Source organism: Arvicola amphibius, chromosome 1 (genome assembly GCF_903992535.2).
Source record: "Arvicola amphibius chromosome 1, mArvAmp1.2, whole genome shotgun sequence".
NCBI classification, from domain to species: domain Eukaryota; kingdom Metazoa; phylum Chordata; class Mammalia; order Rodentia; family Cricetidae; genus Arvicola; species Arvicola amphibius.
The window spans coordinates 73,041,875-73,113,757 of record NC_052047.1 but is presented as its reverse complement, the minus strand read 5'-3'; the positions used below and the strand labels follow the sequence as shown (position 1 = coordinate 73,113,757).

Here is a 71,883-nt window from a genome sequence, read left to right as displayed (position 1 = left end):
TTATGCTTACGGCCATAGAGATTCTAGCTGCTTCCCCAGACAGAGTTTTCTGTGGGGTGGTTCATCTTGTTACAACATCCCATAACTTGAATACTATGATGTAACTCATCTCATGGTGCATGAAGAGCTGAAAAGAATGGGAAACACAGGGATATGTGGCATACAGACTGTAACAAATACATAATCATCTTCGTGATATCCCATAACTTAAACCCTACAGTGTAGTTACATCTCATGTTGCATGGTACGGTGGTGAGACTAATAAGAGAAAGAATGTGTTTTCTTATGCACACAGCAGCTTCCTAACAACACAGAGCAACAGCAGCTGCCCTGCCTGGATTGGACTAGTTTTCCACTCACTTTAATCACAGAGAATGGGAACAGCAAGAGATGCCTGAGGACTCGTTCTATTCCAGACAGTGTATTTGTTACCTCCAGTATGGTGTACTCTATTCTTCACCTTGTCTCTGCTGAGTGATTCCACTTGGCCTATGCCCTTCCGGAATTCAGTTACTCCCACTGCATTTATGTTCGTGTATCTGAATGGCTGTTTCCTATAGGCAAAAAAAAAAAAAAAATCAAAAACCAATAGCAGTTACAGAACTCTCAAAGATGCTGTGGCTCCTTTCTTACAATGGTGGTCGGAGGTATTTCTATTGGGCCTCTCAGGTAAGTGGGGCTTAAATAACAAACCATTCAAGATTCCAATCTCCTCAAACTTTTGAATAGTTTATTTACTATGTAATACCAAGACAGATCTAGTATTTATAATATATTCAAAGTGGATGATGTTTGGTTCATGTTTTAGCCAAACAGCCAACTGTGAGAGCCCATGCCCCCCTGTGGTAGTTTGAATGTAATTAGCCCCCATAATCTCACAGGAAATGAGTGGAACTACTAGAAGCTGTGGCTTTGTTGAAGTAGGTGTGGCCTTAACAGAGTAAGTGTGTCACTGTAGGAGTAGGTTTTGGGGATAAGCCCAGTGTCTCAGACCACTTCTCGTTGCCTGCTGGTCAAGACATGGGAACCTCAGCTCCTTCTCCAACACCATGTCTGCCACACGCTACCATGTTGGACCACGATGATAGAGGGCTGAACCTCTGTACTGTAAGAGAGACACCCCAATTAAATGTTTTTCTTTATAAGAGTTGCCATGTTCAGGTGTCTCCCCACAGCAATAGAAACCCCAACTAAAACCCAGACTCTGAACCACAACTCTACACGCAAGAGTCTGTTCAGGGAGAGCTCATACTGGCGAATTTGGTGTTGTACCTAATTGTATCTGTCTACAGACATGCTGCCAGGATTTCTGCCTAAACAGCTTGTAAAAAGCTAAGTAGTTGTTGGTCCAGAGGAAAAGAGGGGTGGTAAGGGGTGTCTTCAAAGGAAAAAAACCATAGACTTCAGTGGTACTACCTCAAGGAAAGCTTTTAAGTGTCTTTAAGCAACCTAGTGTTAATCAGTTTAGAAGCTGGGTAAGAAGCTACTTCCAAGAGTGAGAGAGACTTCATCCACCAACAATACATATCACAGGTGAGAAGCCCAATATCCCCGTCACAACAGTGCTCCCGTGACTACTCTTTGAGTCCTACTGCCTTTGGGTCATTGCTCACACTTCCCTATACTTCAGCCAAATCTGATACTGCAGATTTGATTTTTAGCAATCCCCATGTAAACAGAAGAGGGAATCTCTTTAAAGAAAGATAAAGGACTTTCAAGACACACTGTGCTTGAACTGAGAGTCTAATCCACTATTTTGTATAGTGACATTGGGGACAGTCAGGTAATGTTTGTATTCTTATAATGGAAAGTACAAAATATAGCCACTGAGACCCTCTGAGCAAGTCATTTGGTGAGGAGTATCTAATGATGAGCTCTGTTCTGTACCTAGATCATGCCATGGACTATGGAAACTCTCTTTACTACTGCATAAAGTTGTTACATTTTTTAAAAAATAGTAAGATCAGAAAACCTTTTCTAGAAACCCAAATGTATATTCAGAAACTCCATCCTTAAAAGTCTGTTTCTCTAGAACTATACTCAATAAGAAAATTAAATTAGCCAGCGTTTTCATCAGAAGCAAGAACTTTACACAGTACATTTGTATCTATGTCTGCACCAAAGCTTGTACACAGTGTATCTTTGTATGAGTCTACATGAAACGTGTGTACAATGTATCTGTGTATATATCTGCACCAAAGCTTGTACACAATGTATCTGTGTCTATGTCTACAGTGAAGTTTGTACACAGTGTATCTGTGTATCTACCTACACCAAAGTTTGTACACAATGTATCTGTGTCTAGATTGAAGCTTGTACACAGTGTATCTGTGTCTATGTCTACACCAAAGCCTGCTCACAGTATATCTGTGCCTATGTCTACATAAAAGCTGTACACAGTGTATCTGCATCTATGTCTACACCTATATAAGTTATAGAAGATATATAGAAGATAGATAGATGATAGATAGATAGATAGATAGATAGATAGATAGATAGATAGATAGAGTGACAGTTACTTTTAAAACTTGACACTGCCTAGAATCACCTGGGCAGGAAGTCTGAATGAGGGATTATCCAGACTGTGGAGTTTGTCTGTAGGGGATTATTTAATTACTTTAATTGAAATTGGAAGACCCACTCACAATTGGTGGTTCTATTCTCTGTGAAGGGGATACAGGTAGAGAAAGCAAGCTAAGCACTAGTGTGAATACATTAATTCATTGTTTTCTGCTCTTGACTAAGGATGTAATGTATCCAGCTACTTCAAATATCAAATATACTTTGACTCTCCTGAATGATGGTGTTTTAAAGTAACCCCATCAGAGATTACCATACAGACACCTTCAAGCTAAAAAGTATTATCAGCCAATATCTGTATTGGGGCACTTTTCCAAATCATGTGCCCCTGAGCCTGACAGCCCTTTGTCTTTTATAAACAAAAACTATATCCTGGTTGCCATACTTCAGTTAACAGGATGCAGAACTACAGAAGCTAAAAGCAAGGTTAGTACATTTAGGGACTTTCCTGGAACCATGGACTAGGTTTTTGATAGACTAGCTCTTTGTTCACATTTGGTAGATATTGGGGCCTATATGCCAGCTTTTGAGGTCAGGTTGGTGCTTCTACCATGGCATCAGTTGTGCTAAGGTCTGAGGGACTGTTACCATGGACTGTGGGCTAAAACTGTGAATCAAATATGTCCTTTCTCCCTTCAGTTGCTTTTTCCAGATTGTTTTATCTCAGAAAAGGGAAATGAAACTCAACCAGGCAGCAAAGCAGGAAAATGATACCTATGGCTGAGATAAAAAGACTTACCCTAAGGAATTTCTCAAACAATTAGGAGTCAAACATGTCGCAAGAGCTGCAGGAAGATTCAATGAGGTAGAAGCAGATCTAATAACATAGGTCCCCTCTGAATCCACAACACTGAAAAACCAGAAAGAAACAACATTTTAGTTAGACTGAAGAGAAGGACAAGGCTCAAACACCAGTTCAGGTACCATTAGGCAGGAAGAACTCTGTGCTGTTGATGGTAGACCATTCTTCTGTTTGGACATCTGATTGGATGGCACTCATCCATACCAGGCAGGGCAATATGCTGTATCCAGCCTACGGACTCAAATGTTAGTCCCATTCAAGCATCCTCGCAGGCACACCAGAGTGGTGGTGAAGAAATGTCCATACCAGCTAATATGTAACATCAGCCACCAGAAATCCCCGGACTCTGGAGCTTACTTTACCATTGTCCTAACCAAGATATCTTACTACCTGCTGCAAGTTTTTAAGATTCAGAAAAGGAATTTTAGTTAACATTGGATTTCTATAAGACCCAACAATGCATTTCCTAAATCCAGATGAGAATGAAAAAGAAAAATATGGTTATTCGTGGCAACACTATTGACAACAGCCATAAAGCACAAACAAATGAATGGTGTAGTCTTCCATGCAAAAAAGCAATATTCAGCCATGTAAATAAAGAACTCACTCAAACCACAATATAGATGAATCTGGAATACCTTAGGTTAAGAAAAAAAGAAAAACTCCAAAGATTAATACTATACGATTTCATTCACATGGAATGTCCAGAATAGGTTAAGTCTGTGGAGAGAAAATTAATTGGTGGTTTCCAGGGCTATGGGAGACAGAAATAGGGGAAACTAGTCACAGGTATGATATTTCCTTAGGAAAGATGGACAAGATTTTGGAACTAAGTAGACGTGTTAGTTATACAAAGTGCTGGAGGCACCCAACACTGTAGAATGGCTCATTTTAAAACAGTTGATTCTTTTTTCCAATTCTCTAGCCTACGTCATCCAGACAAGTTTAGTTAAAACCTGAACAAAGGCTGCCACTGAACAAATCTGCATTTTGGGACCTAACATTTGAACCCTGTTTGTTGTTTGCCTTGTGCTTGGCGACTCTGTAAAGTGCTGAGTGCCACCACTCCTGTGAATACCAGACAGTCCCTAAGCATTCTATTCAGAAGGACTATAAGAAATCATCTCACCAGGAATTCATAAATTATAATTTGACAGTCTTTCCCCCTATAGCTCACACACTACCTCGTGTCTCCATCATTGATAAACGTTTCTGTAGACATTTCAGAGTCCTTTACCATGGTGTTCTGACGACAATAGTGGATGCTGCTTTACAGCCAGGCAGTCAGGTGATGGACTTGCAGGCCGGGACAATTCCTTTGTGTTGTGGGATATCCATCAGAGAAGACTACTTGGACGCAGGTTTAAGCTAATAGAAAGTTTTTATTAGTCATTGGTAACTATACTGGGTGTTCTGGATCCCAGTGTAGCCATCAGTTTTTGTCAGGGTGAGCTCTTAAACACAAAAATCATGACCTGGGTTGACATATTTCAGTTAACAAGAACAGTTAGCCAGAAGCAGAGCTGCAGAAGCCAAAAGGCAAGGCTAGTACATTTAGAGACTTTCTTAGAACTACAGACTCTGATGATTAAGTCTTTGTTTTATTTTGGCAGATGAACCTGTCTGCATGTTGAGTTTTATGATCTGAATGCTGCTTCCATCCTGACATCAGCTATGCTAAGGTCTGAGGTTTACGAAGGGTCTAGGGGTCTGTTAAAGCTTTCCCACCACTACTTCTTTCTTCAGGATCCCTAAGAATGTAAGGAAGCTACAAGTGACTGATGTAAAACAGACACGCAAACAAACAAAAAGGCTGTCAGGCCATTAGTCATAGATGGCCACTGTCTCCAAGAAGGTGCTCCCTTTACCCGACTATAGAGAAGCAGACTATCAGTAAGGGACATTCCAGTGCCCGCTCTCACCCCAGACCAGAAGGGGCCAGATGGCTCACTCTTACATCGGGAAGGCAAGAAGTGATAACAGACTCCATCCCTTCCAAGTCCATGTGCTCAAAGTGAACAGAGACTGGAGGGGACAATGGCACAAAAGATGGAAGAAGCCCAGCCAGAGCATACAGTAGGGGTCTTGAGCCTTGGTGAGCTAAGACGAGCATCCCTATGCTGAACCGATGGTAGTGAGTACCACCAGCGCCACAGTCAGCAGGAGAGGGCTCGGGCCTTTGTCTCCATCTTTCTCCATGATGTCCTCCCTCCCTCTTTGACAAGAGACTATAAGAGAAGGAAATTGTCCATAGGGAATTCCCGCTTTCTCAGCAAATACTAATCCCCACAACCTACAACACAATCTAAAACCAGCAGAAAGGAGCCTCTGCGTTGTCCAAGAAGAAGAAAATAAAAGCTCCCATAGAGGCATAGGCTGTGGGGTGATTGACACAGTACCGAGGGCAGTGTTCATAGCAGGAGAAGACAAGAAGCCACTGGATAAGGCAGCAGTGAGGCACAGGCATGAGGAAGCCAGACAGGGCTTGAATTTCTAAGCAAAGGAAAGATGCTGGTACTGAACTGAGCCCTGAAGGACATCCAAGGTCAGCCTGTAGTCGCCCAGGTGCATGAGCTAACCTGGGCCTCATTGTGCTAATCAGCACACCTGTGCAGGTAGCCACTCTGTTGAAATAAGCAGCAACTAAAGCAGCCACTTTCTCACAGTGCTCCCTGCCCCCAGGTTCTCCACTCCAAAACCAGCTTGCCAAGAAACTGATCTCTCTGTAATAAACGGCTGCATCTCTCATTGGCTCAGTATGGGAATGTTACCTTTGGCTGCCAACATAATTATTTGTTCTGCATTTTTCTGCTCTGCATTTTTCTGCTCATTAGAAATCAGGGCACTATTTAAAAGAGCAAATATAGTCAGGGCAATCCGAGGAGGGAACCATGAGGGCGAACTCATCAGCAAAGGGCACGCTAGTTCAGCTGGGTCTAGGGAATGGGAAATTTCCTATAAAATATTTTCACAATGGAAGGCAAGGAAAGTGTTATGGGCTGAGCCATGTTCATCCAAGTGTTATAGCCTGCCCCTCTCCCCACCCCACCCTGTTGTGTATTTGCTGGCGGGGCCTTTGGGGAAGTGATTGAAGTTAAATGGAATTGTGAGCGTGGGGCCCTGATTTAGTAATGCCAGTGTGCTGGCTAGTTATATGTCACTTGACACAGTCGTCTGAGAGGAGGGAACCTCAATGGAGAAAATGCCTCCAGCTGTGAGGCATTTTTAATAATTAGTGATTGACAGGAGAGGTGCTACCCCTGGGCACATGGTTCTGGGTTCTATGAGCGAGCAGGCTGAGCAAGGCATGATGAATGAGCCAGTAAAGAGCCCCTCTCCAAGGCTCCTGCATCAGCTCCTGCCTCCCTGTCTGACTTCCTGTCCTGACTTTCTTTGATGCCCTGCAGCTTTGGATCTGCAGGTCAGGTCCCTTCACATGTGCCTGCATATCACAGATGGGGTGGATGTGGGGGCAGCCAAGTCATAACCCTGTGGGGTTGGTCTGCCCACCAGTAGTCCCCTCTTCTCATCACCAGGGTGAGCTCTCCAGCTTTGCCCCAGCTAATTCACTTCTTTCAGCAATGAGCGAGGGGTAGGACTCATTCCCCTGCTTTCATGCCCTCAGGGTCAGCTCTTCCATACCTGTACCATCAGAGCTGGCTCTATTATGTTGCCCCAGTGAGGTATAGGGGCCACACTCCAAGTGCTGCAGCTGGTGAGAGGCAGGGATAATACCCCTGCTCTTATGACCTCATGGCCAGCTCCTCCACCTTTCTGAAGCCTGGAGAGACAGGAGGTTGAAAGGAGGGTATCTCTCCTCCACCCATGCTGCCAGATGTCAGATGAGTAATGGGGACAGCTCTCCCTTGCTCTCAGTATGGGAACTGGGTCATCCTCACCTCCTACCACCAGGCCAGCTCTGCTGTTCTGCCTAGGTGAGGAGCAGGGCCCACTTTCCTGAGTGCTGCCACTGGTAAGAGGGAGGGCCAGCTCTCTTGTCTGTTGCAGGTGATGAGCGGGGCATCTTTCCCCCATTCACACCAACACATGACAGACAAGTAGTGGAGACAGCTCTCCCAGGCTTACAACATTGGGACTGGCTCACCCACATCTCCATCAATAGGGTTGGCACTATTGTGTTACCCAGGGGAGGTGCAGGGCCTGCTCTCCCAACAACTAGTAAATTGGGAGCATGGGGACCTTGGGGGATGGTTGAAAGGGGAAAGGGAGAGGCAGGGAGGGGAGCAGAGAAAAATGTAGAGCTCAATAAAAATCAATAAAAACAAAAAGAAACTGTTCTTGCTTGGACTGCTTGATGGTATGCTGTATAACATGCAGGACCCACAGAAAAGTGACTGCTGAACTTTCCAAAAGATGAGATGACCCTTCAGGGTCCCTACTTCACAGAAGAAACTGCCAAATATTGTGACTGCTGAACTTTCCAAATGATGAGATGGCCCTTCAGGGTTCCTGCTTCACAGAAGAAACTGCCAAATATTCTGCAGGACATGGAAGAAAGTGACTGATGAATTTTGCCATTACAAGGCGGAACAAATCTTCAAATTTTCTGCTTCACTGAAATGTCTGCCAGATATTCTGGGCCTATAGGCTGAAGATGGATGCCCCAATGATACAAAAGAACTTTGGGTGACTATCCAGACAGTGAGATGTCTCTGTCATTTCTAGAACTTTGGAAGTTGCTTACAATGCACTTCGTGTTGACTTAGGTAATATTATATCCTTCTGGGGCCTTTGAACAGTTGAAGAGAGATAGTTATAGTTATTGTTTTCCTTAGTAATTATAAAAGATAAATTAAATATGAAACTTTATACTCACAAAGAAATGTAACTATAATTCTTGCTTGATAACTGTTTTGTATATGTAATTTTACTATGTTAAAGTTAAAACCTTCCTTTTTAATTAGACAGTAAAGGGGAGATGATGTGGGATACCTATTCTGGAATCTTACCAGTAGGCCACAGTCTCATGGTGTTACACAGATTAATAGAAATGGGTTAATTTATGATGTAAGAGCTAGCTAGAAATATACATGAATCACTTGTCAAACAATGTTACAATTAATATAGTTATATTTCTGTGTGATTATTTGGGTCTGGACAGCCAGGAAATTAACAAGCAGTCTCCATTTACAGGTAAGCCCACAGAAATCTGGGCCTTCCTACATAAATTAGCAATTAAGAAAATACCCACACAGACATGGCCACAGGCTATTTGAGTGGAGACAATTCATCAATCGAGATTCCCTTTTCCTGCGTTTGTCAAGCTGACAACTGAAGCTAACTATAATGGGACTTAAGTTTCTATTTGTGTTACTAAAACAGATTCTAGACAGGAACCTAAGGCTTGTGCTGACATGCTACCTAGGTCAGGAAATTTCTTTGACCTTAGATGACACCGAGGAAACCCATGGAGTTGGTAGAATCTTGAATGTCTTGAATGCCAATACTTGGGAGGTAGAATCAGGCAGATTTCTGTGAGTTCAAGGCCAGCCTGGTCTACATATCAAATTCAAAACCACCCAGAGCTACAGAATGATACCCTGTCTCAAAAAGAAATAAAGGTATGTGGGCAAAAGGATCTGAGAGATAATTTACTGGATCTTAACTCTGAAGTGATTTTCTACCATGGGTAACTCCTCTAGTTCAAGAGTCAAGGATCCTTAGAGTCAAGAATCACCTGTGCGTATGGAACTGTGAGCCTCACACACCCATTGGTGCAAATCAGAACTCCAAGTCTACCAGTTCCCCATCAGAGACTTCGTACAGCTTTATAAAAGTTGTATTTGGCTTTGCAGTTAATCACAGAACTTGCTCCCAACATCTTTGGGCCACTCCTCCCTCAAGCACCATCCTTTCACCACACAGAATCTTCCAGATTCTTCAAACTAATGTTTGATTCCTTAGAGAAGTGGATGGAGTAAGAATATATGAAGTCAGGAATAGGTAGGACAGAAAGGAAGGCTGATGCAGACAGAGAGGAATGGGTAGGAAAGAAAGGAAGGCTGATGCACACAGAGAGGAATGGGTAGGAAAGAAAGGAAGGCTGATGCACACAGAGAGGAATGGGTAGGAAAGAAAGGAAGGCTGATGCACACAGAGAGGAATGAAGAAAGGCTCCAGAAGGCTGGAAAGCAGCTCCATTTCTTTCCTAGTTACACTCACCTTGTGTTTCTTAGACAGAATAAGTTTCAAACAGAAATTACTTTAGTCAGAGCTCAATGATTCCCAAAGAGCCAAGCAAACCATCAAACGAGCATGCAACGAACTTGAATGCAGGTGGTTATCACACACACTCACTTGACTGCTTCCTTTGAAAGGTTATGGTAATGTAGTTTAAAAGTCATAATGTAAATGATTCACAATTTTCAGGGAAAATTGCCTTTTTGTCTCTGTTTAAAAGCTTTATTAAAGTCAGGGGCAATAAGCAATTAGAAGTTTCATTGCTCAAAGAACTTTCCTGACCCAAATGTTTCTTATTTAATTGAAACTTATAAATATTGAAAATTAACAGTCTCTGAGGTAATTTAAATAACTCATTTCTCTCTGATACTGAAATTCTAACTTGCTAATTCCTATCATTTCTCATGAATCTGAATTAGCTTCTCTTCTTGCTGTAATAGAAAAACATAACTCCAAATTGTGTTTGCAGATTATGTGTCCAAGAAACATTGAATAGAGAGAAACAAATGATTTTTGCCCCTCAATGCAATTTTGTGTCTACTGAGGCAAGAAAATTGAGAATAAATCCTAAAAATCTGTCAACAATATGGAGAGGAAAATGATCCACCTATGGCCTAGATTTAAAAACACTTTGGAGAGTTTCTAAAATTCCCCTTTAGACCACCTAAGGTCTAAAGAATCCTTATTGCATCTTCTGTCTGAACTGAATTGGGCTTCATCAGGTGCTACTACAGGTACATGTCTGTTCACACCGGTGTCTGAGCATCTGGGTCTAATTTGGAAGTAGAGAATGGAACTCAGGTTAGCAATGGTAACAGATGTTCATGTCTGTGTTAGTTCCTCTACTTGTTGCTGTTTCAAATGCTTTACAAAGGTGTTTAAAGGGGAGGGCCTATTTGAGCTTAAGGCTTGTGAAAGGATGAGTCCCTCATACCATCAAGAGAGCAAGACATAACTGGTCATGTGTGTTTAGATGTCCGAGATGGAAAACTTTTGTGTTCAGCGCATTTTCTTCTTCCTCCTCCTCCTTCTCTTCTTCTTCTGCAGAGCCAGTTGGAGGATGCTGCTGCTACTTTCAGGGTCTATCTTCCTGCTCAGTTAGACTTCTCAGGAGAGGGTCCCAAAGGCATACCCAAGGATGGGTTGCTGTCATGAGTCTATATCCAGTCACATTAACAATGAAAATTAAGCATCACAAGACCCGTTCAGGGTCAGAGTCATGGAAGAAAGTTTTCCCAGCAGCAGATGCTGTCAGGCTACTGTAGTAAGGGACCTGTAACTCCCAAATCAACATTTCAGAATCTGAGGACCTCAGGAAAGAAAAGAGTTTCACTAAGTTCTCACAAAATGATCCTTCATGGTATGTCTTACAATTTTCAAGCTACGTTTCAACACATCCTCATCAAACAGTTAAACAGGCAGGTAGGTAGATAGGTGGTGTTGAAAGTATGGCTTAGGGACACGATAGGAAACTACAGTCAGTCAGAGTAAAGCTCACACAATTCTGCCACCAAATGGGCCAGACTCTTTTGGATCTATTCTGTCTCTTTCCTTCTCTTTTTTATTCAGATACCCCTTCCTTGCAGACAAGCGATGTGCCCACCTTACTCCTGGATGCTGATGGCTCCCGGCCTGTGTGCTAGCGACAGCTCCTACCTTTGACAGCACGCTGCTCATCCACTCTCTAATGGATCACTTTCGCAAACATCCATAGGCTAGTGTGGCTGTCATCAAGTACAGGCTGGCTTCACCAACTACTTTAATACACTGTCAAGTACTGATATCAGACTTATTCCATGGATGTGCCTGATTCTCTCTGCCCACAACTTTGACCCTACCTTTCTTAGACCCTTCACAAACTTTTGTCTCCATTGCCTCACTGACATTTCTAAATGACCTCCATGGTTCTAAACGTAGAGTCCAAGCCAAACAAGTCCTTTTATGAACGCCTTCAGCATGATGCTTGTCTTTACTAATTCCTCTTGTTTCTGTTCCTACTTTACTCTTTATTTCTATCCACCCCACCTCCTGTTACTGCCTGTTTCTCCTTGATTTTCCATCTTCTGAACTTTGCAAGGCTCAGTCTTGACTGGCTTCTCATCCCTTTTGTACATCTTTTCCAGTTTCTGGATATAAGCACTATCTCTATACTGATGGCTCCAATATCTGTTCTCTCCCTGCTGGACAATGGTAGACTGTCCTAAGCAATCCTTGACACTATATCTATCTTTAGTATAGAAAAAAAAATGACTACCAGAAGGATGTAACATGGAAAATATTTATGAAAGGGAAACCTGTACTTTATCAAAATTAAAAACATTTACTCTGTAAAAGACACCAGGGGGAAAGAAAACAACAAGATGAAGCCTGAGAGAGCGATCTGCAGCGCTGAGTCAGAACCCCCACTCAGAATGTATAGACAGCTTTCAAAACTCAACAGGAAAAACAACGCAACTAGAGAGCTGGCAAACACATGAACAGAGAGAAAAGAAGTAAATCCCTACGAGAACAAATGAGAAAGCACCATGCACCCATGTTAAAGGAACATGACATAGACTAGTTGAAATTGTGAGAATTTATTTGGGCAAAGCAAAACTAAATGATGTCCCCATCAGGCAACTTCCAGGCCCAGTACAGGTGCTGAGACCACCCATCACATGACCAGAGGCACCTACAGGCAAATAAAAATGAGTTCCAGAAAAACGAACTAACTATAGCCCAACCGGTTACCTGCCTCCAGGACTCTCTGCACCAGCCACACCCGCTTGCTGTGAATTCACTCCACTCTGGTTTGGTGTGTTGGTCTTAGCAAGTACAGGAGCCCTGTCCAACCATATGATCCCCTACAACGCGTAACTTAATGTTATCCTCCAGGGAAATATAAATTAAGATCAAAATAGAATATCACTACACCAATCTTAGGGTAACTATTAAAAACCACCATTAAAGAAAATACCGAATTCTGGCAAAGAGTCAAAGAAATTAGATCTTTCATGCTTGGTGAATGAGGTGGCAAGGTGGCTTCTTTACAGTTTCTTTGAAAATCCACCACATACTTTCCATATAATCCAGATGTCATAAACCTGTGCAGCTGGTACAGAAATGAAAACTTTTTCACAGGAAGTCCTATATAATAATTTTCATAGTGACTTTATTAGTAATAATTCCCAAGTGGAAGTAGCCAAAATGCCCTTCAGCAAAAAAATGACTAAATACCCTTTCTTCTGTTCATAGCACAGAATGCTACACCGCAATGAAAAGTATGGTACATGATTCCACTTACCATCCTCAAAATGACAAAAAGACAGAGATGGGGGCCATAGTAGTCGTTGTGTAAGCGAGGGAGGGAGGAGGATCGTGCGTGACTACAAAGGGGCAGCATGCTGGAGGTGATCGCGGTGGAATGTCCCCACATCTTGATGATAGGAAAAGCATCCACACACATGGGAAGGACACAGCTGCACGTTGTGCTGGTGGGGATGTTTGCATTGGGCATAGCCCTCTAACAACCCCACGTGGAGGTTGCCTGGACTTACTCTATATCATATTTGTGGTTTTTCCATATATCTAAACTTACTTCAGAACAAGAAGTTTTAAGAAAGTCCATAGACCTGTACATCAGAACTCTAAATTGTGTCACATAAAACTAACAAATGTAAGACTTGTTGGCTGAGTATCAGGAATGTACTGCTCTGGCATCGGAACACGATATGTGGGAAAAGAAAAGAGGAACCCAGTCCTTAGCTTAAAAAGCCAAATTCAGTCGTTCTGTATATGTTGCTTGTAGTATCCCATAGAACTAGCTTAGGGATCCCATTTGGCTTGTATTTACCAACAGACCCTTAAGATGGACTGTCCCATTGTGGCTTCATTGAAACTTTCTCTGGATCTTAAATAGGACTTCTGATAAGTGTTTGATGTAACTCTGAAACAGCCATAGTAACTTACCAACACAAAGATGAGGCCAACCCGCAAAGATAGGCAAAGTGGAAAGAACTGCGTAGAAGTGAAATGGAATCCTTATCCAATTAAACGCTGATACTAGACACACCCTCCCCCTGAATGCCTTGTAATGTGAGATTAAAAAAAAACTTGTCTATTATGAAATCAAATGTCTTGATCCGTTTTCTTTTATTATAACAAAATCCCCATGATGGGAAAGTTATAAAGAAAAGGGTTTTTTTCTTGTTTTATTGGTCCTCTTTTACTAATGTTTTGGAGACTGAGATCTTCTCGGCTCCGGGTGAGGGCTTTGTACTGTCAGATCACTGGGGTGAAGCAACAAGGGAAGTGGGAACATATCCAGGAGCAATGGGCAGCTGGGAGGAGGAGAGTTCAGCTCACACCATAACAACCCACTCACCTAGTAACCAGTCATTTCTATGAGAACAAAGTCATTCTGTCAGGCATCCACTGCTCCCCTCTCAGTGATACAAAAACACCATTTCCAAACGCCTTTTCACTTGGAACTGGACCTCAGCATGAATTTGGCAAGAGAAAGTAATTTTGCAAGACAGCATCTATCCACACTAAGGGGCAGCAATCCTGAGAGAGAGGGTGGGAATCCCTTCACGAGCTCAGAACTGGCAGGACCATACTAATCCTTTTATTGCTGTGATTGAATGCCTGGTAAGCTGTGTAAGGGAGGAAGGGATCTGCTTGGCTTACAGTTCTAGAGGGTTCAGTCCACCACGACAAGGAGGGCCTGGCTGGCTGCAGGAGACTGAAGCTTGAGGAGGCTGCTCGCACTGCATCTGCCCAGGCAGGAAGTGGGGAGATGAGATGGATGTGGACATTCATACTTTCTTTTTCTTTTCTGTCTAGGTGAGGACCCCCAAACATGGGTGGGGGGTGCCATCCATGTTCAGGGTATGTCCTGCCTCCTCAGTTAAGCTTCCCAGGGAATGTTTTCACAGACATACACAGAGGGTTCTGCCACCCACACAGACTTTCAACTTCTACGGAAATACCAGGGCCTGAGGCTTTGACTTCTTAGTAAGTTCTCAAGTGATGTTCACACTTCTATTTCAGGAACCTCTGCTTTAAGTTAACTAGGCCAGCCCTTTCCTGATCCCCAGAGGAAGCTGTGATCCTGCAGGGTAGCTGTGGTGCTGGGGAGAAACACACATGAATGGCATGTGAGTCAAGACAACTCAGCTCCAAAGGCAAAAATCACTATAGAGTCATGTCATGTCCTCATTGGAAATGCCTTTCTCGCAGGAACAGTGTCCTCCCATCAGAGGACAAAGGATTCCTAAAGGAGGGAAATTATCACCAAACAAGTCACCCAAATTTCCATCACTTAGGGATTAGAAACAACAGGAATCATCTGGAGGGACAGGAAATAGAGGTGTCTGTCTCTAGGTGCTGGGTGACGGAGTTAGGGTTCATGGATAGACCTGGAGAGCACACCCTCGATGTGACATGGCTGCTTCCTGGTGCCAGAAGACATGGTAAGGAGAAACGGTGTGGAAACATGGTCAGTGTCTAAACAGGATCCACAGGGGAAGGAAAGACCCAGGCGGGCAATAAAATTCCAACCCTGGACTCAAAGCCAGAGGGCCCTTTCCAAACGGGTAAAGCTGTTACTTTTGTTTTATTCTGTGGCTCATTCTTTATGTCTTTCGCAGATGTTCAGTTCTTTGTCTATCCCAGGGAGCCAGCTTGGCCAGTGGTCCCCTAGATGACCACTGCTTCATGCTTCTGCCAAATGCAGATCCCATGTTGGAAGCACTGTGTGGGAAGACACTCTCCTCTTACACTCGGAGGACGCTTGAGCATCTGTGGTGTGAGGCACTCTCGAAACGAGCCGCGCAGCTCCAGGAGATCAGAGACGCACCGTGAAGCTGGCACGGGCACCTATCATCAAGCCACTTTCCACTACCTTCCTCGGTCTTCTTCGATTCCCACGGTGATCACAAAAGGCAGGCAGAGCCTTAGGGTTTTTCCTACTTCATCAAACCTTAGATCAACTAAGGCTGCGAGAACTCACCAGCAGGGGCCAGAGACCAAACTCTAGGTTCCTGGTGTACCCTCCTTCACTCCCAGTCTGTTGACAGGGTGTTCCTGTCAACTCAATGGTCCACAGCCTGGTCTGCTAAGGAAGGACTCTGGGTCACAGCCTTGGTGATTTCTGCAAACAGCTAAGAAAGAGGCAGGTCTCGACCACCAAGTACGTCACCTTGGAGAAAACATGGAAAGCCTAGGACATGCCACCACATTCTGGGGGTCAGCAGATGAAGTCTCCAGTGTAAGTCTCCGGGGTGGCTTTCTGATCTTATGACACGGAAAGCTGATAGCCATCTTTTGAGGTAAAACAATAGAATTAGTTCTGGATGAACAAGCTTCTTCATTTCCTGGTTTTTGTGTGTGTGTATTTGTTTTTGTGTTTTGTTTGCTTTGTTTTTTTAACTAGTATGACTTTTTCCCATTTTTTGGTTTTTTTTAGTTAGTTTGTTTGTTTGTTTTTACATCCCAACCACAGTTTTCCTTCCCTTCTTTCCTCCCAGTTCCTCCCCTCACCCACTTTTCCTTCTGTTTCCAGGCAGTCCTCCCATGCATATCAGCCAGCCATGGCATATCAAGTTGCAGGGAGCCCAGGCACCTCTTCTGGTATTAAGGCTGGAGGAGGCAATCTGGTAGGAGGAATGGGTCCCAAAAGCAGGCAGCAGAGTCATAGACCGCCCCTGCTCCCACTGTTAGGAGTCTTACAAGAAGAAAGAAGACCCATCTATCTTAAAGAAAGGGAAACCTTTTTAAGGAGATCCATTAGAAAGCTCCATCTATCAAACTCCACCCAATTTGTCTAGTGACCCTCTTTTCCTCAACCTGAAGGTACCCAGTCAGCACTGTTAAATGTGTTGTCTGGGGGTGGTTGTTTTTGATTGTTTCTGTATGTGTGTGTGTGTTTGTTTTGACAGTCTCACTATGTAGCTCAGACTGACCTACGATTCATCACATAGGCCAGGCTGGCCTTTGAACTCATGATCACTCTGCCTCAGACTGCTAAATGCTGGGATTACATGAGCCCCCATGCCTGGCTTACATTTTTAAGTGGCATATTTATTATTAAATTAGATATTTTCTATTCTAATGATAACACTTTTAACTTAATATTTAGAGCTGTGTTTTCATTGAACATAGCGATGGGTTCCATAAAGACAATCTCTTTCAAATATGCTAAGTACTTTGATGATGATGATACCCACAAACTCCCCATTTATACTCCCTATAGCCTCTTTTCTGCTCTCATTCTCCCACCTGCATTTAAGCCTTGCATATAAATGTGTTTCTGTGTCTACATAAAATCTACGGTCCACAAATGAAAGGAACATCTGATATCTATCTTTATGAGTCTGGCTTATTTCCCTTGATGTGATCCACCCTCCTGCAAATCACATAATTTTGCTTTCCTTTATGACCAAACAAGACTCCATTGTATATATAAAGCACATTTTTTCATTCATCCGTCTGTAGGCAGATTTCTAGGATGATGCATTGACTAGACTGTTGTACAATACTTTGCTTTATTGTATTATAAAAATAGATGGACTATCTGTTCATTTAATTTTCCATTTATGCATTGGGTTTTTTTGCTTTTATTTAGTTTTCTGAGTTCTAAATATTTTCTAGTTATTAATCCTTTGGCCAGTGCACAGCTAGCAAAGACTTTTCTCCCATTCTGTAGGCTGCCTCTTCATATGACATGTTTTAAATTGCTTCCATTAAGCAATGCAACGTAAATTCTTTGTATTAGAAACCCCTTCTAGTGTTATCAAATGTTTGCCATACTAAAATCTACTCTAGTTCTTCCAGTTTTGAAAACCTTAGAAGTATGTCACAGTTTATTCATCTGCAAATTTCTAAAAGTTATAGACTTAAATATTACAGAATACATTATAATGCAACGCCAAGTGGGGGGAACACTTTGAGAACTTGGGAAGGCAATGTCTACCAGTTCTTTGGTGCTATGTAGCATTTAATGAATTCCAAATATATTATCCCTTCTAATTCTAAAGGCTGTAGTGTCTATGATGTAGAGTTAACCTCTGAGGCTGAGTGTGTTTGTTGTAAAGCAAAGACCTATAGAGATGCCTAAACTACATCGTTCACCTCTGTTAAACATGTGATAGGAATTAGATGTAAGCTTAACATGACTACCAGGAATTCAAATTATTTTGGGGAATACATTATTTTTTAGAAAAACCTAAAGACCACTGGCTGACTCTGCCTGCGTTACTTCAATTTATGAACGTCATAAAACTACATAGTGTTGCATAAGAAAACATTGTTGGAGGAACGCTTATTCTCTGTTCTTTATCAAAGAACTTAATATTTCCTGAATGTATGAGAGTCTCTCATTGGTCACAGTAGAGCCCTTTCTAAGGGGACAGATGATGGAGCCCCTGGATGCCTTTGGGATAAAGCTACCAGTGGCTACCATGCTCATCCTGACATCTGGAGGGAAGAGCACAGGTGGGGTTTAAACCTGTGGCCACTGAGCTGATCCCCCATGTGAATGCGTGCAACTCGAAACAGAGTCTCCATGGTGCAGCCTGGATGGTGAACCTATCAACGTCCTGACTGGATGTTGTATCCTCCCTGCCCAGACAGATGCTTCTGCACTCACAGTCTTTCGAGTTTTCTCCTTGTCCCCTGTTCATTTGGATATTTGTTATTTCCTTCATAAAAGAATGCTAATCCTGAGTTGCTCTGGTAAATCTGGACCTGAGTAAGTTCTGGAAAGCCTGAGATATGTAGTCAAACAAATAGAACTATGATTGACTTGCTGACCCAATCTGAGCTGGCATCTCCCACAGGACTTTGTGCCAGGTTAAATACCCTCCATTTAGCTTTTAGGACTGTATCAGTTACTTTTCTGGTAGCTATGACCAAATACCTCCCAAAGGCAATGGAAAGGGAGAAGGATTAGTCTGGGCTCACAGCTTAAGACAATGTGACAATGGTGATAGAGATGTCCTGACCAACTTCATGGCAGTAGGAGCGTCATTCCTGGGCAAAAGAAGGAAGGAAAGTATGCTGCACCCCCCTCTTCCCTTTGTCATGCTGTCCAGACCCATCCTAGGGAATGATGCCATCCTCACACAGGGTAGGTCTTGCCTCCTTACTTAAACCTTTCTGGCAATAACCTCCCAGTCACACCCTGAGGTGTGTCTTCTGGGTGACTCTAAATCCATGCAAGTTGACAGTGAAGGTTAACATTAGCCATCAAAGGACCCAACACTGGCTCTAAGTAGAGGTCTCCAGAATCAAATCTAGCTATCCATACTCAAGGAACCCACCATGCCAAGCCTGTTAGCAGCTCCTTATAGATGTAGGCCCACAATTCTTTCCTAAAATTCAGAAGTTCAACAAATTTAAAAAAGAGATTTGTGGCAATATCTTTTTCTAGCAATAACAAGACACTCTATATAATCCTTGTGTTTCTGGGGGAGGGGGCAAAATTCCTTGTCTTGTATTTATGCCCATAATCCATGAGTGATGTATATGAACCATATTAGCATCATAAAATATGTCAAAATTCAATTTTCTATCCAAAAGTTTAAACCAAAAAAGCAGAAAGAGTTTGTGAATATGGGGTAGAGGTTCAAATGATGTGACCACAAGCTAAGAAATGACCAGAGGTACTAGATGCTGAGAGACTCACAGGCTTCCCTTCTAGAACCTTCTGAGAAGGAGGCCCTGTTGATCATTGATTTGGGGTTCTGGTCTCCAAAATTCTAAGGAAACAAATGTCTATAGTTTTATGGCACAAAAATAAATAAATAAAATCATGGCTGTCCTGTGTATAGAACAAATACATATCAGTCAGTATATTTCATGGTCAGTTCTAATAGTAAGGTTGCCATTGCCAGCCCAAGAAGAGTTTATAAAGGTGTTATGCCTCTAGAAGGGCAAGATTCCTGGGACTAGACGTAAACTAGGCTATAAAACATAGGCCATAAACATACCCTTCGTGTCAGCTTTTCCCCAAGCAGAAAGTGTTTGAGACACAACTGGAACATATCCTCAAGTTAACATGTACCTGTGCTCTACCAGGAGCCTTAGCCAAGAACAACAGACTCAGACCACATACTGAGGGGTCAGTCCCCTCAGTAGGAATTTGTGTTGTCTCCTCCACATGACATTGAAAGGTTTTTGTCACCCACCTTTCTGCCTCATTTCCAAGAAAAAGATCATCTTTTCCCAAGAATATTTCAACTGAAGTATTTTAGATAAAACACTGCAGTTTTATTTGATTCTCATTTCCTTTGTCTCTGCAATGCCTTTTATTGTTCTTTTAGAAAACAAAATAGTTATGATTTCCTTCCTTTTTAGCTTATTGTCAAGTTGTGGGTAGAACTGAGCCAACTTGTTGACTGAGGTTTCTGTCCTGCCTAATTCCCACAGTCATTAGGTCCCAAAGAAAATCACACAGAGGTCTACATAAGTTATAAACTGATTGGCCCATTAGTTCAAGCTTCTTATTAACTCTTATAACTTATATTAGCCCATTATTCTAGTATATGTTAGCCACATGGCTCGGTACCTTTTTCAGTGAGGCAGGTCACATCTTCCTTCTTCTATGTCTGGGCAGTACTGGGGAGGAATGGGCTTCCTCCTTCCCAGAATTCTCCTGTTCTCTTCGACCTACCTCTACTTCCTGTCCGGTTGTCCCGCCTATACTTCCTGCTTGGCTACTGACCAATCAGCATTTATTTAAAACATAATTGACAGAATATAAACAACTGTCCCACACACCAACTCATACTTAGCTAAGAGTTCAGCAAAACCCCATGGAAACCTAAAATTAGTTCCTTGGCTAGAAGAAATTTATGTAGGAGGGCCAGTAAGTTGACTCAGCAGATAAAGGCTTGCCTGCAAACCTGAGGATCTGAATTCAAACTGTGGGACCCACATGATAGTAGGAGAAAAAAGACTTATACAAATTGTGATCTAACCTCCTCATGTCCTATGATATGAGTGTCCCACACATAAACAAATAAATATGATTTTAAAAGAGAAACCTGTACCGTGCATGGATGGAGAACACTGCTCTCAGAAGACATGTTATTAAATTAAAATCATATGGAAAGGCACAGGACACTTGCCTATGTGCCACCAGAGGCACCCAAAACAATACCAACCAATGCTCTTTGTTGCATACCAAAACTAGATTACAAGATTCTGTTACAGAAGATGTCACTCACTGAATACAACATATAGAGAAATCAAGCCAAACTCACCAGGGAACTCTGTCCTCACTGGCTACCTTACATAGTACCAGAAGGAGCTATGCAGTCTGCTGGAAAAGAAAGAATACTGATGATCTCAACCAGAACTGCTGCCAAGATATACCCACTGGTTCAAGAGTGCCATGATGGACGTGAGGGCAACTAACCACCTTCTGATTGGATTTGATGCTTGTTCCATAGGAGTGATTTTATACCTGACATTGTAAAACTGATCAAAAGCCAATGACTGAGGAGATAATGGGCCCTGGGTGTTTGCTGCTCCAGAGGCAGTGGGTCCTGGGAGATTGGGGCCAATAAATGAGGCAGGCTAAAACCTCATGCAATTGACAACTTTACTCAGAGCATCGGGCAATTTATACTCTGAAGGTTAAGAAAAACACGAGTAGAGTGTCCCATCATAAGGACAAGCCACACATGGCAAAAACATGTTTTTCATTGAGGCATATATGTGAATAATAAATAGCCAGTTGTAATGAATAATCTGAAATAAACTTAACTTCTATCTGCTATACATTCCAAGAACAATTCCATGTTTTTGAAGAAACAATTGTTTCTACAATACTCTTGCCTTCTTGGAGTTCTCTCACAAGCACTCAGAATTCTGACAAGACTCCATCCTTGGGCCATATTCAGACACCTAGGGCATACCTACTCTTCTTTGTTTATTTATTTGTTGATAAATGTTCATGATACCAAATTGCATTCTAAATATTTTGTTTATACCCATAGATTAAGTAAAGCTGTCCTCAGCTTTGGTCCCAGAAGCTTCTTATTACAATAGGCAGTGGTTAAGAGCAGAGACACATAACATGTCAAAAGACCTAGGATGAATAGCACTGAGTGTTCTGTTGTGGGTGAGTCCTCTGCATCAATCTTCCACCATCCAGAGCTTGGGGAACTTCATGGGAGACGGGCAGAAGGGATGTAAGAGGCAGCAGAAGGAGGAAAGTTCTGAAATGCAGGCTTTCAGACGTGATGTGCTTGTTGCACAACCAGATGTGGTTGCTTGCACAAGACCTGCACAAAACGAAGCCAATTAAACTTCCAGTATGGATGGAGAAGAGGGCCTCCAGGCCCCACCTCTAGCTGAAGGCTTGTGAGAGAGGGAAAGTCTCTTTCCTTTGGGGATGTGGCAGCAGGAAGATTGCTCAGTAGATGCTTACATGCTTCTGTGTGTGTAGGCAGAACTAACTGGATTCAGGGAATCATTAGTAGCAATAAAAAAAGGAAACATGAAGTTAGGAGGGAGATAACGGGATGAGAGGCACTAGGGTAAGGTGGAGGTAGGTAATGATGGATAGATATTACAAATATACATTGTATACATGTATAAAACGTTCCAAGACCTAAATTTTTAATTGGCACAAAAATCACTTCTAGAGAAATGCAGAGAAATAAGAGTTTGTGCATACTGGAGGGAAGGATGGCATTATTCCTAAAAGAAACGGTGGCACACATTTTGTAAACCTTCCTACACATTTTTGAAAAGCCGCCAAGCTTGATGACTTGTAGTCAACCACCAGATCCCACGTGGTAGAAGGCAAGGACCAACTCCTACAGTTGGCTCTTAACTTCCAGCCGCACGTCAGGGCACACGTGCTGCACACACAATTGAATGAAGAATATTAAACATGTTTAAGGCACTTCTCCAACACAAACATGACTTTATATAGTGCTCCGGGGCCCTCTCAGGACTTCTTGGTTAAATATCAACAGGAATGCCAGGCGTTGCTTTCTTTTCCACCAACTCTCATTTTTACTGGTAAGGTAAATTCTCGGTAAAACCCAGGACTTCACATTTTACAAGGAAACATTCTGGGTGACTAATTGCCTTGCAAGCCACACTGGTCTGCTTGGAAGGTGACAGAAACACAAGGCAAGGTGTTATGGTGTATAGTGTGGGATCTCACTTGTAATGAAAAGAACACTGTGCACACATAAGCATCTCTGGGCTGACATCCAAAGAACCTTAAGTCCCACCTCTGATGAGCCAACTAAGAACCAAGACGGAAGCCATGAAGTTTGATTCTATATGTATATGTCATTGGTTCTATATCTATATAACACTGAAACTTTACCCCATTATAGAATGGACAAGGGAAAACTAGTCTTTTCTTCCACTCCTCATAGGTCTTTTGATGGAATGAATCCCTATTTTGTTCTTTAAGGATTAACAAGAGAAAAATAAAGATGTGATTAGCTTTTCTTATACATCAGGGAGACTCCCAGGAAATTATTAATTATGAAAAGAGGGGTCCTGACTTCTAGCTTAGTATCTCTCTAAGAAGGGACAGAACAATTTTAGGGCAATGAAAAATTAGGAAAAGAACTTTGGGTCACTATTGATATGGGATGCCCTTCTGTATGCTGTAAATATGTGTTGCTTTTATTGGTTGGTGAGTAAAGCTGCTTTGTCCTATGGCAGGACAGAATATAGCTAGGTAAAAAAAAAGTTAAACTGAATACAGGGAGAAAGAAGGAGTCAAAGGAGATACCAGCAGCCACTGGAGAAGCAAGATATGAGGTAACAAGCCACAAGCCTTGTGGTAAAATTAAAATAATAGTAATGGGTTAATTTAAAAGTAAGAGCTAGTTGATAATAAGCTTGAGACATTGGCCAAGCTTTTATACTTAATATAAACCTCTGTGTGTTTCTTCGGGAACTGGTGGGCAGGAGAGAAACCGCTAGTTACATACTATGGTCTCAGCTTAAAGAAGGCTGTTAAAAGTTTTTGGCATGAACTAACCAAGACCCAGGGAGACAAATATCATGTGTACTCACTCATTAGTGGGTTTTAGACATAAATCAAGAAAAAAAACCAGCCTACAACTCATAATCCCAGAGAACCTAGACAACAAAGAGGACTCTAAGAGAAACTTACATGGATCTAATATACATGGAAGTAGAAAAAGACAAGATATCCTGAGTAAATTTGGGGCATGGGGACCAAAGGAGAGGGTAAAAGGGGAGAGGAGAGGAAGGAAGGGGAGCAGAGAAAAATGTATAGCTCAATAAAAACAATTTTTAAAAAAGAAAGGGGGAAAGCTCTTGGCAAAGCCTCTTGTAAAAGGGTCCTCTGGTATGAACTTCAGACCTGTAACTGTTTAAAACTACCTTGATGTTAACCTTTTTCTCCTTTCCATGAAGCAAGAGGAAAAGATATCTTTTGTCTCTGTAAACTGTCTTGATTTTAGGCCAGCAGAGGGAGGATGAGGGGCTTTCCTGTACCCACTTACTGTCTTTAGCTCAATTGTCTTTCATATTGTGTGGATACATATTCTGGTTACCCATAGATATATAACATTTTAGTATTTTAATTAAAAGATAAGTCTATATTTTACAAATAAGAGTAAGCAAAGCAAGAACAAAAGATCTCTCTCATTTCTAGGATATTCGAGATATACTTTCCAATTGGGATCACGAGAAAACCCTCAGGAATGATCAGATGGGCAGGGATGCTTTCTACGGCATCGTGGGCACAAAACCAGCATAGCACTGCTGAATACTTTTAGAGATGGCAGCTCGCTTCCTTCTGGGAAAGGCTGCTCTGTTCTTATCATAGGTTGTGGTTCATAAGTTTTCTTTCTTTTCTTTTGGTGCTATAGGTTAAGTCCAGAGCAGGTTCGTGCTAAGTACAAGGTATACTACTGAGCTGTATCATAAACTTATCATAAACCTCCTCAAAGATCATAAATGTAATCTCTTCATGAAACCCATAACCTCTAGGAGAATGTGCAAGAGCAATCTATTACCCAGAATGCCATTCACACTTCATAGCACTGTACACATACCTAGAGCACAGACACAGAACACGGTCACATAGGGACTGCCCATCCAATTGCTTGGTTATCGCATGGAGTTTATCTTGGAGGGCACATAGGAGTTTCTCCCCATCCCTCAATCACCCTCTTTTCCCTTGCACCACCTGCACCCAGTTGCTGGAGAGTCCTGGATCCAAACTTTCCTGAACTGTAGAATGGCCATCAGTTCTTCAGGCAATCATCATAAAGGCGATCTGAGGCCATACTTGACTCTTCAATGCTCGGGTGACCCAGGTCAGAAGAGCCCAGCAAAGGTCCTACATCAAAGGTCACTGTGAAATTCAAATCTGGACGGAACTCTATGTTCCTTTCTCCAGCTGGGTCAGAGGTGTCTCTCACAGGTGGAGACCCTCTCTGGGGTAGCACTACAGATCCTCTGATGACCTCTCTGGAAAAGAATTTACTTCCTTCAGAGTCTTTGAAGGTAAATAAACCTTCAAGCAAACCTCTTTCCCCTTGCTATTATGACTGACATGTGGCAGATGCCCTTTAATGGATTAATAAGGCTGTGACTACATTTTTTTTAACCAAAATCTCTCTAGTAAAAAGGGGGAGAAAGGAGTGGATAACAGTGGTCCATTATTCCTTTCTGGTTATTTAAGGATCTTCCCGGTGCCAAAAGATTTATTAAACCTATTTACCATAACTGAAATACCTATCCAGACAGAGTTGATCACAGCCTCTTAACTTTTCAATGTGTGTACTTTTTTTAAAGATTTACTTATTAATTATGTATATAGTGTTTTGTTTTGCCTGCATGTATGCTTCAGGCCAGAAGAGGGCACCAGATCTCATTACAGATGGTTATAAGTCACCACCATGTGGGTGCTGGGAATTGAACTCAGGACCTCTGGAAGAGCAGGCAGTGCTCTTAACCTCTGAGCCATCTCTCTTAGACTGTATCTTCCACGTCTTAAATACTAATAATGGGCTCTAGAATACAGGACTGTCTGCCTTCACTCTTCCCTGGTTTTGCATTAGACTAACTTGGTTCTAAAACATTTGGGTTTTTTTTTTTTGTTGTTGTTGTTAGTTTGGTCTGGTTTTTGTGGGAATTTTTTGTTTGTTTGTTTGTTTTTTAGCTCTTATATTAATGACTGGAAGTCCTTGATCCAAGCCCTCAATAAGCTATTTGGCTATGACCAATATGAGGTTGCTAATTCCAGTTTCACAGATAAGGAGTTCTGATGAGTCCTAACCTGTTTATGAGCAGTTTCACAAGCAACAGTGTTGGTCCAAGTTTCTTAGAAAGCAGCGACCAGCAGAGACTCCGTGTTCTGCTCTGCTTTGCCATTTTATGGTCCAGTTCTAGTGCGGGGACAGCTGCCAAGTGGTCTGGAAGAAAGAGCGCGGGAGAGCCATGTATTTACCACTGAAGCTAATCATCTTGCATGTACTTTTTTATGTGTGAGTGTGGATGCCTGCCACCATGTGGACGTAGCAGTCAGTGGGCAACTTGTGGGAGTTGGTTCTTTCTTTTGATCATGTGAGTCTAAGGAATCAAACTCAGGTCTTCAGGATTGGCAGGAAGGGCCGTTACCCACTGAGCCATCACACTGACACTGAACATAAGCTGTTTCTTTTTTAATTTTAGAAATATTTTTATTAATTCTTTGAGAATTTTATACAGTGTATTTTGATCATATTCACACCCCTTTCTCTTCTACTCCCTCTGATTCCTTCCAGGTTTACCCCCATCTCCTTATCCCCCAACTTCATGTCCACTTTGGGGTTCTTAATAACCATCAAGTCTAATCTGTGCCTCCCACATATTCCTGGGTGTAAAGTCATTCACTGCAGCATGGCTGACCTACCAGGAGCCACACCCTTAAAGAAGACTGACTGCTTCCCCCAGAAGCCTTCTATACCTGTCTATAACTGTTCAGTTAGGAGTGGGACTCATGAGCCCCTTCCCCCTCCACACCAGGATGTTGACTGCCTCAGTCCTGTGCAGAACTATCACAGCTGATGTGAGCTCATTGTAGGCCCATATTTTTATATGGTATGACAGCCAGGCTCTAAAGCCATAGGCCACACCTGAAGTGGTCACGTAATCCTCCAGACAGGCTGCTTCTACCTAACAAAGGGCCAGGATGTTGTTTTGCTCCTTCTCTGTAATTTGGAGGATGCCTGAATAGAGATGCTAATTCAAGCCTACATGACTGAGCTAGTATACTGACCAGGAAGACGTGACAGCAAGCACAGGGAGATGTGGACGTGACTAAAAGCCCTTCACCTGGTTACCTAGGAAATAGAATGTTAATGTATTTTCTCCCTCAGTTTATGTTTTGATATGTAAGACTGTTTGGAGAATAAATGAGAGGAAATTCTCCAGGATGTGAACTCAACATTTCGTGAGGGATCACGGAGAGTCTTCCTCCCGATAAAGTCATGTGAGTTGTGTCTGTATTCCTGTGCCTCCACACAGGTCAATAGAGAGATAGTTTATGTTAGGGTCTGGTCAAGAGAAATAATTTATGGTCTGAACTGCCACCAGACCCGACAGCTTATAAACACAGTGGTCCCTGCTTGACAAGAGGACACTGTTTCACTCCCTGCCTCTCAGAGTTCTTGACCCCTCTTCTGTGGTGGTCGCTGGACCTTGGAAGAGGGGTGTGATATATAGATGTCCCATTTGACACTGACGATGCTCTCTCCTTGATCAGTTAAGAGTTTGATGTTATTCACGAGGGTACATAGAAACTTCTCTGATGGGGTCCGACAGCTGCACTGATCTACCGGTACAGAGACATGAGTTTAGAGGGTAGTTGACATTATGTCCCTTTAGCAGAAAAATGGGACTAGGTTCACCCCTGGGGCCTGTGAGATTTCTCCAACCAGGAGTTCCTGGCTGGATCTACAGTACCAGGAATGTCTTTCCACCATGGAAGCAGGCCTTGGATGTAAGCCAACCTAATTTCTTTTAGGAGTAGATAGTTTGAATCACAGTTAATATTCATTACAAAATTAAAAACTTGGTACTATTAGCAGTATATTTTTGGAATGAATTGTATATTGGATTTTTTTTCTTTTTAAATTTATTCTTCTCTCATATATTATATCCCAACCACAGTGTCCCCTCCTTCCTCTCCAAGTTCCTTCCCCCACCTCTCCTCTCCCTTTCCCTTCAGAAAAGAGCAGGCCTCTCAGGGATATCAACCGAGCACAGCATAACAAGTTACAATAAGTCTAGGTACAAACCCTTATATCAATGCTGGACAAGTAAACCCAATAGGAAGAAAAGGATTCCAAAAGCACGGGAAAGAGTCAAAGGCACCTGTGCTCCCACTATTAGGAATTCCACAAGAACACCAACCTACATAACCATAACGTATGTAAAGGACCTAGCTCAGACCCATACAGGCTCCCTGACTGTCACTTCAGTTTCTTTCTGTGAGCTCCAATGACCCCTGCTTAGTTGATTTTGTGGGCCGCATGTTCTTGTGGTCTCACCAACTGCTCTGACTCCTACAGACCTTCTCCCCTCTTCCATGGGATTCCCTCTGCATCTGCTCCTATCAGTTGCTGGACGAAACCTCTCTGATGACAATTACTCTAGGCCCTGGTCTATGAGTATTACAGAATATCATTAGGAATTATTAAATCATTCCATTGACATTTTTTTCCCAGGCATGTTTGGTTCTACCCTAAGTCTCTGTGCCATCCAGTCTCTGCTTCCTAGCCATCTAGACAGTGTCAAACATGCACCTCAAGTTGGATCAGAAATTGATTGACCACTCCCACCAGCTCTGCGACACCATTACCCTAACACATCTTGCAGTCAGGACAAATTGTAGATCAAAGATTTTGTGGCTGGATCATGTCTCACCACTGGAAACACTGCCTGGTTAGAGAAGATGATTGGTTCAAGTTCTGTATCCCTCATTAAAGCAGTCTCCACTAGGGTCAACCGCCTAGATTCCAGAGTTTCCATTACACTAGGGTTCCACATGCTCCCAAAATGTTCCCCAATTCCAAGTGTTTCCCCCAGTACTCTCTTTCTCCATTCCTCTCCTCAAACCTGATCCCTTCTGTTCCTATCCCCACCTGCCCCCAGTTCACCCACGAAATCTATTCTATTTCTTCTTCCTAGGGAGATCCAAGCAACCTCCACTGAGCCTTCCTTGATACTTAGCCTCTCCGGGTCTGTAGACTGTAGCATGATTGTCCTTAACAACTAATGTTCACTTTCTACTATGTTAATCCTACCGATCCATGAGCATGGGATATCTTTCCATCTTCTGATATCTTCTTCATTTTTTCCCAAGGCTTGAAGGCATTGTCACGCAAGCCTTTCACTTGCGTGGTTAGAGCTACCCCAAGATATTTTATATTATGTGTGGCTATTGTGAAGGGTGTTGTTTCCCTGATTTCTTTCTCAGCTCGTTTGTCAGTTGTATATAAGTGGGATACTGTTAGGTTTGGTCTTTTCATAGTGTCTCAGATTTCCAGGATATTTTATGTCAGGAATTTCTTAGATTTGGCATTTCCTTTGACTGATGTATCCATTTCTTCTATTGTATCTTCAATGCCTAAGAGCCTCTCTTCCATCTCTTGAATTCTGTTAGTGGTGCTTATGTCTGTAGTTCCTGTTCACTTACTTCGATTTTCCATTTCCAAAATTCCCTCAATTTTTGTCTCCTTTATTGCTTCTATTTCCATTTTCTGTTCTTATAGAGTTTTGTTCATTTCCTTCAGCTGTTTGTTTTGTTTCTTGGCTTTCTTTAAGAGATTTATTGATTTCCTCCAACCTTTAACTGTCCTTCCCTTGATTTCCTTAAGGAATTTATTCATTTTTCCTTTAAGGACCACCGTCATCTTCATAAAATTGGTTTTAACATCTTTACCTATGCTTCAACTACTATGGAATTTTCGGGGCTTGTTGTATTAGCATAGCTGGGCTCCAGTGGGAGCATATTGCCCTGGTTGTTGTTGGCTGTGTTCTTCCACTGGCATCTAGGAATCTGGATTTGGGGTAATTATAGGTCTAACTACCAATTTATGAGTTTATCTTTGTTGGGTGGATGGTTTGTTTCTTGGTTTTTTGTTTCTTCTTTGGTCTTCTAGTCTTTGGGGCCTGGAGTTATGACAGCCACTGTGACCTCTGATCCAGCAGGGAGTCTCCATCTGAATTGGGACCTGAACTTCTGGTGACTAGCATAGTCCTTTGTCCATCACGGGGTCTCGCCCTGTTCTGAATAGTGTGTCCTGTGCCTGTTCTTCTGACTGGCATGGCCTGCACCTGAGCATGGCTATCACCTGAGTTGGAGGCAGGCAGTGAGGCAGGAAGGGGTCCCAGCAGGTTGGGTCTTTGGGATCTGAACAGAAGGTGTGGGATAGTTCTGTGGGCAGATGTGTCTCTTCCATCTTCTTCTGGCTGGCGTGACCTGCATCTAAGCAACAGATATAAGCTAATTTTTAAAGGAAAATACTTCTAGTTTTCCACAAGTTATAATCATAAAAAAGATGTGAAGAAGTTATGCATTGATGTTTTGTTCTTCATTAAACTTACAAGAGTCAGCAAAGATTCTACATACAGATCACTGTAAAATGCAATCCCTGGGAGAGCTCCATGTCCCTTCCTCAGTTCCCTCCAGCTTGGCATGTCTTACAGATGGAAGCTTTAAATCATTCTGGAAATCATCAGTGGTCATTATGCCAGGCATATCTTCATCAGACAGGACTTTGACAAATGCCCATGAACGTCACACATTTCTGAAATAGTTATGCTAATAGCACATGCATGCAGTTATTATGAGGAGTGTAATATCTGTCTCAAGGGTCTCAAGAAGTTCAAAATATCACAAAGACCTAAACAGTTAACAGCTCTCCTTTGTAATAAAAGAAAATATATTTTTGAGGTTTTCTCAGAGCCTCTGGGAAACATCATAGTTCATTCAAAGTTAGGGAAAAGCCCATTTCTGATCTACAGAGTGAGTTCCGGACGATGAGCAAGGACTACACAGAGAAAGAAACCTTGTCTGGAAAAAGAAAAGAGAAAGAAAGAAAGAAAGACAAGAAAAAAGGAGGCAGGGAGGAGGGAGGGATGCGGAGGGAGGAGGGAAGTCCTGCCTGAGATCTCTCCCTCCCTCCCCCTCCCTCCCTCCCTCCTCCTTCTTCCTTACCTTCCGTCCGTTCTTCCTTCCTTCCGTCCTCACTTGTTCTCCCTCCCTAAACGAAAGGAATCTATACAGGAGGAGTTGAGCCTTCCCAAGAAGGTGTTTTCAGGTGTTAACATCTTCAACCCATCATTCCATAGAGACCCTGAAGATGATTTCCTGTGAGGCTCACACTCTGTTGTTTTTCCAGGCCCATATCTGAATATAACTGTCTCCTCCACCAACCCCTGCTTCCTGGTTTGCTTCTGTAGAGGCAGCAATCAATGGGATCTTCAGGCTCGGGGAACATGGACATGTGTGGGAAGTGGTTTTTCTATTAGGTTAACTGAGGTTAGAAGACCTGCCCACTGTGAACCCTCCTCTTATTCCATGGGTTAGGGTCCGGGAGTTCACCAAAAGGAGAAATAGCTTAGTGTCAGCTTTTATCTTCCTGCTTCCTGGCCATGGACTCAATACAGGAAACATTGAGTTAACAGAGGCTGTCTCTTTTGGCTCAGGTGGACTTTGTTTCAGGAATTAGAAGATCAGATATTCAGGGTCACACAAAACTTCCATCAAATCAGAGGCCCCGGTTGTTATCTCATGAATTCAAAGAATGGAATTCGTGGGCAATAGGGAGATGCGTTTAGAAAGGTGTGTTATTATAGAGTCAAAGTTATAAGCTTAAGAGAAAGAAGGCAGAGCTTCCCTTTATGGGGAGGAACCAGTCCCCGGGTTAAGACACCATCCAACTGTTCGTCTATGGGCTTTTAATAGGCGTCTTGGCAGGCATTGTGGTACAGATCGAGAAGGGACATCAGCTGATCAGTCCCGTGGGCCCAGTCATGATGTCTCCAAGTGCTTTCCTCCTCACATGCAGAAACATTAATAGAAATCAGCCCTCCCCGCTAGCATTTGTTCTTTAACTGTTTTTTTATCTTTAATTATCTGTGTGTTGGGAATACATATTGTGTGAGTACCCACAGAGCCCAGAGGCATCAGATCCCCTTGGGACAGGAGTTACAGGTGGTTGTTAGCTGCCCACTATGGGGGCTGGAAACTCAGGTTCTCTGAAGAGCAGAAATTGCTCTGAACCACCCAGCCATCACTCTGGCCCAAAAACCAAAGATGTTTTCAGCTTCTGGAGGACAAGAATATATTGAGGTTCCTGACCACCTGACCAGCCGCTGTCACCTGTTCTTGTCACAGTATGGATCGGGAGCCTCAAGTGCCTCCTGCCATGATTAACCTGCCATGATGGGCGATAGCTTTGAACTTCAAGCCAGAATAAAGCTTCCTTCCCTTGCACTGCTTCCTGTCACATCATGAGGAAAGTAACCCATAGAAATGTGATCTGAAACTAATAGATTCTAGCAATTTAATAGGATCACAGGCAGTTATGGGACAAAGCTTAATAAAGAGACCACAGATCTTAGAGGGAAAAACAGAAAGTTACAAAGATGGGAACAAAATCTAACTCTACAGTGTTAGACTCTATTTGCTTGGGTAAAGGCAAACTCAAAACATAAGAAAATACTTTGTCAGAAGCTTGGCAAGTTTCACATAGGTTAAGAGGGCAGGAGACATCCTCACAATTCTTTATTAAAAATAAACTGATGGTATAAGAAAATCAGAACAGATTTTGATGGTAGGACTTGTGTCTGTGTTAGATTTCTATAGCTGACTCCAAACGCCTGAGGCTAGGCAATTTTTATGGGAAAAACCATTATCGGGAACCTTGTTGCTTTGTAAAGTGCTAGATGTCAAAGGGAAGAAGTCCATGATGAAGAGGTAGAGTGTGAGAGTGGTTTAGTCTCAAGCTGCTTGCCTGTAGGTAATCCAGGTGAAGAGTGTGAGAACTCAGGACCATTCTATGGCCTTTGTTACAGGAATGAAGATCTTTTAAGGGTCAATTATGCCCCTCCATTGGTAATCGGAAACAGAGGATCCCCAAGAAATTGGAATTTCCCAAGGAATCTCATGTTGCGAGAGGAAAGGGCTGCATCTCGGTGTTAGCAAGAGGGAACTCCTGTCTCCTGGCAAGAGAACTCAAATATTGCAGGCAAGTTTTCAAACACCCTTCCTGGAAGGAGGGCCTACCCCATAATGACAGATAAGACCACACCTTGACCAGATTTGCTGAGTTATGCATACCTCTTACCTTCCAGTTAGACATTAGCCTCACATTAGGACCCTGAAGAAAATGAAGGGATAAGATTACTGGACATCTTTGCTGCTTCTCCCACTAATGTGGGATTCCCCTCTATATGTTGTGAATACCACTGGTTAATAAATAAATTGCTTTGGACGGCAAAACATAGGTAAGAGGGGAAAACTAAACTGAATGCTGGGAAAAAGGAGGGTTAGAGAGAAGCCATGTAACCCCACCGGAGATAGACACCGGAACTTTTCCCAGTAAGCCACAGCCTCATGGCAATACGCAGATTAATAAAAATGGGTTAAATTAAGATGTAAGAGTTAGCCAATAAGAGGCTAGAGCTAATGGGCCAAGCAGTGATTTAATTAATATTTAATTAATAATAATGTGTGTTTATTTCAGGAATCTGGGCAGATGGAAAATGAACAAGTGGAGGGCGGCCAGGAACCAACTAGCAGCCTCCTTACAACACCCCCATGAGGCCACTATCAGTAACGTTTTCTCTGCTTCGCTCTAATGCTTGCTTGTTCAGTTGGCATATTAAGGACAAGTAACTGAGCCTGGCTTGTTAAAGTTGGCAGGCCACAGGCTGTTACCCTAATCACGCCAGTAACAATGTGAATTAGCCTAGTTCCATGTGAAAAAATGCTAAATCCCTCTTAGCAACCTAATCAGTTCCCCACCTCTCAACCCGGCGGCAAAGGCCAGGCCATAATCGGCATGAGTTTCAGAGGGAAAGAATAGCCATGACAGTGCTTCCCTCGCTGTTTCCCCACACGAGTGAATCCATCTTGTCCACACATCCGCCCCCTGCCCCGCACACCATCTAACCTTTGAAGCACTTTTTATACTAATGGGGTTTAGGGGTTATTTTGTTTTGCTTTCCTCCCCTTTTCTTGTTTCTCATTCTGGAATAACCAGTCATTCTACTTTAGAACAAAGTAGAATGCCTTCTTTTTCTCTCAACAACAGCTCCCCATCTTCCCTTATCAGAACACATTTTCTTTGCACACGACAAAGTTTTCATGCCTATTACAACTACGCATGTTTATTGGAGGACCCATAAATTTGCCATCTCTATGCCATACTAAAATAGAGTACACAAAGGCTCAGAGACGTGTTCTCAACTTGCACTTGGTAACTAATGCAAAGTAGTTTATGTCGCTTAGCAGTGACCCAGACACTGGACAACCCCATGCCTCACTTTACAATACTGGGAATTCCAAATTACAGAAGAACGGAGGGAGGAAGGGCAGCTGGGAACTGTTTTCGAGTAGTCGCAAAACATAGTTATTTTTAAAGTACATTTGTGAATATTTATGGCATCCCTCTTCATTTAATTTACAGTCCAAACAATCATGACTGAATTATCCCTTAATATCTCTCTCTCTCTCTCTCTCTCTCTCTCTCTCTCTCTCTCTCTCTCTCTCTCTCTCTCTGTGTGTGTGTGTGTGTGTTCTGTTTTTGTTTATGTTTTGTTTTGTTTTGTTTTTTTGTTTGTTTCTTTTGGTTTTTTTTGAGACAGGGTTTCCCTGAGTAACAACCCTAGCTGTCCTGGAACTAGCTCCGTAGACCAGGCTGGCCTCAAACTCACAGAGATCTGCCTGACTCTGCCTCCCAAGTGCTAGAATTAAAACATGTGTCTTCACTGCCCAGCATCCTTAATATTTCATGAGATTGTTAAGGAAAGTTATCCTTCATCTTAGTTAGAGTCTGTTATTAACATTTTAGGCAAAGATTTTAAAACTTACAAAAGCAAGGCAACAAAAAAGGTAAATATGGTCTGTTGAGATGTGTTGTGACTGGCTCCGAGTTGCTCCACACGATGTGAATCTGAGCCTTTTTCACAACAGAGGTTCTGACTCCATGTTGAGGAAAGAGGACAAGTTTATTCTTGGGTATATTATATCTTAGAAACCAGGTCCAACAAATTATTGAACATACAGACCAAGAAAGGTAGAAATCCCTTACCTGAACCCTATAAAGTGATGGACACCTAGCATCAGGATAAAAATAGTACCACACAGACCTACTATCTGATAACCAGTGTGCTTGTCAAGGACCCACAGAACTCCCAACTGTCCCTGGTGCTTAACTCACCTCAGTCCCTTGCTGTTGCTATGGTCCTACTATTCTGTCTATCTGCTCGTTCACCTGGTTCACCTGAATTCACCACCCCTGCTCTGACCTGGCTCTGCGCTCTTGGGTATGAACAGGACAGCACTGGGTGCATGGGAAAGGAGCCCCTGAGAACCCACAGTCACTATCATGCAGTCCAGCTCTTTCAACCCCACAGCTTTGCCCTCAACCCTGACTCTCTTGGGGCACCAGCCACAGTTTCTTCCCTGGAGCTGGTCTTGGATTCATTATCTTAGCAACAAAGCCTCTGCTTAACACATCCATCATCCCACTGCTAAAATTTTTTGAACTCTGATTTTTGCCTCTTTAACTTGTAATTATTATGTAAACCACATATATGCAAATATGTAGACAGCCAGACAGATTTAACTTACCATGTAATGTAAGAGTTGATATTGGTAGTTAAGATTAGAATAAAAGAACTTTTGCCTCAGCCAGGTTATCAAAAGAGACAGGATTATTGGACAAATTACCACCATTAAGACTGCTGAAGTTGGAGACTCAAAAGTTAACAGCACTTGCTGCTCAAGCAAAAGACTGGGATTAGGTTCTTGACACCCACCTGGAGGCTCGCAACTGCCTCTAACTTCTGTTCCATGGAATCCGATGCTCTCCTCTGGTCTCCGTGGGCACTAGGCATGCATGTGGTTCACATACATACATGTATGCAAACATTAAAACACATAAAATGAAAATGATAAAAATCTTTTTAAAACGTCTGCATTTATGAATTTATTGCTATTCAATAAATTTGCAGAAAGACAGAAATGTGTCTGTTTCTGGCACATCACATTCACCACATGGTTCTGTAATTATTCAGCCACAAACAAGGCTGCACTTCTGGGTACTAGAGCCATGCACGTGCAGACAAGCCCTCAGGCGGAAGTGCCTGAATGTTAAAGGGCCCGCATGACCCATGTGCATGCATGCATGTGTGGTTACATCCACTATGACTCAGCTAAGCCCTTGCACGCATGCGTGAGCCCGTCATCTGCGTCACCTGTGTAGTATGTAGACCCGCTGTGCACATGCGCTAGGCAGCTTTTAAAAAGCTAGACGTGGCGTTTTCCTCTCTCTCTCTCTCTCTCTGCACGCCGATTCCCCAGACCTGTACATGCCCCCTCTAATAAACTCCTAAGCAGGTTTGTTGAATGTTCCATGTTTCCTTCTCATTTGCGCTAGGTAATTTCAGGTTCCTCGTTGTTTCACCTTTTGTGTGTATCCCAGGCAGGCATGGAACTCACTAACAGCTTTAAGCAAGTTAGGCAAGCACAATACCAACTGAATTATACGCGCCTCCCCCCCCCCCCTTGCCGCCCAGAACTTGTTTGCTTGCCGCTATGTCTGATGCGGATCAAGGAGTTTATTTTCATTGACATGTTATCCTTAGGCTGGATTTATGATTTAATAAGTTTAAGCATCTAGTTGAGATGACACACCCTGTTTGACCAGTAGGCTTGGGAAGAAGCATCCACACTCTATGTCATCAGTGAAGGCACAGATACACAAACACTGGAAAGTCTTCGTCTACGAGGACACAGGTATACCTCGGGAAAAGAGGCCATCTACAAGGTCAGGGGAGAAACCCTGGGAGAATCCAACACTGCCTGGACCTTGATCTTGACCTTCTAGCACTAGCACCAGCAGACATCACGTGGTTATGTCACCTAGTGTAGTGTTTTGTTAAGTGCCCTGAGATACTTGCTCTCCACTAAAGACAGTATTTGCAGGAAATGTCCACAGATTCATGGGGTGGGGCTTGAGAAGCACAGGACGGAAAGAGCTGGGCTGCATGATAGCCACTGTGGGTTCTCAGGGGCTCCTTTCCCCTGTACCCAGTGCTCTCCTGTTCGTACCTAAGATTGCGACACAAGTGTACCCTAATCACCCCAACTCTTTTAGGCCGCAGTCTCTAGATCCAGCTTGTCCTCATCTGTCATTAGGATGACCAAAAAACCCCACCTTTTGGGATGTCCAGTAAGAGACCCCAGGAGGAACAGGTATCCCTTTCACGCCTTGCTACCCCCCTCGGCATTCTCTACAACCTAGTCTCAGAGTGACAGCCAGTGACGTGTGCACCCTTATGTCTTCTGTCACTGCCTCTTCTGATTGCCTCTTTCCCAGATGACTCTCTGGGTGACACGCCGCCTCTTTCCCGCTGACTCTCTGGGTGACACGCCGCCTCTTTCCCGCTGACTCTCTGGCTGGCCCCCTCTGAACACTTCCACCTCTCTTAAGCACCAGATGCCTCTCCTGAGCCTTGCTGCTCTGGATCCTGTCCCCGTGGGAACCTCACTTGGCACAGAGCATCCTCAGTGGTGTGACAAGCAAACCACAGCCCAGGGTACACACCTAACAAGATGGCACCGGTCTGTTTCTAGCAAGCTGAATGCCAGGAGCATGGGGATCTATCCCTTACAAGCCCCTGACAGGTGTGCAGGGAGCACAGACCCAGGTGGACAACAGGAGCCAAGACAGGGCCCACAGGAAATTATGTATAGCTCAGTTCTCTGAAGAAGAGCTGGACTCTTACCACACGCCCCTCATAAGTTCAAGTCCCCCAGCTGCCCCTTGGACTTTCACTAGGTCTGTCTGTAGGACATCCTAAGGAAGAGAGGCAGTGAAGTAAAGAACGTGTTTCTGGGACCCTCCACCTGTTTGCTTCTCCCCTAGCTATTGCAGGACACCACAAAGAGCCAGGGTACTTCAGAAGAAGTCCTGGGTTGACTTTGGAAGCACCCCCCTCAGGCATTCAACTCTGACCCCATCAAAGCCCTTTACAGTTCTAAAATTTGTAAACAACTTCATACACATATACAACCAATCTCTACATCTGTGCCCACTCTGACTTGCATGTAAGGATTCAGCCAACTTCCTGATGCCCACATCCTGACACCACAAACATGGCAATGTCGTGAGTTGAAGCCCTGTGAGTGCCTACAACTCTGACTGCTCCTTTCAGTCAACCAGCACCAGCGGGGACCTCCCCTGATGAGTAAAGGCCAGTCTCCAGCACCTGTGCAGAAAGCGAGGCACTTCCTTCCAGGCAGCCAGTGACTTGTCTGCACAGAAGCTTTTCGGAAACAGCAGCGTCTAGGGTTACTATTTGTGGAGACCCAAAAATGTGAGCCTATTTCCTCATTGATCAAAGGTCAGAGAGTCAGAACTCACCTCTAGTTCCTTCAAGGTTTTATTGTGCTTCTGTCTCAAACAAAGTTCCCACCTAGCTATAAAACAGAGAGTTCTGTTCTCTCTAGGTTATTTTCAACAGGTGGGGCTAATAGCCAGATCTTGTATTTCAAGTATAGAGAAGTAGATGTGTTTCTACCTCAAACAAGTCTAAGGATCCAACTAAGGCTTCAACTTTCTTAAGGAGAGTTGACAATGAATTCTACCCAGGGAGCAGTTTGACTATAGAATATTTGGGTCTAGGGTGTGAGCATGACTTGTTTTGTTCTAACAACAGAATGTTTAACTATGGTTGTAGCCCGTGACATTCAATTGGTATGTACATTTCCCTGTATCATGTTAATGCAGGTTTTCGTCTTACTCCAACCTTTTGGAGTCAAGGATATTTTAAGTAATAGGAAATTAAATGAAAGCTGGGAAATTAAGCACAGGCAAATTTTAGTACTCACTGGCTTTCCCTCCCAATACTATCCTATATGTTTCTCTGTTTTGTTAGTTTCATTCACATCTTCATAGTCTTTACTATATTTCTAATCCCCATGCCGCTACCCTGGCGAGAAGTAATTTTGTCAAAGCTGGTCCCTGGCAACTACTGCTGCGATGAAACACCATGACCAAAGCAACCTGGGGAGGGAGGACAGCCAGGGCAGACACTGGAGAGAGGCCATGGAGGGGTGCTGCTTACTGGCTTGCTTCCCATGGCTTACTCAGCCTCCTTTCTTGCAGACCCCAGGGCCACCAGCCCAGGGATGGTACCATGCACAAAGGGTCCCTCCCGATCAATCACTAAGAAAATACCCTACAGGTTTGCCTACAGACCCATCTTTTTCTTAATTTTTTATGACTTATTTATCTTTATTTTATGTGCATTGGTGTGAAGGTGTCAGATCCCCTGTAACTGGATTTTCAGACAGTTGTGTGCTGCCATGTGGGTGCTGGGAACTGAACCCAGGTCCTCTGGAAGAGCAGTCAGTGCTCTTAACCACTGAGCCATTTCTCCAGCCCCCTACAGACCCATCTTATGAAAGCATTTTCTTAATTGAAGTTCCCTTCTCTCGATGACTTTAGCTTGTGTCAAGTTGCCATAAAAGTATCCAGTACAAACAGTAAGAGTCTGGCCTTTTTACTTTATAAGGGAAAGTCACATGCCCCCACCTAACTAGGTGGTTACCAACTGCTCCCAGCATTGCTATGGAGGACGATGCCACCATGAACATTCTTTTCCACATTTTTTGAGCCATGTAAGCTTTCGCCAAACAGTTGAAGGCAGCAGGCTTAGGACAAGAGGTGAATTACCAAGTCATACAGGTTTGCACAGGTTAAATTGGGTTAATGCTAAAATGTGTGACAAAGACAGCATCATTCCCTTCACGTCCCGTAGATGACATTGTTACCGTTATGGGATTGGGCTGTACAGAAAGAAGGGATATAGAAGTAGTGAGCTTCCTCATCATGGAGACATGGGAACAAATGTCATGTTTTCTGAGGTAAACTCCCAGAGTGCCACTGGTAACATTTTCACATTTCTGTTTGCAAAAGGATTAGCAGTTGTGATTTAGTGTCGGGATACCATTCTGAGCCCATCTCCAAAGGATGCCCTGAGGCAGAGCAGGACCCCGAGGTTCTAAATGGGAGGAATTGGTCCATCAGAACAAACCCAGCCAAGCTCATAACTCTGTATAATTTGCTGAAGGATGCCCACTTGGTGTCATTTCTCCTGTAGGAAGGGTTCCTTATTGTCAGCATGGGGGGGAATGGAATGAAGGGGTGCAGGAGACTGAGGTCGGGTGGTAGGAAGGGAACCCCAGTGAACAAAGTCAGTGTGATAGGAAGGGAGCCCCAGTGGACAAAGTCAATGTCCAGAGTGGAACAGAGCTGAAAATTAGGAGCCAGCGTAGGTGGGAGGGGCTTAGTCTTCGGTGGCATGTGGAGAAATTCGGGTAAAAGTGTTTACCCCAATAACCCAAGTAGATCCACAAACTCAGCTGTGACAGCCGAAGCATATGAGGGCTTGCCAGATGCAAATGAGATGCTCTGTTGAGCTGCCTTTCTTGTAAGCTAGGCCCTGAACTGGTCCCTCCAGCTGCAGGACACCACTACAAGCCAGGGTGTGGGCGAACCTTTTAATTTCTGGGCAGAAAGCCTGCACTACCTCGACTGGGCAGCAGAGGGTGGTACAGGACCACCTAGGTCCACCCTGAGCTTGGCCATCAACACTTGTGGGAAGTAGTAGGGGCGCAGTCACAAAAGTGCTGCCAAGTCCCACAGGAAAGTGCGCTTCAGGTTCTGGGGTGGCTCTCCTGTGCTCCTCTCCCTGACAACAGGCTCCTGTCAGTCTTGAAGTCTTTCTGCACCTGTCGAGGGATGACTGCATAGCATTTTTGAAACGTATAAGGAAATCTGCTTACTGGCACAATTGGCCAAATTTCTTTAGTGACATGAAATCTGACCACCTGACCACCTTTGAAATAAAAGTCTGAAAGTTTTCATTCATTTAGAATAGTCCTAAAAAAAGGTCCCCCCCTCAGATTTGAATCGTTTTTAAATGTTCCTTAAAGCATAGCATCTGTGTGTCTAACCCACAGATTTCTTACAGTCAAATGCAGCCCAGTTCCATATGTTCCTGTGTAAAATGAATGCCAAGCCACACACTGGGATATGAAAAATAGATTTATTGACCAGGAGTTGCAAAGGCTTGCCCTGGGTGACGAGGACAAGGGCCTCAGGCTTTCCCGAGGCTCTTCTTGATGAAGTGGCCCACCAGTCGCTGAGGTCTCTGCTGGTATTCCACCAGCACATCATGGGGAGTGTTGATCTGGTCCCCTTGCAGTCGGTCCAGGAGGGTGACACACACCACAGCCGCTGCAAGGAGCAAAGGTCTCATCAAGGCAGGGTCAGACACCTTCCTTAGCTCACCGAGGACGCAGGCCAGGGCCAAGGAAGTATCCCAGCACCAGGGAGTGTGAAGAGCAGGAACATCAGGGCTGCACGGATGGAGTGGGACACCCTGGAGGAAGACACCCTCCAGCAACGCCGGCAGTTCCCTACTCTACCACGTCACCTATGGCCTTTGCCCAGGGCCAGCTCCTGGCTGCCCTGTGCAGCCCTGCAGGACATAGGTTGCCCCAGATCTGTCTGGAAGGATGCTCAGGTCTAGACAAGAGGGTGGATTAGCCCTTCAGTACTGAAAGCCAAGCTCTTGGCAAGGCTGGGGAAGCTTTCTATCTGAGCTGGAATAGGTCACCACCATCTTTGTCACTCTTCTCAGTGGTGTGGGAAATCACTGCAAGGACACTGAGGACCCTCTGTTTTGCAGTGTGACAATTAAGACATTGCATGTGTTCCAGGGCTCCAGGGTCGACACCGGGTTAAGGCAGACACAAGAGAGAAGTCAACGGACACCAAGGTCATCACGGGTCTTCTTACCTCTCAGGCCACAGGCACTGCACATGGTGGCAAACAATGAAGATTCCATCTCAATATTTCGGACACCTGCGGCATGGGCTGCTCGTAGATAGGCCTGCTTGTCCTTCTCCGTGTAGGAGCAGAGGGCACCATCCAGACGGCCTTGCCCTGTATCACACAAAGACAGGAGAACCGCATGCTCATAGTGAGAGGTTATTACACTTGGGCACCCTGCAGTACGTGCCTTCAAGACACAGGGACGAGGGGCCCCCGCCTGCCTGTCTTCATGGAGTGGATAGCTGTTTGGGTCAATATTACAGCAGAAATACAGGGACTGAGTTAGCAGCCCACATGCGGGTGTCCCAGCAGAGACAGTACCACCCCATCACAGAGCAGGCTTGGGGAGAGGGAGGGATCCCTAGACCAGACTCTCCCTCCCTTCGTCTCACCCTCATAGAAGTCCAAGGTGCACATGGTGTTACCCACAACGGTGGGGAATTCATCCAGGTCTGAGGCGCACTGCACCAACTCCTGCACCAGCTGCGCATCCAGGTTGGTGCTGCGAACCACCCGCTTTCCCAGGACAATCTGCTCAAACTCTGGCTTGAAGCACTCATCCACTGCCTGCTGGGTGATGACCACAGATCCAGGCTCCAGACCTGAGGAAGACCCAGGAATCGCCGTTACCCAGGGTGACAAAGTAGCGTTGCCGAGAACAGGCACAAGGAACACGACCCGACACAGTGGAGTACGGAAGCACCCAGCGTATATTCAAAGCCATCTATCCCTCTTCCTAGTTAGGACTTTTCCTGATTGGGAGTTTGCACAGAACCATTGCTGAAAGCAAGGGAAAGCAGAGAACAGCAATCTTGCCAAGAGTCTCGGCATCCTTTACTGAATGTCTCTGTCTTCCAGGCTGTAGCACTGACTAGCTCTCCACCAACAAGGTGGCCATGTTAACTTAATCATTCCAGATTATATCTTTTTTTTTTTTTTTTTTTTGGTAAACTTTCAGCCAGATCCAAAAGTATAGAAAAGCCACGTGCCTCAAAACCAGCCTCAATCCTTTCCAACTCCTGACTAGCCTGCTCTTCCTCTGTAACCAACAACCACCACCTCTGCAGTGTCGGCATTGGAGGTGCCTCCTCCTTGAGTAGCTGCGCACTTCAAAGGACAACATCCTGCTTTTCCTTTTCTGCTGGGTTCATATTTTTTTCTTATACAATGTGACCACTATCAGGGATTTAGAAATCCTGCCTTCCAAGAACAATGTCCATAGACCCAGACGCCAAAATCTAAGGCTCTACTGCCCCTGGAGTCAATATGGCTTCCTATCAATGGCCTTGTGTTCCTGGTGGGAAGAAGAATTGCTAGAAACCAGTGTCTACAGTGACTTTAGTTCCTTAGTGGCAAATAAGAAATTGCTTTAGAGCTGGGCAGTCCTTTTATAGCTTCAGACTTTTACTTAGGCCATAGTATGTCACCGCCCAACACACAAACACACACACACACAGCCCTGACTGCCAAAACCCACACACTGAAAGAAAATCCCCACTGTGAAATAGGAAGACTCAGGACCTGTGAGAAGAGACTGTTTGTTGCTCTACTCTAAAAGATGGATTAACTCATTCACTGAGATTAATGGTAGATGAATGACCAAGGCTGGGGCAGAACTCCCCATCTCAAATACATGATGAACTCCTGTGCCATCCCTAGACTCTATACCAGTGAGAAAGCTTCCAATCTTCAGCGTTTAACAGTCTTCTTCAAGATCACTTCTTTGCTTCTTAGGTTGTTTGTGGGTCTGTGTATGTGGTGGGGGGGCTGTTTGGGGTTTCTTAAGGGTTTTTGTTTGTTTGGGGGATTTGGGGGCTTTGAGAGGGTTAGGTTTTTGTTTGTTTTGTCAATGATTAGGAATTTCTGAGCTAATTTCAGGCCCCTTGTTAGTTTTGTATCCCACCGCCCCGCGCCCCGGTACACACTTTGATGGAAGGAGGAGCCGGGCAGAGAAGGAGGCCCTTGAGCGGTCTGGTATGTGTTCACACCATGCTAGAGCAGCTGCAGGGCTCTGGCCCCTCCCCTACCCACAGGGCAGGAATCAATCCTCATCCTCAGTCCTCACCTATCCCGCCGGAAGTGCCGATGCGGATGATGGTGATGTTGGAACACCTGGCATGGTACAGCATCTTGATGAGTTCATGCAACATGATCCCAATGGAAGGAATGCCCATGCCGTGCTGAAACCAGAGAGAAATACAGAGGCTAAGCCCAGCATTGTGCAACCGTCAGCTCATATAGAAGTCCCTCCGAAGGACTCACTCCACATTTTAAGTCACCCAAAGACAAGCAAGCTTTTGCCGAGAACGAGACTGTGACAGAGAGAACATTACCCTAACTTCCACTGTATTATACAGTTACAATTTTCTACTCTGAGTCGTTATTGCCATCCTTTTGCTATACCTGGGTGACAAGTGAAATGTATTCATCAGCTTTGGTACTCATCTGCTTCGGCCAGGCTCTTTGGAACAAAGCCCATATGGGGAAGGAGATTACTGTATGTTTTATGTGGCTTATTTCAACTAATAAAATCATGTGTTCATGATGGATAGGCTTCAAAATATTAACAGCTGTCCTCCACATGACCTACCTAGCTTGACTCACACAAGCTGCATAGAGGGAGGAAGGAAGCAGCTGGGAGGAAGGAAGCAGCTGCTGTCCCTAGGTAAGGAGCATTGCCTTCTGATTGCTGAAGCCATGCCCAAAGGCCCTTATCCATACCAGATAAGGTTTTACCACTGCACTTTTCTCCTGCCCTCTCCAATTTAGCAAAACAAGATAACTGGCTGGTTGCTCAATCCCTGACATCAGACAATCTACTGACTACACTTTTGCCTCTGCAATATTCTCCTGGCCTCTGCACCAATGCAACCCCACTCCACACACCTTTCAAAGACCCTCCCACCCTCACATCTAAGACACCTCCTCTCCCCTTGCCAGGCAGGTGCTGTGCCTAAGGCAGAGCCCTAATGCAAAGGGACCCCTTTCAGAATGGCAAACACAGGAATCGCTTCCACAAGGTAACTTTGCTAACAGGTGATTTTACATGACTGATACGCTTGGAAGTCTAGCTGACTAGTATCCAGACACATGTCTCAACAGGACGGGGATTCACTGTGAGCTGCAGTTCTTCATTATATTAATGCCATCAAAGGAGATCAATCGCTAGAAAATGATCCCTTTAATAGGATACTGGAGATTTCTGTAGTCACTTTTATCACTCACACAACCTGCGTTATAAAGCAGGTCAGTCACTATGAGATAGAAGAGGCACGGAGACCTGACATGTGGCTCTTCTTCCAGCCCTGGGCCAGGCAAGCAAGCCCTCCCCCACACCTGCCACCCCCACACGGAGTGGACAGCTGTGTATATTGACATGCGTATCTGCTTTTGTATACCGAGGCTCCCCAGGAAGCTAAGCCTCAAGGGCTGGAGCCTAGGACTTACTCATGCCCAGATGCCAGCTGCTAAGAGCTCACCATGCTCCCAGCCATTTACAGTAAACAAATGTTAGGGTGCCAGCTGTTCAGCTGTTCGCACAGGCAGAAGTGTGGGGCACAGGGCCTTGCAGAGCATGGAGACCAAATCCAAGTGAAAGGCAAGTACTCACGCTCACAGACAGCACAGGTCCGACTTTATACATGGCGTAGCGGTCAGTGCCTGCACAGATGTTGGGATACTCTTTCCCTGGATGGTCAAGGCCCAGCTCAGCAGCCACATACCTGATGAAGGTGCTCATCCGGGAAGGGCTTCCACCAACACACACGAACTGAAAGCAGAGGACACCCTGTCGTTAGAGCTCTTCAAGTTGACTGGCAACACTGGGGGTCATCTGCGAACTTCCTAGCAAGTTTTCAGGCCGGACCTTTACCAAGAGTATCTAAGGAAGTGAGCAATCAACTTCCTGGGGAGATTTTAGCAATCACTGCTCGGCACAGGCACCCAGAGCACAGTGAGGTCAGCTCTATACAGGCCCTGGCTGTCTTTGAAAAGCCAAGAGCAGGCACCACGCTGGGTCTCACACACCAGGTGGGAGGCAGTCTAGGGTGCTGGAAGGGAGTTTGAGTTTAGACTCAGAGGGTTGGAAAACCTCACCTCGTGTGACCAGAGTGACCCAGTGTTAAGTGGCAAAGAACAGCGGCCCAGTAGGGGTTTGGGAATTTGCAGGTAGAGAAGCAAAACCTTTGCTTTGCAAAGGGTCATCTAAGACTTTATTTTGCCAAAGACTAGCAAATAGTGAAAGTGATTTAATGGAACCTAAGGATAAAAGAATTAAATGCATATCTCTAAACATGAAAGGACATTTCCAGGGCTGCAATAGAAAAAATAGATTAGCAATATTGGGATAGATGGAAATTCAATCAATTAAAAAACATGAAATCTGCCCACCATTTGCTACCAAAGGTGAGTTCTAGCCTTGGCAGATGGGGTCCAGTTTCAGTGTTCAAAGCCCATCTTGGTTTTTAGTTTAGTGTGTCAATTCCTCTTTAACAGGACTGAACATTGAAAAGTCCTGTTGTAGTAGTATGGTAACTATGGTTACCAAAGAGCCCGGTTTTAATAGTGTGGTAACTAACTGTAAATTGCAAGAGAACCAGCAGACAGGATTCTGAGTGTCCTGAGTTGTGAACGTGCAGCTAACCATTTTGCTTGCCACTTCATATCACATACACGAACTAAATGTCACACTGTTCCTCGCAAAGATGCAAATAGATGTCTATTAGAAACAAATTTTAACAAAGAACTTTACAAAAATTTAAGACACACTGGGACTGAGAACCGAAGACTCTATACTGGAGGTGTCTCCATTAAAATTATCCCTCCGATAACTAAAACAATAGCTCCAATATACATCTCCAACTACAAGCAGGGATCATACAGACTCCATATTGACACTGCATCTCTTGGAAATCCTTCCCAGATCTCTACATTGCCTAGACTGCCCCAAACTCCTGAGATCTGGAGTCGCTAGAGTCATAGACATGGGCCACCTTGAGTGGCTCAGGAGATTCTCATGCTGTTGTTCACATATGAAAGTTCTCAGAGATGAAGCAGAGGCCTACACAGGAGAACTTAACATCTGTTCTCTCTTCTACTTGCTAATCCCTGTAAATGAAAGATAACCATTTGTAAAAATCTGAGAGAGATAGAATGCAGTCCTGTCCCCTGTCAATCATCTGCGCGTAGTTGCAGCCGTACCAAAGAGGAAGTCGACCATAAGGCAATCTACAGTAGCAAAGCCAGGGCTTTTTACCTTTACATCCCCAAACATAGCAGGGAAATCGTGGGTGCTGGTGCTGAGGTTGAAGTGGTAGAGAACATCTTCCTTCATGGTTGCTATGTTTGGATTTGAAAGCTGAACGAAGCAGTCACTGTTAGGAACCAAAAGTGAAAGGTTTATAGAACACAGGTGTGTACGACCAGCATTACCACGATATGTTCCATACCCAAGAGGTGCGTGAGGGACATGGTAGGGAAGAGACCCAAGCAGATCATGGGGAGAAGATAACTACACTGCCAAGGTCCCTACCTCCCTTCTCCTTTCTTTTAATCCCTCTTTGCTCCTAGGGCCCTGTTTGAAGGCAATTAGCAAAACCTCAAAAAAGCCAACAAAATTTAAAGATCAAATTGATAAATCATTCAACATAAAGAATGCTAGTTGATATCTTCAATTTATAGTCAATACATAAACTTGACGGTTAATATGATCACTATTGGACACATGGACAGAAATAGAACAAAAGTCACCTCTGCTGCCAGAGATAACCTTTCTGATCTGAGTGCCTAGAAATTCCTTTTTGGATCCCATTACATTAGCTACTACTGCTCAGAACTGGGACACTACGCTTGTCCTGAGGGGATGAAGAGACAGCTCCCTAATTTGGAGCATGCGTTCTTGCAGGAGGACCAGAGTTCTAATCCCAGCACTCACATGGTGGCTCACAACCATCTCTAAGTCCACTTCCAGGGAATCCACCACCCTCTTCTGGCCTCCACAGTCACATGCAGGCAGGCAGGGAGGCAGGCAAAACACATAAAGTAAGCCTCCACTTTCTTTCTTCAAAAGATTGTTATGATATGACTTCCCACCATTTTGCTGTTTTGTAACGTTTTGTAGGCAGGTAGAAAGCCAGGTGGTAAATATGGCTCTAGAACATTATGCTTCTGTCTTAACTCCACCCCTGCCTCCTGAACGCAACAGGGGCAAGGAGGGCAAACACATGGTGGTATACATCAATGGAGTTTGATTTGCAAACACCCCAGGACCAGATCAGTCCATCCTGACCCTGCCAAGCTTTCTCGGAGGCAGCCTTCAGCACAGCTGCCTCAATAGTACATGCACGCTGATTTCCAAAAGTGTCTCCTTGGCAGGATGAGACAGGTGTAGGTCCTTGAATATGGAGCGATCATTCTTCCGTTCCTTCCTTCTGAGTCTGACTTTCTGCCCAGAGCCAACTAGTGACACTTTCTCTTCGATCTAACTCAAGAGAAAAAGATGAGACAGCAGTGATCCAGAGATCACTGCAATATCACAGCGACTTGAAACTGGTGTGTGTTGAGTATGGACTTTGTTCCCGAAAACCGTGCTGCCAATCTAATGGCCATAATGGGTTTGTGAGGATGGAACCCGCTGTAAGCCAAGGGGATCCGTGCCACTTCACAAAGGACCTTTCCCCCTTCTCCCAGATCAGGCTCACATTTTGGTCACTTTCACTTTCTTTTTTAGAGATAGAACCACACTGTTTCCCAGACTGGCCTCCACCTGCTATGTAGCCTTGAACTCCTGATCTTCCTGCATCTCCTTCCTCAGTGCTAGTGAAAGAACCCTAGCAGGTGAGGCAAGCAAGCCACTCTCTCAGCTCTGATTTCTTTTTCTTTAAACAAGTTTCATTTTGTAGGCCAAAATGACCTTGAGCTCAATACCCCAGCCTTGGCCTCCTGAGTGCTGGGATTACAGACAATCTGGCTGTCTACATTTTGTCTTTAGAAAAATTTATACAATTAAGCCAGGTGGTGGTACAAGCCTTTAATCCCAGCACTCAGGGAGGCAGAGGCAGGCGGATCTCTGAGTTCGAGGCCAGCCTGGTCTACAGAGCAAGTTCCAGAATAGCCAGGGCCATTACACAAAATAAACCCTGTCTCGAAAAACCAAAAAAGAAAAAAATTATACAACTAAATGAAATAATTAATCTAATTTTACTTATCAAAATCTCCTGGAGACAGACTCTCTCTCTCTCTCTCTCTCTCTCTCTCTCTCTCTCTCTCTCTCTCTCTCTCTCTCTCTCTCTCTCTCTCATACACACACACACACACAAACAGAGTTGCACAAAGTTGAAGGTTAAGTAGATCTATTCTGATTGATTTATTTCATCTAGTCTCCATTGCTTCTCCTTTGCTAGTCAACCTTAAGGGCAGGCATTGAAGAATCCCTCTTCTCTTTTCCGTTGGCCCTATCTGCCCCCTTCCATGTTTCTCAAGCCCCCCACAGCCTATTACCCTACAGTGGTGTTCAGATTAAGTCAACACACAAAACTTTAAGACTATTATATAAAAGATAAGCCTAACATAAGTATTGGGGAAGAGTCAAGAGCTCTCTCATAATGGAGTAAGAGGTGGGTGGGTGGACCACTTCACGAACAATGTCAGAGATCCACGGCACACACACACACACACACACACACACACCAGTCATACATGCAGGGCCACTGCTGACCAAGCTCTGAGCTGTAAACTTTGCTGAGAAAGAGCAAGAAACCTGACCAAGGCACAGAGCGTGCCCACCAACTGACCCCATTCTCCTGGCAGATTTCCTGGTTTTTTATTAGCAGGAGGAAGCTCTTTCTTGTGGGACCAAAAGCAGGGCATGGGCAGCTAGGCCTTCCTGGAAATCATGTTTGAGCTCCAGGACAATCTGAAATCCCAACCATCATAGCACACCCTTCAGGCACTTAACCATATCCTCCTTCAGGATGTGGCACATAGGGAACACAAAACAGAAGGGCCAGCTTCTGCTCCAAGATGACACAACAGGATGTGATTAAGATTAAGGTCAGCTCAAGGAAAAGCAGAATGGAGAAACATAACCATGAGAGCAAAGATTTTAAAATTCATTAACTCTGAAATGTATGTGATCTGGAACCATCTCCAACATACTAGTTAAAGGATTCAAAATATCAAGTCGGAGACAAAAATATTTAGTCGACCTCAATTTCCACTAATTTTATTCTGCCTTATTGTCACCGGATTCATTTACCAAGTATCCACGGAGGGCCAAGTACTAAGGCCTCACTGAAGCAGGATGGGCGCTACCTCACAGAACCCCAGCAGATGCTGGACAACCCTGAAGTAGGGAAATCAGAAAGACTCAGTGGACTTCGAACCCAGGCAGGAGGTCTCGGGGTAGAACATGTACTCACTGCAGCGTGCTCGAAACCCTGGGCTGGAGGCATACGAAGATACACATACACACTGGAGTCAAAGACACAGTTTAGCTCTTTAAACAAGGCCTAAACCTAAGAGAAATCATGAAAAACTACAAAGCAGGGAGTAAAAGGAAACATTCAAGATTCAGAAACAAGACTGATCTGGGAGATAGGCAGTGGATTTTGTGTCAGAAAAAAAATGGCACATACACAAGAAAACCTGTAAGGACGCTTAATAAAACCAACACAGCCCAGCGTCGGTCAGTCTTACTTGTGATGGTTTGTGAGGTCCTTTGCTTCGGTTCCTGTTGCGGCCATCCTCCCACTGCAGCAGGCCCTAAGGGGAGAACATCACATGAAACAGAATCAACTGAAAGGTCCCTAGGGTGCTGTGAGGCAGTGCCCATGTGGGGAGTCTGTGCAAAGTGGAGTTCTTCACATTTTCATCATGTACATTATAGAAATGTACACTGTATATAGTGTGTGTGTGTGTGTGTGTGTGTGTGTGTGTGTGTGTGAAGTCCACATGGGTGGACCTCACAATCGTGCATTTTAGGAATAAAGTTCAAGTTTCCTAGCATCCCATCCCAGCAGCAATCAGGGCATCTTTGACCCTACTGACCACACCCTTCTGCCTTGTCCTTCTGGAAGCCTTGAAGGTCCTCTTCCTGTTAAAGGACAGCAGCGGATGCAGGGATTTGAACAGAAATGGAGCAGCTACCAGCTCTAGAGGACGTTGCTGAGAGAGCAAGGACTTGAAGATGTTGCAAGTCTGGCTGCAGAGCCTGCAGGAGGAAAGCAGCATGCACAGGCAGCAGCATGCAAAGCCACGGCTCTTTCCCTAGTGCTCACATGGGAAGTAAGGAAAATGGAGCATCCGGAAGAACCATGGGCCACACGCCACTAAGAAAAACTGCAGTCTGTATGCAGGTATCTCCTAAACCTGGGCTGAAAGACCCCTCTGCTGGGAAATGCATTTCTAACTGTCATCATAACACACTGATCGTTTTCAGTGAAGTTTGCAAACCAGAGACAATTACAGTAGCTGGGTCCAGAGAAAGTTCCCATGCAATTGGTGCTTGTAACCTCTTCGTCTGGCTTTTGTTCTCATTTGGCATGAGTGGCAGACTTGTCTGGAAATGCCAGCTTGTTGCTGTCCAACCAATGGATGGCGTGAATTCTATTGCTTTTGTTGTGGTGGTATGGAGGGTGGAGCCCAGGGAGGTATATGCGCCAGGCAGGTGCCCCACTGAGAAGCCGCTCTATGCTGGGAAGGAGGTACCATCCCTCACCCTGTGATGCCAACATTCCCAAGTCAAGCACGCTGCCGAGATGGAGCACTTGAGTCAGGCAGGAAGTGCCACTGGAAGCACAGAGCTGCTAAGTGGAGAGAGGCGGTCCCTATGCTGTCCCTCAGGACTGGATGCTGGGCCATGAGGCTTTCAAAACCATTTTGACATTTACGTTATTTTATTTTATTGGGGATGGGCATGGGTGTGCCACATCATATATGTGGATGTCGGAGGACAACCTGTGGGAGTCAGAGATCCTCCTTCCATCATGTGTTTCGGAGATCAAGCCCAGGCTCAGGCTTGGCAACAACAATGCTGACCCACTGAGCCCTCTGGCTGGCACCAGTTACTATGCTAATGGCACAGTAGATTCCAAGGTTGGCCTGGGTGACATGGCTAGCAGCAGGGAAGACTGTATGAGGGAAAAGACCACAGAAGCCCAGCACCATTGCCACAGTTAAGGAATGTAGAGGTCAGCAGTTAGCGCCCGGACCCTTGCTCTGTGTCAGTGGGATCTGGCATGTGTCAAGGTAGTGTAAAGACACCTCAGGTCCCTAATTTGTGGCGCTGTTTGGGGTGGCTTAGGTGCTAAAGCCCTGACAAAAGAGGTTTATCACCAGCGACAGGCTTGGAGACCAAAAGCCTCACAGCCCTGCTCTTTCTGATCCGTGTTTACAGTTAGATGTAAGCTCAGTTTCCTAGCAGTGCCTCTACCAAGGCTGCCTGCTGTCCTGCGCTCCCGCCATGGTGGTCTTTACCTCTCCGGAGCTGTAAGCGCAGATAAACTCTGCCATGAGTTACCCGGGTCCAGGTGTTCTTATCAAACAATAGAGAAGTCACTAATATAACAGGTAAGAAACACTGCAGGGATTCAGAGAACAAGGTGGTTTGAGCTTTTACAGTCTGAGCTGGCAGAAATGAGGAAGCCTCTCTGGGTTCCCTCACTGCAGAATGGAACTGGTTCCTTCCCCAGCCCTAGCCTGACTTCCATCCTACCTCAGGAAAAATAAATAAATTGAGCGGAGCTACAAGAGAATGTCTGTCCCTAGGCTCCTTCCAGTCCCAACGGGTTGTCTCAGTTCATCCCCTGACAATCATGCAAACTTCCACGGCTGTCTTGGGTTCCTGTTCTTGTGAAATGTTAAGCAGTTGGGCAGACACAGCCTGCGGGGATTTTTGCACTACAGTCTTACTTTTCACGCAGGCCCTTTCTCCAGCTCAATCTTTGCTCATTTTGTGAGTGAACCTTGAGGAGGCATAGGGATAAGTTCCCTTCCTCTCCAGAGCATGTACAGCTGAGAAGGGACAAAGACCCAGGCCACAGTGAACCTGCACGCGGTACGCATGGCTCACCATGCAAGCGAGGAGATGAACGCAGGGCAGAGAAGGAAGGGAACCAAGAAACTGAGAACACAACCAGAGGCCAAGTTCTTTGAGGGAGGAAGTATAAATAAATACAAGTATTAGAGAGTAAAACCAGCAGGGTCTTAGGAGGGTATGACTGATGGGTTCCTAATGCTGCCAGACTAGCAATCATCTAGAAAAGAGGTAGTGCAAAAGAAACAGGCAGGGACCACATGGGGGAGCAAAAAAACTACATGAAGACCCATAGACCAATCTGCTTTAGGCCCTTAACCTATTCCTAGCTGCTTTTACATCACTGTGGCCAAAATGACCAACTTAGAAGGAAGCATTTATTTTGGCTCATGGCTTTGGAGGGTCAGCCATTCTGGTAGCAAAGGGTGGTGGTAGAACATATCTTCTCATCAAGTAGAGCCAAGCTGAGAAAGCAGATCCTGCAGCTTTTTCCCTTTTGCGACACCTGGGCTCCAAGTCGAGTTTGGCGCCACCCATGTTCAAGGCTGTCTTGCCCTCAGTAATCCTCAGGTAACACCCTCGCAAGCACAGGCAAACATGTGCCTCACCAACCTCCTAGATGACTTGAAAAGCAGTCTGCTAGAAAGACTAACCATCAATCACCTCTATAGAAATCATGCCAGTAACAGCGTTGCTCAAAAGCACCAGTTAGGTCACGTGGTCAGAAGATTTTACAGGAAAGGGGACACTCACAAACAAACCAAGAGGGTAGGGTCCAAGATAACTCTAATGACAGAGGGTGAGGAGTTGTCACGGGGGGGGGGGGGGCGCGGCATGACCCATAAAAATGCCCTCAGGAAGTCTCTAGACTCACTCAGGTGCCAGACAACCTGTGAACACAAAATCACAGCGCTTGCCTGTTCTGTTAAACTGAAATTGTTAGTCCTCCTGCCCTAGAGGGTGGGGTGGGGGTCACACAGAGGAGCAAAATGTCATTAGCTTCCCTCTAGCTTGCCAGAGATCAGTGTCTGTGACAACAGCTGCCCAGTTTACTCTGGAATCACACACAGCCCACTTCCACTCTAAACACACTTCAGGATAAGCGTCTCGGCATCTGCCTTTGCATTGTGTCTGCCTTTGTATTGTGTCTGTCCCCTCAGTTGTCTTAACCCTTGGATCAAATTCTTCTCAACTTGGCATGTGAACACATTTAAGAAGCATTTTCATCCTGGGACTTAACAGAGTTAACTAGGCCTGAGATTGAGCAGCAGCTGGGTACCCAGGGTCCCTCAGCCTCAGAGGCTCAGACAGAATGGCAGGGGCAGGACATATACAAGACAATAACTCAGCATTTCCTGGATTCATTCACCACTCATTAGCCTCAAACCTCAAAGCAAGATGCTTAAGCAGAAGGAAAACACCTTTTGAAACCACACCCATGACCAGGAGACAATTACCAAAACTCTAGCCCAGCCCAGAAGAACAACTGAGAACTGCTTCTCCTGTGCTCAGAAAGAAGCAGGCTCATCTCTCTGTCTACCCTTGGGCTGGAGCTGAAGCCAGTCCACTAGGGCTCACTGGGACCTTTCTTGCTCTTAGTATGTGATTTGGTCTCATTCCCCTATCCATCCTAAAAGATCCAGTTGTTTGGGGCAGAGAAAGGACTATTGAACTATTGACCAAGAAACACAGAATCCATGCAACCGTAGAGAAGGGAACCCTCTGCTACAGAAGGCCAACGGTTGAGCATTGCAAGAGGTAACCAGGACAAAGACAAGAGGTGATCTCCAGGTAGTGTGTTCCTTCGTGTACCAGGAAGTGACAGGGAGAAGCATCCTGGGATTTTGTCATAGTGACAGAAAAGTCACTTAAACAGTGACATAAAAATTTTGAGAAGACATCTGAGTTTCGAGAATCCTACCTGCCTATAAGCAAAAGTTCCCCCCGAAAAACTCAGCTGTCCCAAGAGACAGTAGTCTGCTCTTCTCTTCTGGTAAATCCATGCTGCGCCCAAACAGCCACCGTCATCAAACTAGCACGCTTCCCATCTGCCTTCCGGAAGTCCCAGTTAGCTTTTAAGATCATCTGGAATCCTGTCTGTCAGCCCAGCGCTGGGAAGCTGAGGCTGGGGGCAGCCTAGAACCCCAGAAGGAGTTGAAGGTTAACCTGAGCTAAAAAGCAAAACAAAAACAGAACAGGCACAACAGCAAACTCACCAATACCAGGCCCAAAATGCAACAGCTGAAATACATTGTTTCTCCAACAGCACCTTTTCCGCCTCTGTTGCTGGGCCCCTTCTATCTGTTAAGATTGTAGGAATCCCCAAATTCTAACCACTTTCTGGGTCACCCTCTTTGAACAAACGCCTCCGTTATCTGCATAGACAGTAATCTGCTCTCTTGCCAATTTGCTTTTTGTTGCTGTTTTGTTTGTTTGTTTGTTTTTGTTGTCTAATTTGCAGGCCAAAAAGTTGTCTCTGACACTACATTGCAACCTGGGTCTGAGGGCCAGGAGCAACAGCAAGTGTGACAGAATGACAGTCGAGGGGCAAGTGCACAGCCAAGGAGACCGGGATGCTGGCTTGGGCGGGGGCAGGGATGACATCCCAAGGGCTGACTTCCAGCTAAGATGGCAGGAAGTACAGTGTTGTTTGCCATGTATGGAGCGCATGACTGCTCATTTGTTGAAGTAGCATGACTCAGGAACACAGAACCTATAAGTGTGACCCTATGGGGTCACCAGCAAAGGAGACGTGAGCCAGAAAAGCAGCACTGAGAAGCCCAGAGGTCTGGACACACCTGCGCTAACTTTCTTAACTCAAGTTTCCTGCCACAAAAAGCCTCTGGGAGTTTTCACTAATGAGTCTCAGGATTTAGAACCAGCTTTCCAAGAATGGGTACAACTGGAGGAAATCCAGTGATCTCATGAGCTCCAAACCCAAAACACAGGACATAATTCCTCTCCAAAAAACATGCTGTAGGGTGACATATTTCAGTTAACGAAAACAAGGGGAAGCGCTTGCCTCTCAGTGAAAAAGTTTCTGCACTCCAATAAGCCTCTCCACCAACGCAACAGTCCAAATCAGACCAAATCAAACCGAATTAGAAAAAACCCACGTTTAATGGATATAAAGGCTCCCAGATGGCATTCTGCCCTCCACGCTGACAGGACCTGCCTGTCCTCAGCCCACCCAATGCTGCCCTCCCATCTGACAGGACCTGCGGGTTTAGCTTGCCCTGCGGGACCTGCACAGAACACTAGAAAGCAGCCCTTACCCTCTGTGTACATCCTGCCTCCTCTACCTGCTGCCAAACTGACTCATTAATGAGATTTTAAATTTTCACTTTACTCTTGATCTTTAAGATATCAAAGTCAGAGCAATAGACTATTTACTTCAGTGCATAAAGATTTACAATTTTTGGATCAAAATGTATATTAAAAGTAAATCTGTGTGTGCAATAGTGTGAGTTGAGATGGGCGGGGAGAGAGGTGGACAGAAACTACTGAGTGCTTATCTGTGAGGAGAAACAGGGAAGTTTCTCTTTCGGTTATGCATATGATTTTTATTTTGCTTAAGATAATTTCTTAAGATTTTTGTAGTCGGCCGGGTGTTGGTGGCGCACACCTTTAATCCCAGCACTCGGGAGGCAGAGGTAGGCGGATCTCTGTGAGTTCGAGGCCAGCCTGGTCTACAAGAGCTAGCTCCAGGACAGGCTCTAAAGCTGCAGAGAAACCCTGTCTCGGGAAAGAAAAAAAAAAAAAAGATTTTTGTAGTCAGTAAATACAGCAAAAAAGGGGGTGGGATTTTTGACAAAATTCAAGGTAAAGAAAAACTAATGTACCTATTAATGTTTAACAGCGTTGAAAGTATAATAGTATCAAGAATATAACATGTGCCCAAGCAGTGCAGGCTGAATTAAAGACATGTGCGGTAATGAGGGTTATGCTGGGACTAGAAGGTCCACTTGGCCTCTGAAGAAGGGAAAAAACAATAGCCAATTGGCTGGAAAGAGGGGGTGGTTTAGCCCAAAATGCAGATGGGGCACAAACTTCGCAAGTTGAAAGAGAAGGCAACAATGGCAGGCCCTGGAAATAATGGTTCTTTCACCGGCAAAGACAGCTTAAGACTCCATTCAAGGAAGTCACCACGTTTTTTTTTTAAAGGACTAGGTTACAGCGTATGAATGAAACCAATGTGTTTTTGTATTTTAAGCCCAGATAGCACCCACAAGAGACAACAGAGGCAAAGAGAACTAGGAACTTAAAGTAAGGAGAAGGGGAGAGAAGGAGATGGAGAGAGAAAAAAAGGAGGGGGGATAAGAATAGAGTGTGAACAGACATCTAAAGCCTCCCTGTATTGCCTTCATGGGAAACGCCCCTTTCTACCCTAGATTCAGGGTTCCTGGGTAAACTCACTGTCAAGAGACTGGAGGTCCACGTCCAAGGAAGGCTGTCTGAGTGTCAGAGACGACCCCGTCACCTGCGAGTCACTCCACCAAGTCCTGGAGGGAGAGAGAGGTGACAGTGAGCCAGGTCTGCAAGCAGGTAATTACAGAAAAGAGCAGTAACGAGAGTGAGGTGGGTTCCTTGCAAATCAGTTAGTGACATTTAATACGCCTGACGAGAGTTTCCCGGTTGAACTGCAGCCAAACAACTCGGAGCCAATATTTTATGAGATAACATTTGGTAAATCAATTACGAGGAAGTCCATACGAGTGATCAAAATGAAACTTTGTTCCGTCCTTCGTGGAAAGGCAGATGTAACGCTTCCACCTTTAATTTTCTGGGTGGCCTGAGCTGTGCGAGGGTTCTGGTTCTCTCTTCCCGATGAGGGACTGGACATTCTGGAAACACCTGGAGGCGTCTGCTGGCCCTTCCCCTGCTCGTCCCTCACCTGTTTACTCAGCTGCACTCTCCTCACCTGTGCGCCCCTCACCTACTCGTGTCTCACGTGCTTTCCTCACCCCCCCCCCCTGCAGGCTTCGTGTCCCCCCAGTATGGCGCCTGCACCTTCATTTGCTGAGAGGTCACGGGCCGGTACCAAGCAGAGCATCCCGAGCGCGGTGCTAGCCTAGCGCAGTTGCAGTCCTTCCACTTTCACCGCGCTCACCCTCCCGCTCCCTGTGGGGTCTCATCTTAGTAGCGGTCGCCCGGAGTCCTTCCTTCCCGCCCCCCGGAGCTTCAGTCTCCACTTGCTGGGAAAACCCGCAAGAGTCCCGCAAAGCTGACCGCTCACCGCCCAGTCCCGGCAGACCGCACGAACGGCTCCGAAGGCTGGAGAACAGTGAGAAAGAAGCAGCGCGCCAGAGTTTTTAAAGGAGGAAACCGACCAGAAAGGAGAACCTGGACGACCGCAAACACGCCTCCTCCGATCTGTCACCCGCAGCCCCGCCCAGGGGTCACCCCCCCCCACCCCACCCCCGGCATCGACCCCGCCCGGGAGCTCAGCTGACAGCACCCAGGGCGCGCTAGCCCAGACACACCCCGTCTGCGCCTACTCTGGCTCCTTTACCCTCCACCGCCAGTCCGGAAAAGTCGCCCGGGAGCCTCCAACTTCTAAGTTTGCTTTCGTCTGGGGAAAGCTGACTTTTTTTTTTTTTTTTTTATCCAGCGTCGTCCCTGTGGCTCCATAGCCTCCGTTACTGTGGATGAAATCCACCCAAGTTATCTCACCTGTTTCACAGGCAAAGAAACGGTCTGGAAGCGGCTGTACGGCTACCCAAGGTCACCTCTAGTGCCAGGGCCCAGGTCCATCTATCTGGTAACGGGAAGGGAATGTGCCAGAAATGAATGACAGCGTGGATGCGGTCAAGAATGCGGAGCTAGGCTGCTGTAAACTGTGTCCTTTCGGTATCGCGAGCTAGCTTGTTTTGTTTTTACTTTTTTTTTCCTTCCCCTCTGGGTCCTTCCTGATCCAGGGATATCCTCCGTAGTTGAGGGAAGGCCAGGGGAGCGCTTGCCCAGTAGGGGAAATGACTCATTCATTCAGTCACAGCTATCTGGCAGAAGGCACCCCTGCCCTGTCCCGCACTGTGACTCCCCACCCCCAGCTGCCAGCCGGGCCTGCCAGTCCTCTGCTCACACAGTTCCTAGCTTGGCCTCCCCAGCTGGCCGGCACTCTGGCGAGAGGACAGAAAGGCTTGGGAATGAGGAGGGAGGAGAGGAATACAGCCCAGCACAACTACCCTGTGCTCTCACCAGGACCTAGGTTCCTAAGAACGGGCGGTAGCAGAATTGCCTATCATCATGCGCCTGGAAAGAGGTCTCTCCCTTTCATTTCTAAAAATCTACAATCTCTATTCAAAGTACCAAAGACTAACTTCTCAGTCACAAAACTCTGCAGATGACTGAGCCTGAACACGATATTGTTTCTGCTATTTTCTAGGCTACTCTGAAACCAGCATCATCAATGCCTGTGGCAGAGAACAGAACCAGTGCCTTGAGAGCTATAAGAACCACCTCAGCAGATCTGTGTGGGGTAGAACGACCTGAACCCGCACCAGGGTCTTGGCGCATCTCCATAAAGCATTGACGTAAGCGAGGGGCCTATCCAAGGCCAGCCAGCACCAGAGAATGATGCCCCGTTATTGTCAAGTAACAAAATCTGAGAGCAACTTCCAACTACTTAACAATCTCCCAAAGCTAACACTATTTTAGAGAATAAAGTGGGTGTGTCCCCACCCCCAGCTTCGCTATTTTCCTGTTTCTGGTCCAGGTGCTGGTGCCTGTTGCCCACCCCCAGATCCCACCCCCCACCCCAGTGAATATAAAGGTAGATGTGTGAGAACAGACAGAACCTCTGAGCCTGAAGAGGAACTTTCTCCCAGGAAGTAATTCGGGTATCCTGTCCCACCATTACATCTACATATGCACATGTATGGGCTTTTGTGTCCACTTTCCTGTTAATTGTAACTCTAATATGGGCAAGGTGGGAAGAAACTCCCCTCCCCCCATCTAGGTCAGGTTCAAATATAAATAAAACCATTTTCTTTTTTTTTCCTTTTAAACAAAATTCTGTTTATCGCTAAAGTGGCACGCAGCAAACCAGAGATTCTGGTTACACTCTTTGCATCATGCAGCTGCCCTAAGCTTTCTAGATCACTACTCCCAGACAGAACCTCCCCTCCTAATTTCTAGAATTCCTGTCATTGAGGGCAGACACTGAGCAAAGGTGATTTTCAAACTGCCAGCTGGCCGTATTAGGTGGGGCCACAGTGGGTAACAGCCGGCATTTTTATTGTTAGTGGGAATGAAAGAAAAAGCTCTCTCTGCTGTATGTGCAGAAAGGCACGTACTTATGTGTCACACAAAGTCACAGGCTGCCCGAGACTACCGTCTTACTCACAAGGCACACCCTGCCCCTTCCCACAGCTCAGGGACGCTCAGGGTTCAAGCCCTGAGGACTTTTTTGCCAACCTCATGAGGCATGAAATTCCATGGTCTCCTGTCCTCTCAATGACTGACCCTTTGATGGAATCCAAATGACCGAAGATGCCGCTAGTAAGGACTGCACATTTGAAGGTGAAGCCGGCTCAGGCGGCGTTATCTTCAAAGAAACAGGGATGATGGAATCTCCGGGGAATTGTATGAATTGTGCTCAGAAATGGAACAGATGCTGATAACTGACTTGCACCTCGGATTATTGATTAACTTTTGGGAAACTTGACTGTCAAGATGTGTGACATCTTCCAGATAGGATGTCTGGGTGATTGACCTAGCCTTGGAGCACTTGGTGGAACCACATCCCAAGAACTCAGTGAGTTGTTGGGACACTGCTGAGCCCTGCTTGCGGACTGCTCCAAGGAAGCAAAGCTGTATTGTAAGGTGGTGAGCTGAGATGCAATTTTCTGTGTATGGTATCAGGAGTGGGACCATATTAGATTACATCCTCTATAACTCAATCATAGTTGAGAATTTAGTGCCAATAGATACTTTTTTAAGGCCAGGTAGTAGTGGCGCACTCCTTTAATCCCAGCACAAGAGCCAGAAGCAGTCAGATCTCCGTGAGTTCGAGGCCAGCCTGGTCTACAGAGTGAGTTCCAGGACAGCCTGAACTACTCAGAGAAACCCTGCCTCAAAAAGAAAAACAAAAACAACAAAATAAAAATACAAGTTACGTATCGCCACGTTAAGTGTCATAGATAATCTTCGAAGGTACCTTCTATAAATGAAGGGATTGGTGATCACGTCCTATTAAAGTCAGAAATCAGTTAAGGAAAAGAATTTGGTGTTAAACCCGGGCAACCTATGGCAGAGTCGGGCTCCCTGCATGCCTTCTTCTGCATGTCGTCATTACCTACACTCTCCAAGACCTTGTGTACCTCTTGGAGCTCATTCTGCAGAAGCCCTGTTTCATTCATTTAGGTCTAATTTAAAGGTCCCCTCTAGGACCCTTCCCTGCCTGGGTTTAGACTACTGCCCCACCCTTGGAATTGAAACTCTTAGCCTTCCTTTGATTTGCTGATGAAGGTAATTGTGAAGTTGTAACGCATAATAGATAAAGAAGTATCTATTGGCACTGAATTCTCAGCTATGATTGAGTTATAGAGGATGGAACCTGATAAGGACCCACTCTTGCTACCACACTCAGAAACCTGCAAATCTCAGCTCACCACCTTGCGACACAGCCTTGTTTCCTTGTAGCAGAGGGATCCTTTGTTGCTCCTCCCCCACCACCATTTCTCCCAATAATAATGTCTCATAAACCACAGGAGACTGTCGCAGGGCAGTAACTTCATGCCACTGGAGCGAGTCTTGCCTCCACTTCGTTTTGGATTTCATACTATACGGTTCTGTCACATCCGGGATGCCACCAGTCAAGACACTGAAGAGTTAACATCTACAAAGGGTCCCTCACACCATTCTTTCATACCCTTATCCATTCCCCTCCATCCACCACCGACCTGTCCTCAATTCCTACAAACTTTGTCGTTACAATAAAGAAAAGGTTGTATTCTCAGAAACTGCGCCTAACTTGTCAGAATGGGCTTTCTTAGCCTGACTTAATTCACTAGCGCTTGTCTACACAAATGAGCTCAGGGAGTCCTGTCCTTTCCTTTTCGTTTCTGAGCGGTATCCCACTGTGTAAGGAAACGTAACTGTTGGGCCACTTCCTTCCTGCTAAGGGAAGCTGAGTTGTTTTTGGTTTTAGAACACGTAGGAGTAAAGCTGGCAAGCAGGCGCACACCTTTGATCCCAGCACTCCCAAGGCGAGCAGGGGATTTCAATGACTTCAAACCCCCACTCCCACCCCCACCCCTATCTCAAAAAGCAAAAAACAAACAAACAAGAAAGAATGATGCTGGCATAACACTGCCTCGCTCTGTTTTGTGTCTGCAACCGGGCTCTCATTGCTCTAGGATAAATGGGAATGTGGTTGCTGCCTTGTACAACAAGAGCACACAGTCTGACAGTGGACTTTCACACCCAGGACACCCGAACCATCCAGTCTCACCATGTCTCAGCAGCATTCCACCTTGTCATCACCATTTTATGCAGTCCGCTACGTGTGCCACAATGTCTTATCCTGGTTTCAACCTGCACTTCCAGAACGGCAGAGGACAGACGTTAGGCGTCTCCTGATGCGTGTGGTGACATCTTGGTTTTTTTTCTCTCAAGTGAAATATTTGTTCACATCTTTTCCCGTTTTCTAATGATGTGTTTTAGGTTTCTTTCTTGATTTTTGTTGAGATTTGAGGGTTCACTCTACACTCTAATTGTGAATTCTGTATTTGATCTATCGCTTGCCTATTCTTCCCCCCGGGGGGGGGTGGCTTATTGTTTTATCCTCTTTTTAAGAAACTTTCACAAAACAAACATGTTGTCAATATTTGAGCTCATTTCATATTGTCCTGTTATGAATGATAATTTCGTTATCAAGTCTAAGAATGCCTTTCCTATCTTTGAGAATTTTGTCCCATATATTTTTTCTGAAGCTTTAATCGCTGTATAATTTACATTGAATTTCACGGTCCGATTTTTATGTGTGATGACTATGTGAAAATTGCAGTCTGTCTGTCTGTTTTGCCGGTGGTGATCTAGCACCATTTTTCGGAGAGGCTGTCCTTTTTTTTTTATTGGATTGTTTGGCATCTAACTCGGAATTTCCTTGAGCAACTTTCTTGTAGCTATGGGGGGAGGGGTTCCCTCCAGTAGTGAAAGTATCTGTCCCCACATTTGCAATATTGTATCCTTTCCTCTACTCTCTAGACCTTAATAGTGGGGAGTGATTTTCCTAGCTGGCTCTTCCTTGAAGTGTTTTGTTTTTATTTCTTCTAAAATTTACATGACTCATGTAAACTTTACAATGACGTTTTCTATTTGTCAAAACCTATACTAGGGTTTTGATAGGGACTGTGCCAGTCTTAAGTCAGTTTGCGTGGTGCCCAAGAACTTCGGTTTACTGAGTTCTCTTTATGAGCAGATCCAGAACTTCATCCAGATGAGCAAGAATCCTGCTGAGCTGATATTACGTTTAGATATGATTTGAGCGTGTCCGTGTTCTGTAAGCCTGGCCCCTAGTGTGATGATGTTGAGGTAGTGTCTGCCCTCAGAAAGGGTGATACTGTTCTACAGAATAGATTCCTTCTCCTAAGAATAAGCAGTTCCAAAGCTTACTGGCCCACCATGCCACCTCTCTTGCCTCATCTTTCACCATGCATGTTCTTCTTCATGCTCCTCTACCACTGTGATGGTATCCACTATGAGAACTTCACAGAAGCCAAGCAAATGCAGGTACTGTGCCCTTATGGGAAACTTAAGCTACATAAACCTTTTTTCTTTGCAAACTACTCAGCTCCAAGTATTGCTACTGTGAGAGCCAAAGTCATGGTTTTAGCTTTAATTACTGTGCCTAAGAGATCAATGAAACAAAAGTTTCTTCAACCTGTAAGCCCCCTGCCCAAGGACAGATATTCCCTGAAATGTCGGTGCTATTGTTTATAGGAGGTAACAAGCCACGTGTTTTCAACCCCCTGAACAAGTTTGTTTGCCTTGACTGCATGGGATGTGCTTGATCACATGCAGGTTGGAGGTGCAGAGCAGGAAATAAATCAGAATGGACACTCACTTATTCTTGATTGAACACAGGCAGGCAGGAAGTGTTTCAGGATATATGCTTGCCCCTGATTGGACCTGATGAGAAATATGGTGGCCTTATCGGGTGGCCTTTTTAAGCCTCTGCAAAATGTGAATCCTCTCCATTTTCTGAGAACTAAGGAATAGACCTGGCCAGAGTCCATCATCCTATCCAGTATTTAATTAAAGTTTGCTTCAATTTTGGCTCAAATATTGTGGTAGTGGTTAATTCTTGACTGGCAGAATTAACTCTATATTAGAGAAAATGTACAAATGCAGTTAGTTCAGCCAAAGCCCCCATCCTTGATACCTGATCAGATTCCTCATCTTTCACTTGCTGTCCTATCCCCTTGCTCTGTCTTTAGTTCAAATCCTGTTGATCCAGTTTACTCAGAATTCTCCTAGTCTTGACATTTTGCTCTTATTTTCTACGTATGAGCCCCCAGCTTATGCCTTGGTTATAAATTTCCACTGTCCTCATCTCTCTCTGTAACTGCAAAATCTCTTGGGATAGGTTCCTATGACTATCATGATAATCCTGGTAAAGTCTCCTTATGGTTTGTAACAAGAATCATGAGTCTCCTTATGGTTTGTAACAAGAATCATGAGTATTTTGTTTCCTTAACAAATGACATCTTTGCTATATCAGAGTCTCCTAAGCAACAAACGTAGCTTGTCTGTCTACTCATAAAAATGGTTTTTGTGGCTTCTTTCACCTGCCTCCTGTAACTTTCAGCAGACACATCTTAGTAAGTGTTTTGTTGTGTATATGCCTAACTAGACCATTATCTTGGTGCACTTATGAGTGGCACCATGTTTAAAATTTGTTTCTCTTTGTTCAGAATGTTAGTGATTAATCTACTGTTTTATTATTGTGTTCATTTGTAGCGTCTGTTTTTTCTTTTCTCTCCTTAGGCTACAGGCTGTCTCTTTTTTCCAGTCACTGGAAAGAAAGCTCTTAGCCCAGGCAGAAAGAATCCTGTGTCTGATGTGGGATTTACCTCTGTGTACTATGAATATGTTGTATTACCATTGGTTATTAAGAGAAGCTGTTTCAGCAAATGGCTTAGTAGAGTAAAGCCAGGTGGGAAATTCGAACAGAAATACAGAGAGAAAGTAGTCAGAGTCACGGAGACACTGTGTAGCTGTTGAAGGAGAGAAATACCAGCCATCAAGAAAACCTTACCGGTAAGCCACAGCCTTGAGGTGATTCACAAATTAATAGAAATGCGTTAATTTAAGATGTAAGAGTTAGCTAGAAGTATGCATAAGCTATTGGTCAAACAGAGTTGAAGTTAATATAGCTTCTGTGTGATTGTTTGGGCCAGAGCAGCTAGGAAACGAACAAGCAGTCTCTGTCTATACGTGTCCACTGCTTATTCTGCTCATCAACCCTCTTGCCCTGTTCTCCTGATGCTACAGTTAAGCAGTGATTTGGGCATGTCTATGAAGGTCTTTTGGAGATGTGATTTATCTAGAATCAGTTAACTTTTAGTCTTAGAGGTCATCATAAGTCATTTTGTTGGGCACTTAGTTCTGTTTTTAGTTTTTCCAGAAACTTCCCTAGTTTCATGATCATACTCAGATTCAGATCATTGCCTCAGATCATACTCCCCACAGCAATGAGTAGAGTTTCTCTTTCCCCACATCTGCATTAGCAGTTACTCTCTTGTTTTCTTGATGTTAGCACTCCTGACTGAGGTGACTAAGATTTTCAAAGCAGTTTTTAATTTGCACTTCCCTGAAGGACAAGAATATGAAAGATTTTCCTAATTATTGACCACTTCTGTTTCCTCTTCTGAGACTCTGTTCAGTTCCTTAGGCCATTTCTTCATCTGAAAATGTCGAGGAAGCATTTAACTTTTGACATTCTTTATCTATCCTTCGGAAAAGAATGTTCTTGCTATTGTACAAAAAGACACACGAGCAAAGCAAAAGTAACTAAGCAGGGTGATTTCCTTAGGATGGTATGCTACCACACAGGTACACACACCAGGAGGGGCTGTCACGTGGTTTTTATTCTGACAGGTGGCAGCTGTGTCTCACCCCATTGGTGGGAGCTTACCTTCACGAGCTGACGTGATTGGCTAATGCATAATAGGTATGAAACAGGAGATATGGGGGTGGCCAATGAACAAACAGGTATGCACACAGGGACTTCACATTCTGGGGAAGATGTGTGGAATACTGGTCCTTGCCAGGCTAGCCTATTTTTAATAGGGGAAAAATGTTTCTCATAATTCTCTCCTCCTTTTCATACATTTTCCACTTTTTCTTAAAACTCAGTAGCATATACTGACTATCAAAGCCTTCGGTGACTATAAATTGTTACCATGAGGGACTGGAGCACTTACTGCTAGTGTGTGGTGAGAGCAGCCTCAGCAAGCCTCTCATGATCCCTGACATAATAACCTATCTCTTAGCATGGCTTGAAAACTACCCTTATGTTTTAGGGATGGCTCCTCACCCAGGCAATTGACCCAGCCCAGCCTGGTCTCCACTTTGGCTAGAGATTCTATTCTCTTGACCAGATGGAGTTTTCTCTTGTTAAACTTCCGCTGTTACTCTAACATCTGCACCCTGCCGCTGAAGACAGAACCTTAAAATCACTTAGAAACCAGAACCAAGATCAGAGCCACAGAACACTTCTGACATGTCTGGCATCTGGCAAAGATGAGGATGCTGAGAAGCCCTTGTGTGTTAGTTAGGGTTCCTCTTGTTGTGAAGAGACACCATGGCCACATTAACTCGTTAAGGACAATACTTAATTGTCATTGGCTTACAGTTTAGAGATTTACTCCACTATCATGATGGGGAGCACGGCAGTGCATAGTGCTGGAGGGCAGACATGGTGCTGGAGAAGGAGCTGAGAGTTCTACAGATTGATCCACAGGCCACAGTAAGTGAACTGTGTTCTACACTGAGTGCATCTTGAGCATATGTGACCTCAAAGTCCACCCCCACAGTGACACACTTCCTCCAACAAGACCACACTGCCTAATAGTGCCACTCTCTGTAGGCCAAGCATTTAAGCACATGAGTCTACGGGGCCATACCTATTTAAACCACCACACCATGAGTATTTCTAGTTTTTAGACTCAAATAAATAAATTAATAAGCTACTTACTTTTCATTTGGGATTTTTTTTTTACCTTGAACTGCCTAGCCAATTTTTATTTCCTGTTTTTATTGCTGACCCATACTCCAAAGAGTATAACTCTAACTGCTGTTATGGAATTTGCATGATGACTGATCTTACTACTTCAAGTTGAATAGGGGGACCCAGTATGGCACTTGGGAACTCCTCCGGTGGGCCTATCTAAAAGACCCCAAAAGCACATCAGCAACGTTATTTATATAATAGCTGGGCATAGGGAGGAAAGGAAGTCCTTGACAGATTTCTAGAAGCAGATGTGAGGGAGAAGCAAAGGCAAGAGTTTCTAGTATGACAAGTCCTAGGAAGAAAACCAGGAAAAGCCGGATATTTGTTCCACGTTGAGACCCACATCTGTGAGAACCTCTTCGCAGACTCTGAAGAGCATCCATCTACTGGGCTTCTCCTCATTTTTTATTTTTGCTTCCGAGGCTGGTATTCCAGAGGGCTAAACTCAAAATTCGCCCCCAGGCCCTTTGATAGATGTTGAAGTCTAGGGGGGTCTCTCTCAGATGGCATCTAGAGAGGAGGAAGAAAGAAGAAAATTGGCAAACATTTAATTCATAGATGAAAGCAATAGTGGTCCTGGCTCTCTTGACTGTAGGCAGTAGTTGCAGTGAGCCAGGGGCTGAACTCCTCTACATGGGCAGAAAATTTCTCATGCAGAAGAAAATCTTTAGTGAGAAGCAGTTGTGTAAATAACATCATATGAGCCTAATGTCTGAGAGAGCAATCCCTTGACCTGTTAAAGAAACAATCCAGTTATTTTAGTCTTCTCTTATACTTTCCTCTTGGATGTTTAAGACCATGTTGACAGCCAAAATTAACTATCTTCTGCTCACTACCTCCTATCAAGGCCAGTTGAGTATCTGATCCTGATGGATCACTTGGTCTTAGGAGGAACCTCTGGCTCCTCCAGGCATCCTTTCTACCAGTCATTTTATCTATGCGCAGCTAACTCAAAGGCCTTGCTTGAAAAGCATTGAGGATAATTTCCGTCTGTGTTGATGCTCCTCTTTGTAGACTGAACACCAGTTAGAGTTCATTTGGTGAGGTCTTCATGACCTCCCCAAACTCTTGGAGTCCCCAGGTGACTCCCCAAGGTTACAAAACATTCAAGAGATGCCCCCACAGTCCCTGGAACCTACTTGACCTTGAAGTCACTTATTTAATTTCTCTGACTTCCTCAGTATAGGCCTCTAAGTAAGAGTATTAAACACCCACAAGGTCAGTTACCCTGGGATGATTGCTTTGTACTACTGTGCAGTATTTAAATAAAGCTAGGGCAAAAGCCCAATACTTTTAAAGAGCTTTGTTATGATGAGCAGACCAATTACTTTGCTGATTTAAGCAAATGTTCAACATCAAATCCATTGAGCTTTGACCTTGGACATTTTAATGTCATGTACATAAACTCTCATCTTTTACATACCTCATATAACTTGACCAGACCATTGTAACTTCCCTGAACCTTACCCCTATCTTTATCACCCTGGAGAAACATCTTCATAGGATTCTTTACTAAAAGTATTTCCATTTCTGTATTTTTATAATGTTTTCTTATACTTAATTATTTTCTTAATACTGTAAGACATGGGAATTTTTTTTTTTTTTTTTTTGGTTTTTCGAGACAGGGTTTCTCTGTGGCTTTGGAGCCTGTCCTGGAACTAGCTCTTGTAGACCAGGCTGGTCTTGAACTCACAGAGATCCGCCTGCCTCTGCCTCCCGAGTGCTGGGATTAAAGGCGTGCGCCACCACCGCCCGGCTAAGACATGGGAATATTAACAAACAAATCTGTCATCTCTTGTGAGAATCATATCTCCAAGGGAGACTACGCAATGAGGAGTCTCTCCCCTCATCATAAGGTTTCAATGACAAGCCAAAGTTTTATTTCACCAAAAGTTTTATTTCACCCTTTGAAAGTACAGTAGTACTTTCTTGTTGGGACTGCAGGCCTCCAAATAATGATATGGAGACTCATTATTAATTAGGAAAGCTTGGCCTTAGCTTAGGCTTGTTCTTCTAGCTCTCATAACTTAAGTTAACCTAACTCTAGTAATCTATGTTCTGCCAAACTGCTTTTACCTCTCTCCCATTCTGTGTGTCCAACTTGTTCTGTGTCTTGCTGGCATCTCCTCACCTCTCTTCTTCCCCAGAGTTCCTCTATCTCCCTGGGAGTCCCACCTATCTTCTCCTGCCTAGCTATTGGCCATTCAGCTCTTTATTAAACCAATCAGAAGGCCCCTTCGGCAGACACATATTTACAGTATGCAAAAAGATCATCCCACAACAGGAAAGCAAAGAGTTTATTGAGTTTATTTTTAGGGCATGGGTGAGGGGTCACTGACAGGAGAGTGGTGACCAGACAGACAGCAGCTGCCCTAGAAAGTCTCTACCTAGTAGAGATGACAGCTTCCCCTCAGCTGCATAGCCTAAGCCCCCTTCCTAGTCTATGTACTCTAGCTCCTCTCCAAGCCCTCAAGGCCATGGGGAATTAGGGCAGAATTGCACACAACTGTCTGGGGTAATTGGCTGGACACTCAGATGTGCCTCCTTCCCCATCTTTTGTGAAGGACACTAACAGTCAACAAGCCCAGCTGTGAGGATCTCTTATAAACAGGCATAGATGTCCTTATGAAAATGGCAGTCATTTGGTTGGAGGATACTGCTGAATCCAAGTTACATACATAGGATAATGTAATAAATTCCCTGGCAATAAACTATTAAATTATGAGGCTTTGTAAGTAAGTTACCAGGTAAACCTTAGAGATAGAGAAAATACAGGAAAGAGTCTGTTTTATGCTTTGTACGGTCCAGAGAATGATCTCTTATAGACACACTTTTTGTTTTGAATGGATGCAAGTAGCAGAGAGAGAGAACCAGCAATATACAATCAGTCACCAAACTGATGTTTATAACATCCCGCAGAATTCAGCCAAGGAATCCCTGTATCCTTTTTCTTTGATTATTTGTCCCCGGCAATGTCTTGCCATCATCTGGTCTCCAGGGGCACTGCACAGACGTGGTGCACAGCATACATGCAGGCCAAGCATTCATACACAAAAAATAAAAACAAAGGAAAAATGTGTATGTGAAGAAAGGAACTCGATTCTTAAAAGGAGTTAATCCCAATTTAAAACCTTAGCAGCATGTTGCTTCTCTCAGTTAGAAAAGTAACCTCAGGTGATACCACGGTCTAAGTCAGTGTTGGACCTAACCTCCCAAGTGGCTGTCTGTTTTTCTCCTTGCCCCAAAACTGCTCCATATCTTCCAGGCACCCTGAGCAAACCTTGGTGGAGATAGAAAACGTGAGAATTCTGTGCAAGAGAACATAAGGAGTTAAAGTTAGCATCAGTTAGTTCCCACCACATGGCCACGGGTCAGCCTCAAAACCTGGGACATGAGCTTTTTTCCCCCTGACATCTTAGGGAGGCTGCAGTGGTCGTAGCCACTCTCCGAGCTTCATCATGCCGCCCAAGGATGATAGGAAGAAGAAAGATGCCGGAAAGTCGGCCAAAAAAGACAAAGACCCAGTAAATAAGTCCGGTGGCAAGGCCAAAAAGAAGAAGTGGTCCAAAGGCAAAGTTCGGGACAAGCTCAACAATCTAGTCCTGTTTGACAAGGCTACACACGACAAACTCTGTAAGGAAGTTCCCAACTATAAACTTATTACTCCAGCCATGATCTCTGAGAGGCTGAAGACTCGCGGTTCCTTGGCCAGGGCAGCCCTTCAGGAGCTCCTTAGTAAAGGGCTTATCAAGCTGGTTTCAAAACACAGAGCCCAAGTAATTTACACCAGAAACACAAAGGGTGGAGATGCCCCAGCTGCTGGTGAAGATGCATAAACAGGTTCAATCAGCTGTACATTTGGAAAAATAAAATTTTATTAAACCAAAAAAAAAAAAAAAAAAAACCCTGGGAAATGAGGGCTGAGGATTTTGCCCAGGGTAGGATACAAAGAAGGGTTTTGGAGGCTTTTAACTACTGCTTCAATCTAGTTGCTGGTTCCAGGTCTGTTTATGTTGTTCATGTCATCTTTATTAAATTTGGTGGACCATTGTGTTTAGGAAGTTAGCAATTTCTTCTAGATTTTCCAGGTTTGGAGAAAAAAGTTTTCAAAATGTTCGCTAATGATCCTGGGGATTCATTCCACTGAAGTCTGTTATAATGCTTCTCCATTCCTAACTTTTGTTAATCCTGTCTTCTCTGTCTTTGATTATTTGTCTAGGGATTTGCCAGTTTTGTTTATTGGACCAAAAGAACCAGCTTGAACTCTTTACTTGATCGATTTCTGCGTTTTTCTTTGTGTCTCTATTCAATTAGTTTCTACTTTAATCTTTAGTATTTCTTGTCATCTACAGTGGTTAGGTTTGGCTTCTTGTTTTTCTAGAACATGGAAGAACATTTTCTAGAACATTGTATTATTAGATTATTTGTGTTATCTTTGATTTTTTTAAACTGTAAGCAGCTGTTCCTATACTCTTTAACCATATCTAAGAAGTTCTGCTACTGCTTTTATATTTTCCATTTGATTCTAGAAATTTAAAGTTTTCACTTCTTATTTCTCCAACATCCCATTTATACAAGCATACATTAATCATTTATGCAGTTTTATGCTGTCTCTTGCTATTGACTTATAGTTTTATTCCATAAAATCTCATAAGATACACAATTATTTTGATTTTTTTGATAGTTGATGTTTGTTTTATGCCCTATCATTTAAAAGAAAGTTCCATTGTACTCCATATCTATTTATGGCATAATTTAGATTTGAAATTTCTCCCTGGGTTTTGCTCCAAGAATTCTATCTAAAGATGTGAGTCTCCCACAATTACTAATAAGACCTATCTATCCTTTTGTGTCTTTCAGTGTTTATTTTATGGAATTGGGAGCCCAACTTTGGTGTATAAATATT

The 71,883-nt window shown here is 44.4% G+C and overlaps 2 protein-coding genes across 6 annotated transcripts; one reads left to right on the top strand and one right to left on the bottom strand.

Annotated features, from left to right (window-relative positions):
• Positions 1-40,901: 40,901 nt before the first annotated feature.
• On the bottom strand, positions 40,902-58,581 carry Upp1 (uridine phosphorylase 1). Of its 5 annotated transcripts, none has more exons than XM_038343372.1 (9): positions 58,412-58,581; positions 57,155-57,240; positions 50,401-50,466; positions 46,961-47,078; positions 45,317-45,475; positions 43,772-43,886; positions 42,099-42,308; positions 41,671-41,817; positions 40,902-41,106 (listed from the first exon to the last, which is right to left on the bottom strand). In XM_038343372.1, the coding sequence occupies exons 3-9, from the start codon at positions 50,445-50,447 to the stop codon at positions 40,967-40,969; spliced, it is 936 nt and encodes a 311-aa protein (XP_038199300.1). In that variant the 5' UTR covers positions 50,448-50,466; positions 57,155-57,240; positions 58,412-58,581; the 3' UTR covers positions 40,902-40,966. The 5 variants fall into 5 exon arrangements, with proteins under 5 accessions (XP_038199300.1, XP_038199316.1, XP_038199291.1 ...); XM_038343388.1 differs by lacking the exon at positions 58,412-58,581 and adding an exon at positions 58,069-58,116; XM_038343363.1 differs by lacking the exon at positions 58,412-58,581 and adding an exon at positions 57,975-58,102.
• An 11,816-nt stretch (positions 58,582-70,397) lies between these two features.
• On the top strand, positions 70,398-70,813 carry LOC119806517 (40S ribosomal protein S25-like). Its single transcript, XM_038318292.1, has one exon. It carries the CDS (start codon positions 70,436-70,438, stop codon positions 70,811-70,813), a length of 378 nt encoding a protein of 125 aa, XP_038174220.1. The 5' UTR covers positions 70,398-70,435.
• Positions 70,814-71,883: the final 1,070 nt, after the last annotated feature.

Coding starts and splice junctions, on each gene's coding strand:
- Upp1 (XM_038343372.1), bottom strand. CDS start 50,447: ATGGCCGCAACAGGAACCGAAGCAAAGGACCTCACAAACCATCACAA. Junction 47,079..50,400: donor GACCTCACAAACCATCACAA/GTAAGACTGACC, acceptor GGTTCCTAACAG/TGACTGCTTCGTTCAGCTTT. Junction 41,107..41,670: donor CAGTGCCTGTGGCCTGAGAG/GTAAGAAGACCC, acceptor TGCTCCTTGCAG/CGGCTGTGGTGTGTGTCACC.
- LOC119806517 (XM_038318292.1), top strand. CDS start 70,436: ATGCCGCCCAAGGATGATAGGAAGAAGAAAGATGCCGGAAAGTCGGCC.